This window comes from Solanum dulcamara, chromosome 8, assembly GCF_947179165.1.
Source record: "Solanum dulcamara chromosome 8, daSolDulc1.2, whole genome shotgun sequence".
Lineage (NCBI taxonomy): Eukaryota > Viridiplantae > Streptophyta > Magnoliopsida > Solanales > Solanaceae > Solanum > Solanum dulcamara.
Genome location: NC_077244.1, coordinates 68296345 through 68368433, shown reverse-complemented (window position 1 = coordinate 68368433; position 72089 = coordinate 68296345). Strand labels below are relative to the sequence as shown.

The following is a 72089-nucleotide window of genomic DNA, read 5'->3' as shown; positions in this document are numbered from 1 at the left end:
CCGAATAGTATATATTGGTAATTATCCCAACTATAAATCCCTTTTTAAGAAAAAATATATCAACTGAAGGACATTGCAATTGCTGCATTTAGGTCCATATGTATACCTTTGGGTTTTCTTATTAATTCTCAACCCTTAGCATCATGCTATACATTGAAATGTAGCTATACATTAAAATGTAGCTCTGGAGCAAAAATGTTTGTGTGTGATTGTGATTAAAGTTATGTCTGCATGCTTTTGTATATGTGTTGAAACAGAGTCATTTAAGGCTGTCTTTATTATGTGATTTTCTTCACTTGTTCAATTTTGCTTTCTCCTCTTTTAGATTGCGTATAAAAGTGGTTGAATTTAATGTCTTAGCGGTAGTCCATGTCGTGTTCTCTATTCTGTTTCGGTAATTTGGTCTTTTCTGCTCACTTTAGTGTTGTAACTTACTATGGAAGGACATCATGTGTGAAACCTAGGTTAGCTTTTGAGCCAGACTGGGAAATAAATTAAGATTCAGAATACTTCGTCACAACCTAAGTAGTTGAAGCAAATGTCTACCATTTCTTCTCCGAATCCCCCTCTTACCGTCTTCAACAGCAGAGGCAGCATCAAATGCTTATGCAGAAATAATTAGCTTCACTTCAACACTTGCGTCAAAAATCAATGCTTTTGAACCCAGAAGAGTTATCGCAAACTGCACAGCCACCACAACAGCAACAGCAACAGCAACTGGAGCATCCCCAGATGTATCCGCATCAGCAGCTCCAACAACAACCTCAGCAGGTTTTGCACCAGCAGCATTCTTCTCCAGCAATGGCTGTCTCTGGTGGCCTCAATTCTCTGAGTTTGACTGGATCAGAACCAAATGCCACTGGATCTGGAACAACGACTCCTGGGAGTAGTTCAAGCCAGGGGACTGAAGCAAGCAATCAATTTCTTGGGAAGAGAAAGATTCAGGATTTAGTTTTACAGGTTATCCCTTCACCTTGTTTATCTCCAAAACTTTATGTTTTCCTTGGTGGTTACTCAAGCCAATCGTTGGAATCAATTTTAGTTTTTTTATTTTCACAATCAATTAAAAAAAATTGGTGCACAAAGTATGCAAAAAGTGATCTTTCCCTCAGTTTCCTTTTTCATTATCCCCAAACTCCAATAGAAGCTTCCAATTTACTTCAAATCATGGTAGACAGTTGTCTTAAGTATTTTGCTGAGGAAGTTGAATTTGACTAACTGTACTGCAAACAACAACATACCCAGTGTAATCCCACAAGTGGGCACTGGGGAGGGTAGAGTGTAAGCAGACCTTATCCTACCTTGTAAGGTAGAGAGGCGGTTTCTGATGGACCCTCGGCTCAAGGATTTTTTTTTAGCATACTTGTAAAAACAGTTAAGTTCTATAAATAGGTTTTGTGGTTATTAATACTGCAGCTTTTTAACAGCTTTCCACATACTATGATAATGTTGCAGGTGGATCCACAGGGGAAAGTTGATCCTGAAGTTGAAAAGCTCCTTTTAGAGATCGCTGATGACTTTATTGATTCGGTGAGCATAAAATGATTTGTTCCTTGTTATCGTTATCTTTTTGTGAGGATTGGACCTGGAGGTTGGGGGACTGCGGGTATCATGTTTTGCATGCCGTCTTTCTCATTTTTTACAGTTCAAGTTCTAAGAATGTTAGCTTTAACTAAGGTTGAATACATTGACATAGCCAGTTAAAGAGGATTTTTTTCTTTAAGGGTCATTGTCCGCTGATTCTGGACTCTTCCTCCCACACTTACCCCTCACTCAAATTTAAACTAACAATTTAAAAAATAATAATAATAGACCCCTCTTTTGCCATTTTTGAGTTGTGATGCCAAAAAAGAAGTTAAAAGGCATGACAAGGAGCCTTTTCTAAGAAGAGTTTCCTTTCGAAATACTTTCTGGAGAAACACTGATTGTTTGTCGTTTTCTTTGCTAAGTTTCTTGTTCCATTCCTCTTTGTAGGTTACTACATTTGCTTGCAATTTGGCAAAGCATCGGAAATCTACGACTCTGGAGTCCAAAGATATATTGTTACATTTAGGTTTGTGCCAGCAACTGCAAAAGAGGCAGACTAGTTTACTTTGTTTTGTTTTTTAAGAAAAAACAAGCTATTTATCACTTTTTTAGAATGTAAGTCATTTCATACTTTATCAAAGATGATAGAATTATTGAAATTAATGGTCCTAGTTGTTGCGTATATTTTCATAATAAGATCGTTTTAATTGCTTTCTGTTTAAGTGTTTTTTTTACATAATTATGTGGTGAGATCCTCTGCATTTAGCCTGTACACAGGTTTTCTATCTGGAATGTAATTAGAGTCACAAAATTTGACCCCATACTCCTATTGACACAAACTGGGACCAAACCTTGTTTTCATGTCTGTACAGTGTACCATCAATCTCCAAAGTTTAATGTCTTTAGCTCATTAAGCTTTTAAGCTACTTGTGCGCACAGCCAACTTGTAGGATTTGTATTCCACCACCTTATTATATGTATGCATCAAGAGTTGTTGGCGAATATATGATGAAAACAGTTTGAATAGCTCACCTTTTTCTTTAGTCGTCCGGAGTGGCTCCGAGTTAGGTGTGACCTGAGTCCTGGCTTAGTTAAAAAGTTATCTGAATTGTCCTATTTGCATCTGAGAGAGTGAAACTGTCATTGTATACAGTACATATAATGGTTAGCCTTTTGTGAATAGATTTTGACTTCCTCAGTTGTTTAGAAAATGTACAACGCAACTCTATCTTGTTCCAGCACATTAACTCCTGGTAAAAAAATTCTAGGCAACAACTTTCTGCTTCGGCTAATGCAGTTGAGTTACTACTTTTGACGGAAAAGCTGCTTCATGATTTCATCAATGCAGTAGTTCCTGAGAATGTTTATATTCGGTGTATTATTGCTTAAGATGTTTTATTAAATAATTTGATTTAGAAAAAATAAAAATTGTGGTATTGGTCTCTAAGTTAACTATGATGTTTTTACAGAGAAAAATTGGAATTTGACTGTTCCAGGTTTTTCAAGTGAGGATAAGAAAAACCATCCTGAACATGTAAGTTCTTCCTCTCTTAACTTTCGTGGGTGGCAAACTGGTATATCATTATATCTGCAAATAATTGAGGGGTTCTTTGAGTTATGATGCATAGCTAATTATGATCCATGGCCTATGCATACTGAAAGTAAATAACCTATTTCTTGAAAAAGGGAAAAGAAAGGCTCAATAACTCAACTTTTTGCCCATTCGTTTATTGTAAAAGAAAGGTTCAATATGTCTTTTTTATTGTAAATTTTAGTTGTTGATGTCACTGTTCTTCATTGTAGACTTTCCATTGTTTTTCTTATTAACTGCAATGCTTTCTTCGTTGTTTTCTTCGTTTTCTTGTACTTGGATTTGATGCACTTGAGTTGAGGGTCTTTCGAAAACAGTCTCTCTACCGCCACGAGGTAGTGATAAGGTCTGCGTACGCTCTACTTTCCCCAGACCCACTTAGTGGGATTTCACTGGGTATGTTGTTGTTGTTGATTACAGTCCACTCGTCGCATTATAAGTGCTTCTTGATCTCTTTCTGGTCAATGGTTGTAGTAACTTTAATCTGAGTGGAAATTCAGGCTGTTTTTGTAACAATATGTTTGTAACTTTGTGCAGTCATCAAGTGATCTCTGCAAAGAGCGTTTGGAAATGGTGAGTTAAGAGTTCTTTTGTGATATTACAACCTGCATTTATTTTAGGTGTATAATCCATAGTCTTGGTGCTTGACTCAGATACCTGCCATGATGGAGGCTTCATCAATAGCTGAAACAAGTACAAGCAGCAGCACGAAGGAGACCGTCAGTCCGGGCCTGGGTGATCACATTGGTTCGAGTGACATAGTTGGACCACCAAGTTCAGAGGAATTGGCTTCACCATCTAATGGTGAAATATAATTAAACTGTAACAAGTTTTGATGTCCCTGGAGATTGGTATGCTCCTTGCTTCACTGTAATAAAAACTTGTTCAACTTTAGTTTGCTTGTCTACTGAAGAACATAAACATAAGTCTGTTTTGAATTTTCATGCCCGTTTGTTGGTTATGGTTGTTGCCCCTCTTTGTATGTTATGTTTTCCTTATTATTTTCAGTTAATAGTTAAAAGCCCTTTTAAATTTGACATACTTTATTAAATGCACATCTAAACTATGAGAAGTCTTAATTATCCCCTCAAACATGAATTTTTGAAACTATTTACTTCCTAAATTATGATAAGTCTTAATTACCCCCTTAAACATAAATTTTTGGAATTATTTGCTCCCCTAATATGTGACATGATTAAAAAAAATTACTATGTTTCAATACATATGACTAAAATTTAACCTGTTATCATTTCATGGCTTTACTTTCTTTGGTTATAGACTATATAATAATACTAGTAAATGATTTTTGTTCCAAGTCTGAGAATGATAGCCTGCCAGTAAGATGGTGGGGGCTTTCTTGTAAAGACAAATTTTCTTCTTATAATATAATCCCGGAAAAAGAAAATCAGTGAGAAAAATACATTGTCTTCTTCTTTCAACAGACAAACTAAATTCTATAAGAAGAAAATTTGTCTTCTTCTTTCAACCTATAAGAAGAGAATTTAACCTGTTATCATTCACAATGAACTTTCCAAGCTTTGAGTTACTCTTAAAAGAACACATTAGACTTAAAAATTAAAATATCGTTAAAAATTGTGATGAAATAAATATAATCTCTTTGCTTTTAATTAATTTCGAGTTCTGCTTATCAAAAAACAAACATAAAAATAAAATAAGGCTTGAATCTCATAGATGTGACTTTTAACCTAATGCATAAGACAACAATTCAAATAGATTATACCCCCTTATTTGGTAAAGTTATCTCTAATTAATATATCATTTACATTGTTGATTAGTAAAATTTAGGTGCGTATCAAAAATGAGTCTTAGAGCCCGTTCGGATTGGCTTTAAGTTGGTCAAAACCAACTTAAAACCCCTTTTCAGCTTTTGGACGTGTTTGCCTAATGCTAACTTTAAGCCAGAAAGTTCTTAAAGTCAGTCAAAAATGAAAAGTTAGGATTCCTAACTTTTTTTTTCCTAAGTGCTTAATGTCATTTTCTTTGACCATGTAAATTACTTTTATATCCCTTATATTTTAACTAAATTCCCAAACTACCCTTTTTATTCTTTTAACCCTAAAATTCACATAATTTTCCTCATTTAATCACTTTTATCCAAACACTCAACTGCTTATTTATAAAAATAACTTTCAGCACTTTAAAGTTCTAAAAACACTTCATACATAAAAGTTACTTTTTTTAAGCTCATCCAAACGGGCTCTTACTTTCTTTTTTTAATGGGAAGGGGTATTTTTCATTCGATATTTGCTATTTGTATTAGAATATAACATAATCTATATATCGATATAAAAGAGAATCTTGAGCCCGCCTACGTGGCGTCCTCACAATTAAGTAAATTTATTTTTTTTAACCTTTTTAAATATTTTTTTGCAATTTTCTCTGTTTCCCAGCAGAAAAAAATAAAAAACCTAAACCAGAAAAAACACGTTTCTAACACCAAACATCACTTCTCTTTATGTATTCTTCACTTGGCCTTTGTTTTCTTCCCTTGCTCCTCTGTTTCTTTCAATTTTTCCATCGCTTCCTCTGTTTGCAGCGCTATTTTGCCCTTTGCTTCCTCTGTTTACTACGCGTTTTTGTTAGCGGGACAAAATTGCACCATCTGTGATGATATTGATGTTAGTAACTTCTTTTTCTATTTTTTAATCAAAAATTCTTACTCCAAATCTTATATTCTCACTTTGTGTTCACTCTCTTTGTATAGAAAAAATGAATCTGTGAATTGGTAAGTTTTTGGGGATAACTGCAGCCTGCAGGTATTATCAACATCTTTTGAATTTCTTATATAATATGCAAGGTTCTGCAAATAATCTTCTGTTTTTTAGATAGTTTAAAATAATTTCTGAATTACCTCTTCACTTATGTATACAAATATTATTTTTTTAAAAAAAAACTTATCTATACAAGGTTCTACAGTGATTCTTCTTCTTTTTCGAAACTAAGGCTTCCTCCTTGATTATTGAAAAAAATTCCTTGAAAGTTTTCTTTCCAACAATAGTGTTTAAATACGATTCCCAATATTTTGAGTTTTACTTTTTCCCTTGTACAATTCTTTACACATTCCAACTTAAGTTTGAATGTCAAAAATTAATTTATTAAGATATCTTATAATTTTGGGTTTCCGTTCCAAGAGTGAAGAAAACTGAATTGTTTCGTCAATTAGTGTGAGAATAATTTTATTTACTTTTGAGGTCTTAAATACCAAAATGCAACGATTTCATAGGAATGGTTGAAATCTATTTTCCGGCCAATGTAAATAGAATGCCACGATGTATGATTTTCTACCTCACTGAACAATGTATGATTTGAGAACATGGAAAGTTAACTTTTGTTATAGATTTTTTGAATTCAGAAGAAAACACAAATGAGGAGACGTAAATCAATTGGACTGGCCGATAGTTTTGAGGTGAATCATGAAAGGGACAAATGAGGTGATGCAAATCAAATGTCGGTTTCTGCCAATATTTTTTGTTTTGATAAGAAGTCAATACAATAGGGGCCAAATATCTCATGAAATCTCTCGACCTATGATCTTTACTACATGTGAGGTGCTATTTTCTTTCACAAAGCTTTGTTATCTTTAGTCTATGGACTTCTATTACCGTTTACTAAATCTTTGTCATAATTTAATGTAATATAGAAGGAATAGTGATTTTTGTATCCCATAGTTCTAATTTAAGAAATAGCAAAAAATTATTGTGCTTTACATAGTTTTTTCGATATGATCACTTGCAGATGATATTGATTAGACTAGCTATGAAAAACGAGGATCACCTTCCCTTAAACATGTGTAGAGTAGGTTAGTTTTAGTTGGTTTCCAAGTGTTTAGAGGATAGAATACACTGTATAGTCTTTCCATTGTTGCACCAATTGATAATGATCAAAGAAATAGCCAAAAAATATTGAACACATTAAAATCCATTGAGACCTTAAAATTATTAACATTCATAAAGAAAGCTTGCAACTGTCTTATATACATATGATTTTGTTGCCAGTTGTGATCTTCATTGGAGAAGAAAAAAAGGGTGAACGGTAAACTGAACAGTCTCTATGGATGTTCTTTGCCACCTCTGCTAAGTCAAAGTAAAAATAGAAATTCATTTTTTTAAAAAAAATATCCATTGTGTTGTGAGTTTCATGTTTACTAGCAGATAGTTGAATTTTTTTTCTTGTATTTGTATGTTTGTTACTTGCAGAGATTTTTGAAAATAAATTATGAAGTGAAGAATATAAAAAGGCAAGAGGGAAGGACTCGTACTTTTCGAGTGCTTGAGAATTCATTGAAAGATTTGTACTTCTTGAATTAATAGTTAACTATGAAGTACCATTCTTTTGAATGTTTAGCTTCGTCTTTTTTTCAATATAATTAAATCAAAGAAATTTCTTTAATGTTTCTTTGACGGCAAAGGTAGAATAGGAGAATAATGTTATTGGTGATGATTAACACAAATAATGATATTTATTGCGGAGACTATCTTACTGTTGGAAAAGCTTATTGATGATTTGCGGGATCTGGCAAGGGTCATGCAAAGGTATTCTCTTTGATTTAAACGTGCTAAAGTATATACTGCCTGATCAATTTGATTTTACAATGATAAATTAAATCAGTTTGTTGTGGAGATGTTTTTCACTCTTCTCTTCAAAGTTACAATGGAAGCTCTTTTTAACCGTTAGCGTAGTAATGCACGTGTCAAGATAATATTTGACATTTTTATTTCGTTGTATTTATTGTGTATAGTGTAGAAAGAAATATATTGAATTTGCTCTACTTTGCCTTATGATGAATTTGAAAGAATAACTTAAATTTTTTTGATCAATATATATTTGTAACTTCTTGCTAGCTTTCTTCTTTTTTCTATTCTTTAATAGTTCAATGTTGTTTATTTTTTAGTACTCAAGAAAATACTTAGAAATGATATTTATCTTTCTCCTCCTTTTTTTCCTTTGATGGAATCACCCTCCAACCCCCTTTGCTAGGCATCATGGTCTTACTTTAGAAAAAGACCTAGACTACTTCATAGGTTTATTAACCACAAAACATACATATAATGTTACTTGGGACTTGAAAAGAACACATGAAACTAATTTGTGATATTGATAAAGATGAATTTTTGGGCGAGTTTGTAGCCATTTTAGTCCATCTAAGAAAGATGACAATTAAAAAGTACTTGAACTAGGCGTTTGAAGTTTTCGATAAAAATCAAAATAGTATATAAAAGTTGAGGAGTTAAAGAAGGCCTTAGATGATGAGCTTCAAGCTTACAATTAATAAGTAATTGATACTATTATACAAGATGTGAAGACTGACGAGGTAAATATACTTTTGTTCTTAAATTTTGTGTTTTATGACGTGCTTTCTTGATTTTTTACTGTGGATTGAAAAACAAGAAAATGTTTGGTCATGCAATATGTTTTATGTGCTGACATTTCATATTCTTGCAGGGTGTGTACAGATAAATTACTACAAATTCTTTGACATTTTCATGGGAAAAAATGAATGGGCGAGGAAGAAGTAAAAAGAAGAAAAATAAAAGAAATTATAATTTTGCCTAAAAGATAAGTTGGAGTGTTGGACTACAATTTAAAATATAATATATTTGGACTTGAGAATTAATATCTTTTTAATTATTACAAAAAAAATAATAAAAAATTCGGCGGACAGATTTACTTGTTCATTTATAAAAAGCAACGCTTCCAATTAAATTATTTCATTTTCAGTAGCTCGAATTCAAAATGGGTATGTTGCATTTTTTATTTTATTTTTTTGGTTTCTTACGTGTTCCATTTCTCTCTCTAACACGCTCTTCTCTCTCCTACCTCCTTCGTCCCCCATTTCTATTCTCCATTACTCAGAAACAGGGGTCAAGGTTAACCCGATTTTAAAATTTCATATCCGACCCGTTTCCCTGCAAAATCACCCGGACTTCCAATACATGATGCCCTAGCTCTTGGTGGGCATCATCATCTGCAACAGTTCCTCTTTTTTTTTCTTTAATATCTTGAAAAAATCAACATTTGGGGATTGTACCAGTTGGTCCCAATTTAGTTGATTCCTCAAGAATTAGAGAAAATTGGTGGGTGCCTACTCATTGCAAATTTATGAACCCTAGCTTGTTATGCTCAATTTTTAAATTTGGTGAAGATTTTGTTTAATTGGAGAAAGACCCAGATGCCAGGAGGCTTTGGAGATTTGGATGAAAGGGGTTCAAATGAAGCCAAATGGGTGTTGAAGAGTTCATATAATTGACACCAATTAGCTTTGAATTGAAGTTTAGTGATCGATTTGCCCATGTATGGATCCGTCATTGTTGATCTTATCTTTAGGTTTCTGCTTTTGCTTCCTTGCTCTAGCCGTGCAATCTCAGCAAAATGTGAGTCCGGGATCACAATCAGTTCCTCCGCCGTCTAAGCAATCTCCACCGCCTCCACCATCACCACGGCCTCCTCTGCCATCCCAGCAAAGACACCATCCTCCACCACCACCAAAATCTGTGCATTCTGCTCCGAAAACGACGACCACGGAGAGTAAACATTCTAACCATGATAAAAACCACCATAAATCTCACGATAAATCTCCTCCACCAGCAAAGAAAAAGAAGCCAAATTTGGGGAAGAAACTGGGGTTAATGTTTGTGGGTGTTGCTGCGATCTTGCAGGTGTGTGTGGTGGCGTTCTTGCTAATAAAGAGAAGACAATTGTTAAAGGCTGATAGTAGATTTTGAAGAAACATTTGAATATGGATGTATATCAGCTCCCATTTGTTTTAGTAAATCTCTTTTGATGGAATAGCAGTTAGTCTAATTAATTCAGATTTTTAAGAGAGCGCTTGGCAATGAGCACGGCATCGATGATTTAGAAGGATTAAAGATTCAGCTGAAATGTTGATTTCTGCATTTGCATTGGTGGCTACTGTAAATTTGGTAATTCTTGATCATATTTTCTTCAGCATTTGCTGTTACTATTAAGTTTTTTTCCTTAATGAATGAGTATCAATGTATCATGTATGACTTGTATGAATGATTTAGAACTTATTGTGATTTTGATGTGTTCCATTATTTGGAAATTTATTTTCTTTGTAATTGTGCTGCTGCTTTTGGTGAGTATGTTCACCGGGAGGGTCGGATCATTGAACATTCATCCAAATCTGAAGCTGCAAACAGCTTTTGTCAAAAATCATGTATGATGAGTCCCTTTTTACTGGAATATTCAGCTTATGTTTGTTATCATATGAGGGTCGGTCTGCTCTTTAGCTGAAATATACTGTATTTTTGGAAAGCTTTATCCTTTATCCATGATTGTGAATTATAAAGAATGTACTTTTGCAGTGCACGTTGAGAAATACAGATGAACGTGCAGACTAAAAGTGCTTTGATTCTAGTTGCTTGTATGTGTAAGAATCAGTTTGAAGTTCTCGATTTAGGATCTTCTGTAGGTTACTTTGTATCTTTGAACCATGACTTCAAGTATCCTGTTTCAACCATAATAATAATTCAATTAAGACAGAGAAAAGGATTAGAGGTGAAAATTCCAGGTGTAACGTGGCTTTTAACTCTCTTTTGCATTTAAATGATCTTACAACCTTTACTAGTTTAGAAGAAACTAACTAATTCAAGTAACGGTTAATGTACATTAGGGGGACCTTTTTCCTTAAATTATTTAATATGATGTTGTGTCAACCTGGTTGCACGTACCTTGACTAATCCACCAGACAACCTGTGCCATTCCGAAGAATGGGGACTTAATAGATACTTCCTGAACTTCAATTGAATGTAAAACTAATTCTTGACCGTGGGAGTTGCTTGGTTTTGTTGTAGAACTAATTTGCAATTTGTTCACTGCTGCTAAAATGTGATTGAAGTTCTGTCTAACAGCGAAAATACCTTAGTTTCTGCTTGTGCTTCCTCCTTGTGTTTCTCTAGGAATGCCAACTCATTATGACTCCTGTTTGTTTGTTTTTGGTATTGCAGGTCTCAAAGTTGTTGGATGATATCTTGCTTCCTTTGTCAATTTTAAGGAACTGTCTTGGATTTGTTACGTCTTCTCTGTCCGGTAAGTAAAGACTGTTGTAGGGAAACAAGCATACTGTTGATGAAGGCATGACCTGTCATCATCGAAACTGAAATATGATTTCTAATGTAGAGGTTAAACACTATAAAACTCTTTTAATTGTTGGTATAGTCTAACTGTTGTATCTGATATGAAAACTTACTAATACACTGCCAAAATAATATCTACCTTGATTCTTGAATAATGTTGCTTTATTGGGTTATAACATCTACTCCAAAAAACATATCTCTTAAGTTGAATGTTCAAAAACATGAAATGCGATGCTTGGACCACTGAAAAGATGTTATCTTTAGTCTGAAATGTGTTCCTCTTTGGTGTGGGCATGTTTCTTTTTGACATGATAATATGAAGAATTGTCATTTTCCCTCTTTCTTTGAGTTGAGGGTCTATCAAAAACAGCCTCTCTACCTACAAAGGTAATGCTAATTATTGTAGGAATGACTTTAACCCTGACAAATTGAGTCCAAGCTTGAATGCCCGTTCAATTTCTGATGGATTCCCAACCAGCTTTGCGAATAAATGACTCACTTCGATTCTTTTTCCATATCTTTGTCCTCCTGATGAGATGTGAATATACCACTATTCTTGATATCATAAACCACTCTGTGATGCAAAAATGCTTCAATATCATTGAAAAAGTAGTTTCCATGTGCGTCAAACACGTATGGTTTGCGTACATCTTACCCTCCTCGGACTCTATTTGTGAGATTTCTCTAGGTAGGTTGTTATTTGTTGTTGGTGTTGTCATTTTCCCTCTTTCCTTTTATGCACATAGGTTCATGGGTGCATCTCATTATTCATTCTGGAAATGTAAATGAGTTTTATGGACGATATACACGTTATTGTATACAACAACTATGTCAACCCGTTATATGACTTCATTTCTCCATTTTAGCTCAATTCATGTCACTATCGTACCAAACAAAAATACACGTTATTGTATACTTGAGGTAAAAATTATGTAACCATTTCATCACATATATTTTTTAGATGTTGAAACCCCAGCTCCTTTTTTTAAAACTTAAATCACTCTAGTGACAACCCTAGCCTTCTTAATATATCAAAGGTTCTTTATAAAATGTTGATACTATCAATTAGGGTTTTACAGTAATACAACTACTAATTAAATTCCGGAGAATATGCCAATTAACATGAACATTACAGAATTTTAATAAGGATAATTACAGTCTATTCTCTTTAGGTGATCTTGTTTACAAAGTACTAGTCCGTAAGATTAACTGTTTTGTATATACAAGTATAGTATATAATATACATAAACAGTTAATAGATTTTGAATATTTTGACCATATTGATAAATAAGTTTGACCTAATTGTACATGCTCATAAGTTTTTCATTTTAATACTAAGACGTATTTTTATTTACCAAAATATTAATAAAACATGTGCAATTAATGTAAATCTTAGGGTTAAGCTGTAATGAGCACATTGAACTAGCTATAGCTATATGGTTAAAATAAAAGTTGTTCTGTACGCCTGATGTCCTAACAAAGAAAAATAACAATGCCTATCGAGTCATGATTTTCATTAAGGGGTTAAAAATTTGAAGAAGTCAATACACAAAGGTTCAATATTTATTATATATACTATATAAAAAAATAATTTTAATTATGTGTAAATTGTGTAATTTTATATTAGAGGGGTTCATCGATCCTACCTAGCTTCGCCCCTGTTTTTAAAATAAAACAGTCTAGACTGTCTAGACTCAAAATAAAACTAAAAATAGGGTGTGTTTGGTGGGGAGGAAAATTCTAGTTTTTCCATATCTACTAAAAGCATAGGCGGCTCAACATATTCGAACTTCGGAGGCCTAAAATAAAATTTTAATTAAAGGCTTAAATTCTAAATAAACTTCATATGTATTTATTTAAAATTTATTTTTCTTACTTAGATGCAAATTATTACTTAATATTTTTTTATAATTGATTTCTTTGAATACCTTTTTTTTCAATTATTAATTTTAGGTAAGATTTTATTAATTTATAGTTGAATTTTTTTCACCGAAGCAATCATTATATGAATTGTTAATATAAAGAAAAGAGTTAGAACTATAATATCTAATTCAAAAAGTTAATAACTTGATATACCTCACTTAAAATGTTTGTTGTAATGCTTAAAATTTTTAAATATATAATAAAGAATTTGCAACACTTTGCAACTCATCAAAAATTTGATGAAGAGTACAAAAGGAGTTAAAAAATAAAATAATATGAATGTTAACGGACCGAAGGTAAGAATGCAAAACAACATTTTCTTGATTTCATCTATTTGAATGGTGTTGAAAATAATAAAATAATATAATCTTTTTTAAAAAAATAATTTTTTATCATAAATAATTACGTTTTCTAAAAAAAAAATTAACACATAATTTATTATTGATAAAAATTTGAGCCCCCCTAAAATTGAGGGTCTAAGGCATATGCCTTATTTTTTAAAGGCTAGAGCCGCCTTAACTAAAAGTTTCTTAAAAATAAGAAAAATAATTTATTTATTTTTTAAAAAAAAAAGTTTCATAATTGGCATGATATACTACATTGTTTCCTCCCTACCCTTCCATAGAATACACCCACACTCACACTCACACCCTCACCCTCACTTGGGCCTTGCACTACCCCCTAACTCCAACACCGTCCCTCCGTAGTGTTTGTTAATATTATATATAAATATTTTTGAGATAATATTATCTGCTAATATAAAAAAAAATCACTTATTTTATACCATAAATATTTTCATTAAAAGAATTTTTTGCAAGTTAATGTTATAACTTGAGTACATGGTATGCAAATCTTCATCATGTAGCAATTTTGCCATTTCTAGAACCTGAAAGACTTTAGTGTCTCCTTTATTTATTTTTTACTAATCTTGTTAGGAATTTAGTAGATTGAAAACGAATAATTATTAGATTATTTAAAAATCAACTCATACGTCAATTCATGACGATTCCAAATTAGACTTTTTTTGTTTTTTTGGGAAAAATTACCAAATTACACACTTTATATTTCTATATTTTCAATTATTTTCTACCATTTATAAAATTTTCAAAAATTCATCTTCTGATACATAGAAATGATGTTGATACATCGCGATTTGATACATAAGTCATTTTCATGATACATCGCTAGTTGATACAAACCAAATACAAAATGTGTCAGTAAAACATAAGTTTTACTGCTATTTTTATTGTGTTCATGATATATTAGATGTTATGAGCTGATTCATAAGTTTTATTGATATTACAATGTTTGGTTTGTATCAACTAGCGATATATTATGAAAATGACTTATGTATCAAATCGTGATGTAGGAGCGTCATTCGTATGTATCAGAAATCTGAAAAAAAAAAGAAAATTCAGATAATTACCAAAAAATATCAAAAAAAATTATAATTAAATTTTTTCAGTATGAGATTTAAATAAAATACCCTTTTTATTTTTACCTCAGCAGAACAACGGGCCTTTGTATTCTTTCTGCTTTTTTTCTTGTTTCTTACATTTCTTTTTTGGAGTGATTGTCGATGATTTTGCATTTTGACGAGGAAAATTAAACACGCTCCGTCAAGTTGTGGTGCATGTATCATTTATACTCAGTAAATTATGACGATACGTCAACAATAACGGATTTAGAATTTTAAAATCAATGTCAAATTCTGGCCAATGAAGTCAAGATTTAAACAGTCATAAAGTATTATTTCATTCATAGGACTACAATCATCTATCCTCTAATTAATTTTGTGTCTTCATGGCCTGGGCTATCGGACGAAGCTAAAGTACTTTTCTTAAGAAATTTATTGAATATGTATAAATTTTAAATTTTAATTTCGTAGTCATAGTCTGGCTTCTTGTCAAGACTCGACGATAATCTAAAAAATTTAGCCAACTCCATTTTTTTTTCATCCGTCGCAAGTTCTATTATTCTGTGATAGTCCCCACGTTTTTTTTTAAAAAAAATAATAATTTTGTTATATATATAAATATAGAAGCCTCCCTACAAATGACTTAATTATTACAGTTACATAATGTTTCTATGTCTAATTTTTCTACATGGAGACAAATTATCTTATTAATATACACGTTTGTCCTACAGCATATTATGTTACGTTGAAAAAAAGTGCACCAAAGGACAATTATGGATAGGAGAAGTGTTTGTTTTTTTAAAAAATATTTGTCAAAGCATGTTAGCATTGTGTTCCCTTGAAGGAATTACAGCTTAAAAATTTTCTATTATAAATACTATGGTATTTGCCTTTTTCTTAGAAGAAATCAATTAATAATAGACTATAAAAGACTCTTGAACGAATGTTTGGTGTAATAATTAAGCAGCTAAGGATTTTAGACGCAAACTCACAAATTCCATAAAATTACACCATTTAGGTCGAAATTTAAACCTAACTTCCTCTCTACCTACCAAATTAATCAGAAGTTAAACAACCTACCCCCTTCAATATCTTTGATGGAAAAGTGTGCATGTGCAAGAGTGGGATTTCTCATTTAGTGTCCGATAGCAACTTTTAAACTTGATTAATTTGGCTTCTCATCGAAAAATGAACACTTTAGGGTTGTTTGGTTGCGGGTGGTTAGACTACTACTAGAAATTAAAAAAAAATCTATCTTGAATTAGTGAAAAAATTGTGCTATAGAACAAAATTTTCCATCGAACCAACTCATTGAGAATATCAATAGGGTGGGAAACAGTTCTACATAGAAATAGTGAGAAATTTTCTAATTTTTTCGTATGAAAATATTATTATTTTTTCTTTTCTCACTAATTTAATTTAAATGTACGTGAAAATAGCCATCGAACATTTTTCAGTGAAAAAATAATTAGTTTCTATTTGTGGAAAGAACAAAACTATTAATAGATTGTATACCACGTTTGATAGCATTTTTAGTTGCTATGCATAAAATTCAGCATATCAAATATGATGTTTGATTACTATCTTACAATCTTGCATAATTAATAATTATATTAGTTATAAAAATATCGACCTATTATATATTTATATATAATTTTATTGTCAAAATTTGAATTTGAGATCTCTAGACGTGATCTAATAGTAATAGAGGGAAGAAAACATAATAGAAGAGAGAAAACGTGTTGACGCCGACAGGCTCCACGTCATGGCCACTCTTACCTTCTACACCATAGTAATATATTTCAAATCAATATTAATACTGTTTTTATCTTCAAATATTTCATTAATTTTAATTTTGATTCTTGTGATATATAATTAAACGATATTTACTTATAATTAGGTTAAATGTATGGTTTAATTTGTCCCTAGCTTTATATATGAAAATTTTGTATTTGGAGTATTTTTAAATTAATTATCTTAAAAAATGTAGTAACAACGCAAATTCTAGGTAGAACATATTAAAATTTAATAATTCATTGAATTTGTGAAGATTTACAAATAATAGGATCAATAATGCACGTTTTTATTAAGTAAGGTTATTAGATATGTTGAAAAAAATAATAGTATCTCAAATGGTTGATTTTCCTTTTACACCAGATGGTTCATTTTGCTTTTATTTTCTTCTCTTTTTTGAAGATTGCCTTTTTTAAAAATTGTTTGTAGTTATTTTTTTACCCATCGTTTCTCGCTCAGGTCATCTGAATTCGATATTTTTTATGTGAATTATAAATTTATAGATAAAACTTATTAAAGTTGTAAAAATAGGAGATATGTAAATATAAGGAGGTGTGGCTATGAAGGATTACACATATATTATGGATTAGCTATAATAACAATAATATATTTAGTATAATTTCAAAAAGGATAGTGTATATCTGTTTTATCATTACCTTGAAAAGTAGAGGAGTCAATTACTCAAATAGTCATCCAACTTGTAGAAACATCTCACCAAATTGACATTTGAATCTTCTTGGAAAACATAATCAGCAAACTATGTCCATATTTCCAACAAAATATAAACTAACGACAAAGTGAATTTTTCAATGAAAAATTACATGTTAAATTTATATAAATATCATATTGTTAAAAACTAATTAAATTATTTTTCTATTCTTTTTTAAATTATAAAAATTCCTTAAAATTTATGAATTTTGTATACATCACTGTACATCCGAATACATCAGCAGATATCCGGATACATAGGAGAGGAATGTATTCGAGAGGGGATAGAGATGTATCAGAGAGGGGCTATGGTATCCAGATACATAGGGGAGGGATGTATTCGAGAGGGGGATAGGGATATATCAGCGAGTGGGAGTGATGTATCTGCGAGGTAATTTTTAAATTTTTAATGATAAAAAATTTTAAAAATTATGATAAAATAAGATGTGTATTTAGGTAATTTTTCCTTATATTTTTAGAATTCATTTTAGACACGATACTCCTTAATCCCATTGTATGAAACTCATTTAATTAAGCTCATTCTTAATCTTTGAGCGGATGAATTAAAAATTCTATCCAATCTGTTGGAAGCTACTCTCTGAAATTGATTTTCATATATAGGCACTACTAATTATAGCTCCTACTTTGTAATTAAGGTATTATAATATCTAATAAAAAGTTTAAAGTGTTACCAAATATTCATAAGATTTGGTTATTTATACATAATTATCTACTAAATATTTAACCATATAACTCACGTATCAACGTAATTTGAATTGATATATAAATTTAGTAAGTTTATAGTTTGTTTAAACTTCTTACCTTAGCAATTAAGAAATACTCACATTGATGAATTTAATTTCATGCAAACTAGTTAGAGTGTACGTATTGGAAAATCATTACAATACTTTTTAAAGTATGATGTATAGGATCCACACTTACTATTTGGGTTCACCTATGATCAAGGAAACAAAAAGGAAAAAAATAATGAAAGCATAATGAGTTGAGAATGGTTGTTCAACTTTTTCTTTAATAATATTAATTATATTGTAATTCAAAAATATTATGATTAGGATATCTATATGAATCGTTTTTATCAACTTCGATTCCATTTGAGCTCGTTTCATTTTCCTGCATAATAATTTATCTTATAGATGTAATGGGTCAAGAGGTATTGACGTATTGTGTCTAAAAATAGATCCTAAAAAATGACATGTAAACTTCCATTAAAATTTTTACTTTATTGGAAGTATGAACATAATTTGATGACCATATAATTCAGAAAAAAATTTAAAGTTATTTTAGTTAGGTTTTCGATAAACTCTATTACTGTTTCATAGCATAGAACTTATGGAGAGTGAGTGGAAATTTGTAAATATCTTAACTATGAAATTAATTACTAGTTCATTATTTCGTGCATACATTTATTGCTTATTTAAAAATAAATTCAAAAAGTCCTCTCCTATAATAATTGCACAGCAAAGGTCAGTCAACAATTCTCATAACAATTATAGAACCATTTCGTTTCTACTATACATAATGATAAAATCATTGACTGTATAATAATTATTTGACCAATTGAAATCATCATTATATCCTGAGAAATAAGTAAACATAACCAAATTAGTTACTAGTAAATTTTAGTTTTATTAGAAAAATATTTTTTTTAATTTAAAGTTAAAACAAAATTTTAGTTTTAACTAAGAATAGTTTAGAGCTTTTATACGATTATATGTGTAAATTAAAAGATTTCAACAAGTAAACCATCTTCTTTTCTATCTTTACATAGCCAAACAAATATTGTCTTCTCATTTGAGAGCTAATTAAAAACTAAGTTATTCTATTAAATTTAATATCAATCATAATTGATAACATTCTTTTACTATGTATTAAATTCATATGTTCAGAAATATTTCTTTACATTATCAAATTACCCAAAAAAATATATTTATAGATAATTCTTTATAAAAGAATATAATTTGTAGGGTCCGTAAGTTGTAATATTAAAAATAAGACGGGTTATATACCTACTACAACTGATAAATGTGATATGATAGTGTAATTGGTTTTTTTTTTATAATATCAGTGTGTAGAAGTTAAAACTCAATTTTAACTGTTATTTTGTGTAAATAAAGTTTTAAAATTTTATAAAGCTTGAATTAAAAGTAATAAAATTAGTCAATAAAAATATGACCGCTTAACTTGCCCAAGTTTAGGAGGGTTGATCACCCTTTTCTTTTATTAACAATCTAATTTGATCCTTTCAGAATTGAACATATCTAAAAAGTTGGAATGATTTGGGCAAAATGTGTAGTCCAAATTAATATATGAAAAACTGTGTTAAATATTTCAAAAGCACCTTTTCTTTGGTTTGATATATTATAGCTACGCTAGTCCTAATAAGAGAGAGAGAAAAACAGTTTGAGTAATATATTTTATTTGGTATTAAACAAATTAAGAAATTAAAATTTAGTAATTAAGCACCCAGCCATAAAATTATTGACTTTTTTCTAGAATAGTTTTTTATTTTATTTAGAAAATATTGTTTGATCATGAAAATTCACCTATCACTTTTGAAGCTGTATTTAACTACATTTAAGTATGAACATTATTTCTAAAGAAAATTGCAAAAAAAGTATAACGAAACACAATTTTATCTTCAACTTCAACACCAAAAATTCAAATAAAAATATACTTAAGATCTATGGTCAAACGCCTACTAAGAATTGAATGAATTGAATTATGATCCATCATTTGGCTCATCTTTGTACGGTCCTTCTCAACTCAAGTAATCTAAGCGAATAATTGATCAGCTCATTTATTAAATCAATTCATTGTAATCTATAAAATTCAGTCCACTCCATCCATCTGACACCACTGATTTAAGCTGCCTACGGAGTGCTTATGAATAATGAGAACTAGTTTTTACTTTAAGGGCTCGTTTGGTTGAGGAATTAGTTATTCTGAAATTAATTATTTTAGAATTGTTGTTTCACCCTAATGTGGAATAAAAATAAAATAACAATCTCAGGAAAACTAATCATGAGATAAGTTATCGTGTGATTTTATCCCAATCAGACATGAAATAAACTCATTTTAAAATTAATCCAAAAATTAGTTATCCCTTATTACAAAGGAGTCTTGTGTATTCTAGAATGATTGATGCATTGAAAATTTTCAACCAATGATGCATTGTCCTTTCTATCCTTTCTTGTGTACCCTTCCCCATTCATGTTAGAAGTTTCCATGCATCCAGTGTTTCTGTCCCATAATCCAAAATAATGAAATAACATAGAAGTTTGCTCAAAGAAAATGTGACCAATTTTCACATAATATAATAATATGCTACCATACACGCTCTATATCAAGTCAAACAAAAGACGACGACTTATTCCTCCCACTTGTCTTCTCAAATTTACATGTATATATAAGCTCATATTATGCATTGAAAAACTATAAAACATATTAAACCGTCACTTTAGACTTATTACAAACTCTTTTCCCTGTTTGGCTTCACTTACACATTTTGTCAAACACCTAAAAATTGGCACCAAACTCATCAAATTTCATCAAATTTAGTAAAACAGATATGGTTACTTGCAAAATTGACTGGAAATCTGTTCTGCCTAATTGCTTTAAGGCCAATATTGATATTCCTTCAGAAGCAAAGGTGATGGAGATCAGTAAACAGATTAATTCTGATCGTCATAGGTTAGCTTTTTCCGATATAAGTACTGATTCCAGATCAGTATTTCTATCGTTGGATGATCTATCATCGAACGCGATTATAGGTTCAAATCTTCATGTATTCACACATGAGGAGCTTAAACTCATCACGAGTGACTTTTCGCCTGCTAATTTTCTTGGTAAAGGTGGATTTGGACCCGTTCACAAGGGGTTCATTGATGACAAGATTAAGCCTGGTTTAGATGCTCAACCTGTTGCAGTTAAATTGCTTGATTTGGATGGTAATCAGGGCCACCAAGAATGGCTGGTGAGCAATTTTTTTTACCTAAAAATTGCTACAACAGCAGCTTTTAATTAGTTGTAATAGTTTTGTAATTGTTGAAATTTCAGACTGAAGTGGTCTTTTTGGGACAATTGAGGCATCCCCATTTGGTGAAGTTGATTGGATATTGTTGGGAGGACGAGCAGAGACTTCTTGTTTACGAGTATATGGCAAGGGGTAACCTAGAGGATCAATTATTCTCGAGTAAGCATTGATATTCTTATGTGTGAATAATCCCCATGAGTAATATGTTTTTCACTCGAAATGTTTAGTTTATTGATATTTCTTCATATGATCACTTTTGTCAACTGTAAAACGAACGAAACTTTTCTGATTTTTCATGTGATGTATCAAAACAGGATATTCGAGTTGTTTGCCATGGTCGACCAGAATAAAAATTATGGTTGGTGCTGCAAAGGGACTAGCTTTTCTTCACGGGGAAGAAAAACCAGTAATCTACCGTGATTTCAAGGCTTCCAACATCCTCTTAGACTCAGTAAGTTATCGTATGAAGTATTGTTTTGACAATGAAAAGTTCTACTCTTTTTTCATGACAAAGTAAAAGCTAGAAACTTATAATATGAATTATCAGGATTACAGAGCCAAACTATCTGATTTTGGGCTTGCAAAGGATGGACCAGAAGGTGATGATACACATGTCTCGACTCGTGTCATGGGCACTCATGGCTACGCTGCTCCAGAGTACATCATGACTGGTAATTTTTTACATTATGAGTGTATTTTAACCTGTTGTAACATGTCATACGTCTCATTTTCCATGTTAGTTCTTACTAGTCCCACTTATTACGAATACTAAAACTTTCATTTTCTTTAAACAGGTCATTTGACAAGCAAGAGCGATGTTTACAGCTTCGGAGTAGTTCTGTTAGAACTAATAACAGGAAGACCAGCCATGGACAAGAAACGCCCCGTCAAGGAGCGAAACCTGGTGGATTGGGCAAGACCGATGCTAAGGGATCCACACAAGCTTGACAGAATAATGGACCCAAGACTTGAAGGTCAGTACTCGACACAAGGAGCCAAGAGGGTAGCTGCATTGGCTTATCAATGCTTAAGCCACCATCCTAGGTCTAGGCCTACTATGAGCAACATAGTGAAGACCTTGGAGCCTGTCTTGGACTTGAAAGATATACCAATTGGCCCATTTGTTTATGTTGTTCCGTCCTCAAAATGTGACAAGGAAATGGAAATTGGTGAATTGAAGACTAAAGTGGACGACGAAAACAAGGCAAACGTAAGGGAAAAAGAAGTAGTAGGAAATGCAGGGGAAAACAGAGAGGAGGGTAATGCTAAGCAACGCAGAGTCGGACACAGGCATAAACACAGGCTAAGGACTGATGCTTCTGTTTACTCAGATACTCATTTGTATCATAAAACTGTAAGGCACGAAAGAACTAACAAATTAAACTCCTGTTAATTAATCGCAACGATGAGAAGAAAGGAAAGAGATATTAAAAGTGTAAAAGATATGTGAATAGATTGTATAATGAAGTATTTGTTTACATTTTAATCTCAGTTTAGGAGAAGATCCTTTTCATGTTTGCGTTTTGGTTGGTGAAAGCAATGTACATAGAAGATTCTTATGACTTTTAGAAGTGATAAAAAGTTGTTTGAACAAGAATATGTTACTAATGAAAAATCATTCTTCTCTTTGTTTCACTGTTCCTAATAGTCAAAGTCAAGACCCTAAAGGCCAGAAATAGTTGGACACGAGGGTTGGTGAGATGTTCAATAACACTAGCGGTTCAATAAAATGTTAAACCAGATGAAAATAAAAAATAGTGTCTGAATTTACATAATTCACTTTTTTTTTATTTTGATTTTATTGTTTCTGATTTGCTTAACTTTGATACAAGAATAACAAGCTTAAGAAATTTAATTTTCTCACTGTATTTGAGGTTATGAATTCTTTCTTTCCAAGATAAAATGGATAAACAATTAAAAAAGTAGCGGTACTCCAAACTTCTATAATTTCAGTAAATTCAAAAGCCAACAACAAATCACACAAAGACTCTACTTTGTTTGTAAGAAAATATATGCAGAAGAGAGAGAGAAATTCAATGTTCAAAAATGAGAGAAAAATTCTCTATTTATAGACAACAAAGAGTAATGTGAACATATGCTTATTGTGGCTTATCGGAAAAGTCACAACCTTTCAGAAAAGTCGCGACTCTTCAAAAAAGTCACAACTTTTTAGAAAAATCACAATCTTTTGGAAAAGTCACGACCTTTCATCAAGGTCACAATCTTTTATTTCTCATTCACATTTTTAAAACTCAATATAAAATTGATGACTTAAAGTCAAATTTTAATAAGAGATCTTATACAAGTTTTACGGACAGAGATAGCAAAATATAGTTATGGTCCGTATCGAAGTTACTTTAGCCTTATAAAGACAAATTAATTAATTAATCACAAAACGCACTGGCTAAGGTAGTATTTATTAAGTCTGACCCTTCCAATTGTTTTCTTTTAAAATACAAGTGCCTCTTATGTCAGTCTGTTATAACTTGCGTTTTAGAATGAAAGAGCTTATTCAACGAATTTTGATGTTTATCTTATCAATAATTATATATATAATATTGTCTGATTAGCCTGTTTTGTCTGTGACTAGGTCTGTTCTCATGATCTTCACAAGGACAGAACCAGATACACATTGACATGGCTTTTTATATTATATTATGTGGTCCTGGTTTATGATTCCTTCTTTTGTCATAGTAAAATCAGTAGTGACAATTAACATGTTCTACAATGTCTGAAATATTTTTAGAGTCTGTTTAAATTGATTTATTTTAAATATTTTTAAGTTAAAATAATTTTTATGTAATTTGTGTAAAGTTATAAGCTCATTCAAACAGAGCTTTTACACATTAGAGCTTACTTGTCGTGAGCAAACTAAAAAATATAAATACTATTATCTAAATAGATACTTATAGTTTAAATCACCGTATTTTTAATTTTCAATCTAAACCTTGGTTGAAAGAATCAAAATCAATGAAGAAAAAAATGATAGGTCAGTTTTAGATGATAAAAAATCTCTTTAAAATTTGTTTTCTAATTTGTATTCACCGGTTATTAGATCCACAAATCTCACCTTATTTTCAAATCTGATAGTTCAGTTGATTGGTATTCCTTTAGGCTTTCTAAGGACCTAAATTGATTGATTTGAGAACTTCTTATGCGGCAAATGGATCAAGAAGAATAACATAAACAAATGGAACATCTTTGAGACGATTAGCTGACTTTTGTATCTTTTAACCTTACTAATTACTCTCTTCGTTCAATTTTATTGGTACGTTTTGAATTTTAAATACTTTTTAAAAAAATAATAATTAATATGAATATTTTATCATAAAATAAGTAATTAATATTTTTTTCCTCTTTTAGATCGAGATGAGTTGAAGAGAAAATTATTACTTAATTAATTTGTTCATTTCAAAAACGACCTTTTTCATTTATTTGATTTTCTTCAAAACCTAAAAAAGGAAGGGAGAAGGCCATGTGATCTCTCCGTCTCCGAGCTCTAAGCTGTACTTGCTTGAAAAACAAGTTACAGTTGAATTTTAACTTTCTCATCACGTATATGTGTCCATTGCAAGTTTAAATCTCATGGCACTTTTTTTGTCAGTTTATGTTATTGGCTAAATATAATATAGTGGCCATTATATTATTGTCGCTATAATTGTCACTAAATTCTTTATTTATTATAGTGTCAGTGAGGTGTGAGAAGTTAGCTGTAGATGGGTATAAGAAGAGGTAAAGATAGACCGAATAAAATTTGGGCAAAGGTGATTAGAAAAAATATGACACACCTATAGCTTACCGAGGATCACGTGACCCTAGATGGGAACAAATGAAAGTCAAGGACGATTATGAAAAAATGTGAGTAGATAGTCGAGCATGCATTGTCTGGTTCCCTTATCTGTATTGTTATTGTTACTCTTCTACTATCTTATTCTTCGATTTTAGTAGTACTTATTTTTTTTTGCTTCAATTATCATATTATTTGTTATTGTTAATTACTTGTTCTCTTCTTAATTATTTTAGAATGACTTCTTTACTATATTACATTCTTAATTTTTATATATTTTACTTGAGACGAATATCTATTAGAAATAGTCTCTCTACTTTCATAATATATGAATAAGGTTATGCACTTACGACACTCCCAGATTTCATGACTCTTGGGATTAGATACGTTGTTATTAGACTAATGTTTGTAAAATATTCAGTAAGTAGGTACTTTATATACTTTTGATGCATATAATTATCTATTATTCTTATTATAAAAATATGTAATAGAAATTATATATGCAAAAGTAAACAACATATATTAGTAAATTAATACATAGGGATAAATTATGTTATTCTGCGTAGATAAGCATGGAAAAATCCATATATTATACTCCCTCCCTTTCTCCGATAATAGTTGTCCACCATTGATTTGACATAGAAATTAAGAAACTCTAAATAATATGAGTAATTTATCAAATCACTCTTATTAAATACAAATCATCTAAACATTGAAAAATGATAGTACCCTATACTAAATATAGATGTCCAACAATACTTGTCCAATTTATGAAATCAAGAGATAATTTTAACTTAGTTCTTAATTTACCTTTATCATTAGCAGTAGTCATTTTCCTATTATATTTTTCAAGACATTGTATTTATTATAATATTTAAAAGGTGATATAATAAAATTATCCTTCTATTTTTAATTTCTTAAGAATTGTGCAAAATCAATAGTGGACAAGTATTGTTAGAAGAAGAAGTATTTAATAGAAATGGTAAAATAGACATATTATGATAAATTATTTATTAATTTTATAAATTAAATAAGTATTGATAGACATCCCAAAATAATATAATGGATAAATAAAAATAAATGGAGTAAAATATGGAAACTGAACTTCATTGCATAATAAGATCTTGGGTACCACAATTTCTCTATGTTCACCTCCCTGTGCATTGTGCACCTTAATTGCGTATTTATATTTTCAATACTCAATTACTCATTATGATTATATAATACTTTCTCGTAACTTTTTAATCCATCAATATGGATTGTAGTGAAATATTAAAAAAAAAAAAATTATTCGTAATTAAAAGTTTTGAATTTAAGTTTATGGAAAAATGAAAAAAAATATGTTAAAAACAATATTTCTATAACTAGACATAGACATGAACCCTACCATGCGCAGGGCAGTTCAATGCATACAAAAATAAGGCATATGCCTTAGCCCCAATTTTAAGGGGCCTCAAATTTTTACTAAAAACAAATTATGTGTATATTTTTATAGATAAAAATTAATTATTTATGATAAAAATATATATTATTTTATTTTCATTAACTCCATTCAAATAGAAGAAATCAAGAAAATATTGTTTTGCCTTCTTATATTTTTTTTAACTCATTTTGTATTCTCTTTCTTCGAATCTTTGATAAGTTAGAGTAATATTCTGTCAAAAATATGAATCAATAGTCAAAAAGTGTTGAACAAAGTGAATTGTAATTAATTATCTATTTTATTTCTTGGTAAATTTTCAAGCACTACAACAAATACATTAAAGTGGGGTATACCAAATTATCAACTTCTTGAATTATATTTTATGGTTCTAACACTTATCGTTATTTTAAATTTGTCAACTTATTACTTATAGAATTATATTAAGAATTCATATAATAATTGTCTCAGTAAAAAAATATTTTCCATCGTTAAATTGATAAAATTAAAAAATAATTTTAAATAAATAAATATGAGTTTGATTTATTTAAATTTTTAACCTCTAATTAAAATTTTGCTTTAAATCTCACGTTACGTTCAGCCCCAATCTATAGCTTTTTTCTCACTTGTAATGGAATACATCTGACCATGCGCGAACTGGTGTAACACCGAGTTGGAAAAGAAAAAAAAAACTTGTTACCCTAATTTTGACCAAACATAAAGCATCAAACTGCACAAACATACATGCAAATTGCAAGGTATGAACATGCATTGCAATAATTGAGTGTCATGTTGTTGACTGCAGTTGTAGCAAATAAATAAAATATTTAATTGATAATAATTGCTTTATATATACTTCCTTCTTTCATTTTTATTTGTACATATTTAATTTAACATATTTTTTCAAAAATAATAATTAATGTGAATATTTTATTACAATATTAATATTACTTGATGTATAAACTTATGTCTTCGTAATTAATATTAAAAATAAAAAAAGAAAATTTATTTTTTTCTTGATATATTAAAAAAGTAAAAAAATAAATTGAAATAACAAATAAAAGTGACGAAGGAAGGATGTAATGAAATTATTCAACATTTTAAAAAATGATGCATTATTGAAGATTTTATTTTCAAATTAATTCTAAAAAATAGTGCAACGATTTTAACTCATAAATTCTTCAACTTTTATCCAATTTCATCTTCAATTTTTGTTTTCCCAACTTTAATACTTGAAATGGCTAGATGATATAAATCCTATTTACCAAAAAGATTTTAAGTGCCATAATGATTGGGAAAAGTATTGAAGGAAAGTCCCATCACCGGAACGGCGAAAGAAGTCTCCAATAGCAGACGTTGTTGGAAGGAGTCAAGTGCTCCGCCATTTTCCATTAAATCTTTCACCGCAGACTGATAATATTCTCTCAGCTTTTTCATCAAACATGTGTACTGCAACTTCAGCCACCGCAATCTGACTCGCCGGAAAAGCTTCGCGACGGAGAATCCCCGGCGATTGTTGTTGTTATTCTTCCCGCCACCTAGCCGCACCGTCGGCAACCTCTTCTTCCTGAATGAAAATTTCCGGCGAGCTAGTGGTCCCCACCGGAATACGGTGGTTGGATGCGCTTGGCTGATTGTACTCATTTTTCTGACGCTAATAGTAGGATTTGAAGCCATGATTTTTGGAAAATGGAGAACGAATCGGAGATATTGATATAAAGAGTTAGAGAGAAGATAATTAGTTTGACGATCGATGAGCTGCACATAATGGGCATGTGCTTTCTACTTAAATTAAGGTTCACATCTCCTGCATTTTTATTACATTTCTTCTTGGGAAAAGGTACAAGTATTTAAAAGTCAGTGCCACACTTGAATTATTATGTAAATCTATTACGTATCTAAATTATTATATAAGCATAGTGGTGCATTATAATTGCTGTCACGTCAGCATCATGTAAAAAATTATAATATTTTTATATCTAATTTTTTCTCTATTAATTAATTTTTTTTATTATCTATATTTTATACTAATTAGCTCCTAATTGATTTTTAAGATTTTCATAACACCATCCATCCGACCTCCCCCCGAAACTTCAATCGTCTTCTTTATCAAAATCAAATTCACCCTCCTTCGTCCTCTTATCCATACTCAAGCACTCTCTATTTTTTCTAGTCAAACTATATTAAATGTTCTTATTTATATATTTAATTTGCTTGAATCTGAACAATTTAAGTGAAAGATAATTTCTATTCTATATCTAAAGTGGAATAAAAAAGAAGTTTGACTCATAGGTTTTTAGCTAGAATTCTTCTTCTTCTTAATTGGTGTTGAAAGAAACAAAAATCAAGATTTAAAATGGGGAGTGAATGGAGAAAAGCAAAAGTGGGCAGGTAGGTTCCAAAGACACTTGAAGAATCACTGGCGACGACAGTGGTGGCCGGAGGGAGATTTTTCAATGTTATTTGATGGTCTCACATTTTGAGGTTGTAATGAAAAATAAAGAATTGCGTTGAAAAATAAAGAATTGTATTGAAAAATAAATAATGAAGAACAGCAGGATAATGGGTGGGGTGTGAAGAAGAAGAGAGTGAGTAGGTGTGAAGATGAAAAGACGTGGTGGGTAGGGTTATTTTGTTTTTTAATTTTTTTACTTTAATTTTAGTCTGACGCGCTATATTTTATTTTATTTTTTATTTTTTATTTTTTTGCCACGTCAGTTTTAGGAGGGTAATAAATTCACTTTTAAGTAGTTTAGGTGTGTAATAGATCGCTATGATGATTTAAGTGTATAACTGACTTTTCGATACGACTTCAGAGAATAATTTATGTCTTTTCCCTTTCTTCTATTGTACCTAATAAATTAAATAAGGATTTTAATTAGTATATATATTCATCTTCTAACCGATTGTAAGGATAAATTAGTACCTCATATTAAATGAATCGTTGAAAAGAAAATTATTATTCAAAATAAGTGAATTATTTAAAGTTCAAGATGTTTATTGAGACTTTTTTTCGTATTTATTCTCTATTTAATGAGATTTTTAACTAATTAATATATTTCTATGAAACTGATTTTAAAATAACCAAAAGAATAATAGTGAAAATATTTTTTATTTATATCCTTCCATATTTTCTTAAAAAGTATATCATACCTTAATAATTTACTTTAATATGGATCAGAGAGACTGAGAGTATCAGTTCTACCTCAAAAGTTTGTGTATAAGTTATAACTATTTAATAAGTGATATGATTGTTTAAATTAGAGTTAATCGTTCGATTTTTCAGTTTGATTTTGCTAAAGTTTGATATGATTTTTTGGTATTCGATTTTGAAAAAGTGTGTACTGTATTTCAAATCAAACTAAATTGGTTCGATTCAATTTATTCTGATATTTTTAAAATAATTTTTTGATGCAAATAGAAAATAAAATTAGAGGAAAAAAAAATTATTCGATGTTAGATAAAGAGGGGATATGACAAAGAATAAAGAAGACATATGATAAAGACTAAAGAGGGCATAGAAATAACAAATTAGTGTATCAATTATCAAACTTTGAACAGCAAGCCAATAAATTACAAATAGCCTACGTACAATAGTTATACTATAACTAATGTCTAAGATTGAAGACTGATGATGAAGAGGGGCTTTGAACTCAACTGTGTGAAGAAGACAAAAAACTTCGACTCACGAGTTTTGTTTAATTTAGGGCTTTAAAATTTGGGCCAAAATTTAAAATAGGTTGGGTCATAATTAATGTACTTTGCACCAAAATATATAAGTAATATAATTTAAAATATTATTATAAATTTATTTAATAAAATTTTGGTTCTTCGATACACCGTGAAATTGTGAGCTTTGGATTATACACCGAATTAAAGAATCGAAATTTTCAAAAAAGAGAATCGACATCGAATCAAACTATCAAAGAATCGAACTAATTCAGGTTTTTGGTGTTGATGTCTATTTTAAATTTTTCAAGACATAAAATTATATATACATCAATTAATATGAATATTGTAATAAATATTTCTAATTAATCATTAATTGGAGGCGTAAAATTTAAAATAGAAAATAAAAATGAATCAACATAATAACTAATTAATCCGATTGAGTGAAAGGCTAATTTATTTTTTCTAGGGTATTGTCCTTAGTCTTACTTTTTTATTTTGTCCGAATGCTTGGAATTTACTGCTTTATTCAATAGCAATTAGGGGTGGACGTTCGATTTTTTGATTCAATTTTGTTAAAATTTGATTTGATTTTTTATTATTTGGTTTTAAAAAAGTGTGCACCATATTTCAAATCAAACTAGATCGGTTCAATTCGGTTATTAAAATTTCGATTCGATTTATTTCGATGTTTAAAAATAATTTTTCGATATAATTAACTATGATTATTCTATATGTGGCTTACTCATTAGTCAAAAGAAGAGATCTATTGAGTTCAGGTTTGACATCTATATTTCTTAGGTAAAGTTTATCGGGTACTTGATAGAAGTACAATATTGGTAAACTATTTTGATTATGTCTTGGTTTCAAATTAGTTATATAGGTAATCTATATCTTTTTCACTCTATTCAGGTAATTTCAATATTTCATAAAGTAATTTGAAATATACAAAGACTAGAAATATAAGTACTAAAACTCAAAAATTAAAAAAAATTAGCCTTTTGTAATGGAAGCAAGAAACTTCATTGGGTGAAGAGAGCAATGGAGAGTGAAGAGTGACGAGGGATTGTAGCCTGAAGCCAGAAGGACTACGGGGTGAGCAGTGGATTGGATAAAAACTAAAATGTTTTTGATCAAAATATATAAGTAACATAATTTAAAATATTATTTTAAATTTATTTAATAAAACTTCGATTCTTTGATGCATCGTGGTTTCGTGCCCCTCACACCGTACATCGAACCAAAGAATCGAAGTTTTCAAAAAATGAACTGACATCAAATCGGAAAACCGAACAACCGACATCGAAAAATCGCATTAATTCGATTCGATCGATTTTTTTATTTTTGAATATTTATGCCCATCCCTAATAAGCAAATAGTACAAAATAATTACGTAACACTAATTAGTAGCAAGCTTCTTTTGGCCCGTTTGGCCATTCAAATTGAACTTTAAAATTTGAAGTTTTGATTTAAAATTTGTGACAAAATTTTAATTTTAAATCCCTTATTCATCTATGCTTTCTTTGCTTTAATTGTGCAGTAAAACATAAAGAAAAGATTGTTTAGCTAATTGTACAATGGTTTGAGCATGTACAATTTGAAAGTGAAAATAAGCGTCAAATGATTTAAATTGTCACTGCATCACTTTGGCCTACAAAGATGGTTAGGTCAATGGGGGAGATGGACAAGTATATGTACACCTCTGTCCCATTTAATATAATATATTGCTTAAACCAACTGAATATCTATTTGAAATAACATGATTTGGGTCGGATACAAAGATTAATAACTCAGGAATTAGTAATTTATAAATTATTAATGCAGAAATTAGTAATACATAAATTATTTTTTATCAAGTATTTGGTTAATTGTTTCCCACCTAATTTCGTGTTTGGTTTAAAACTCTACAAAAAGTTTCTTTACAATTATAACCCTGAATTATTAAAATTTTCTATTTCATGTAATTGGGTCAAGATAAATAATTGCCGTACAATATTATTTTTTTGTAGCCTCCTAACTAGCTAGGAGAAAAATAATTATGTCGCAATGTTTGTTACTTTCTCACTTGAATTATTTGAGGCTAAAGAATTGTCATCTTAATAAATTGATCACTTCAATTTTCAATTTAATAAAGATAGACCATTTATTTTTAAAACCGAAAAGAGGGTAAACAGTAGTAAAATCGAATAAACCATCTATGTTTACACATAAAAATTACAAGTTATAGTTTTAGTATGGAGTTAATATTTTAAAATGACACTCAACTTTGAGAATTTCTCTAGCAAAAGTCATTGAACTTTGTTTTGTATCAAAAAAATCACTCAATTAGGCCTCTGTATCAACAAATTACTCAACTAAATTAATTATATAAAAAAATTGACACGGCAAAATACTTTTATTTATCTTATGTAAACATGAACCCACAAATAAATAAAAATTTTAAGCTAATTTATTTAAATAAATTTACTAATACAAAACTACAAATATAAAACATAAAATCAAGAAAATTAAAAAAAATGATTAAAAGTATTGGATGAGTATTTTTGTCTTTACACATTTAATCTCATAGTATTAAATCCTAAAGGTATAAGTAATACACCATATAATATCATGTAGGGTGTATATAACTAATACATGGATTCAAAATTCCTACCAAACATAATACTATACGTAATACATGAATAACCAATATACGATGCCTTAGATGAAAGTGATACTTCTTGATCATGAAATCAACAAGGATGTGAACTATGAAGCATCGAAGGAGGAGAGAGCAGAGAATAAAAGGAGCATTTTCCTATCCATAACTAATTACTTATAAAAAGATTTACATATAACGAGAATTAACCAAATCTTATTCACCAGGAAGAATATTATGATATTGTTGTCCTCAACTTCAGGGCAATTTTAAAGTTAAAAAACAAATCTGAATTTATTTCAATTATTGAAAATTTTGGTCACATAAAGCCCACCTATTTCATATTAGAACTTCAATACTAAAAAAGATAACTACAAAATGGTTTATTAAAAGTAAGGGTATGAATGAGTAATTGAAGAGAAAATTCAACAATTTGGAACAACCACCAAACGGATGTGATTTAGTGAATAGAATCGTTCTTCTCTTAATCAGAAATATTGAGTTCGAGCTTTGAATATGAAAAAATCTTTAATAGATAGCGTTATATTTGAATAAGGCCTTATTCAATGCAAATTTGAATTAGTCGGACTTCAAATTCCAAACACCACCAGATAAAAAAAAACAATTCTGAAACAAATTTGGACAATTTCCTTAATTAAAAAAAATAGAAGTGGGAAGAATTAAAATTATCAGAAAATATTAAAATGTGGCGTAATTTCCCAAAGTAGCAGTTTACCCTTTTGGTTATAGTGTTGACACTATAACTCCATCCACCGACTTTGATTTCTCTTATTATATAAGTTCGATCGATAACCCTAGAATTTTGGATTTACCTTCTTTTGATTGATTTCTCAGCGATGTCTGCAGAAGTCGAGATGGCTCCCGCCGATGAAGGATCAACCGTTGCCGTGCCTTCATGCTGTTCTTCTACGAAGAAACCCAAGCGTTTTGAGATCAAAAAGTGGAACGCTGTCTCTTTATGGGCTTGGGGTAAACTAATATTTTGTAGTTTATTATCGATCAACGGTAAGAAATTAGTGTTTAGCTAACGTGATTTGTGAAATTGTTGATCCAGATATTGTTGTAGACAACTGTGCTATTTGCAGGAACCATATCATGGACCTCTGTGAGTTTTTCGAAAATTTTGGTTTAGCTAAATTCCACACTTAATACTGTGTTTATTCGTCCATATTGTGAAATTATCTCTCAGGCATCGAATGTCAAGCTAATCAAGCTAGTGCCACTAGCGAGGAGTGCACTGTTGCCTGGGGTACGCAATTTTCAAAAGTTTTTATATATCTCTGATTAATTGGAAACTTGATACTTGGTGATAACGAGCTGAAATCATCTCAGTTAGAAGCTGCTATGTTGTTTCCACTTTGAGTTTTTGCAAATTTCCTGGTATCATTGAATTGATTATTTGTGAGTTTATATATGCTGAGTTTTGATGTTCTGATTCCATACCAGTACGGTTTTTTGTATACATCACCTTGTGCCTTGTAAACAATCTATTTTTATTCCATATTGGTAATCATTGGCAAGCATGAACAATGTCATGGTAAAAGATGTTTGTAGTATTTTATGAATTTCTGTCCTGATGTTTGTTTTGTGCTTGTGCCAATCCACATGAGTGGATGAGTATATTGTATGGCGTGTAATGAATTTTTCTGGTCATCTCATTAAGATATTGTTTCAATCATAACTTTTATTGTAATAGAGTAATGTATCCATAGTCCTCGCAGCCTTTGGTTGTCTTCCAATCAGTGATCAAAGTCATTTAGTGCAAATTTTTGTCCTATAGTATGACATATTTGTTTGATGAAAGAAGCGAGACTAAGATGGTTCGGGTATGTGAAGAGGAGGTGTGAGGGATGCTCCAATTAGAAGGTGCGAGGTTGGCTATAACAGGAGTTAGGAGAGGTAGTGGTAGGTCGAAGAAGAACTGGGATGAGGTGATTTGATAGGACATGACACAGTTCAGCTGATTGAGGACATGACCTTAAATAAGAAGGTATTTATGGAGGTTGAGGATTAGGGTAGAAAGTTATAGCCTGTTTGGATAGATTTATTTTAAGCAGCTTATAAGTTGAAAATTGCTTATAAGTTAAAAAAAAAAGTTGATGATTTAAGCAGCTTATACGTTTAAAAAAAATAAGTTGGTGCAGTCCAACTTATTTTTTTTGGACTTATAAGCTGTTTTCAACTTATAAGCTGCTTAAAATAAGTCCATCCAAACAAGTCCCATTATTTATTGGGGTTTATTTTAAGCACAAAATGACTTTAAGTTGGTCATTCAAACACTTATAAAAAGTTAAAAACAACTTATAAGTAGCTTATAAGTCAATCCAAACGGGCTCTTAGTAGGTAGCTGAGAGTTGTTGCATTTGTGTGGGAGAGGGAGTGGGCTAGCCTCCTCCTCCCCTCTTATCCTTTTAGTAGTAGTATTTAGTTATTGCGTAGTTTCTTATTCTTCGATGTGTATTGCTATTTTGTTGTTGCATTTGTGTTGTATCTTTCTACTTTGTTGTATCTTTTCTTACAATCCTGTCAGGTGCTTCTTTTTTTAGCCGAGAGTGTTTTGGAAACCACCTCTCTACCTTACAAAGGGTAGGGGTAAGGTCTGCGCTCATCCAAACCTTCTTAGATTCCACTTGTGGGATTACACTGAGTATGTTATTGTTGTAGTATGACATATTTGTTTAATGGTGTACATTTACACTGGGAACAATTCCATATGTCATACAAGTGAGATCCTTGTAAGAGTTTTAAAAAGCCAAGGAGGAAAGGTCCGTGCATTCCCCTGTATATTCCTTATCTTGATACATTTTCCTTCTCCCCTTTCCACCGAAGGACTGCATCTCTTCCATCCCTCGTTGCTTTCATTCCATGAAAATTTTGCGCCAAAAATTTACACCTCACACCTACTTTTGCTGCTGGACACCAGACACAATTTTCTTCCTCATCTCTGTTCCTTCTTTTTTCTTTTTACAGCTTGAATAGAAGCACCAATGTACTAAATGAAACCTCTAAACCCAAATCATGCTAAAACAATTAATAAAGTTATCCAGAAAAGTGGAACTGCATGGATCATAAAACAGAACGGATGAAAGTAGTATTGGATGTACTCTTAGGATGAAATGAGTACGCAGTTGGGTTATTTTGCATATTTGCAGCATGCATTCATAATTTGCTTTTTTCCTAGACTTACATTGTCTATTCCATATGCATGTAAAAATATAAAGAAGAACAAGTAATTAATTCTGGATAGTTTGCTTACCAGCAGTGGAACATCATGACTACCTTATGTGCCAGGGTAAATATGGGGGGATCCTGTTCAGCTTTATATGTACCTGCAATATCTATAACATGTTCTCACAAATTGCTTCATTACTTCGAATGGGCTGTAACTGTAGTAGGATTATTGATATTCTTTTTTTTTATTTGAGAATGGTAAGGACAGACCATCCAATATTCCTATCAATTAGTAGTCATTTAAAACTAATTGTATATAAGAAGCTTTAGACATTGAAAGTATCACTCCTTATGTTGGATACGCCAAACAGCTTGAGACACATTAAGAACTATGAAGTGTTGTAGGTCTAAGTGGATCTCTGACGTAAAAATGTTAATGGCTGCAGCCTATTTCATGTCAGGCCCTGCAAAACATTACACACATACAAAGAGAGAGAGAGAGAGAGAGAGAGAGAGAGAGGAGAGATGGAGAGAGAGAGAGAGGTGGGATGGGTATAAAGAGTTTTAGCAAATATGTAGAGGATTTTTTTGTACGAAAATATTTTAAATTGTACTAGAGATGACTACTACTGTGACTGTTCCCTGCAAGGACAGTGAGGTAGGGGGAGCTGATGGGTTCATTCTGAGGGAAAGAAAGGTTAGGGAGCTGTCAGGTTGATGGTGATGGATGCAACAAATTGTTGTTGTTGAGTCGGTTCGAAACTGAAGGATCTCCTGGTTCTATTTCTTCTTAAAACTGCTTCGTCTTTTTTATCATCTTGGTTTCAGTAGTGCAATGCATGTATAAAATAGAGCGTATTTCAAGAAAAAACAGTAACATGAAAACCATTTGGATCTTCTTTTGTTAAATAGAAAAATCTGTGGTGCTATATATTTGTCCTTTTACTTTTTAAAATATAAGGACATGGTAGAACATTTCTAAAGCAAAATCACAATATATTGGAATCTTGTGAATCTTCTTTGTGAAATATAACAGTGTGATATAGGTAAGTGAAATATGCTCCCTTGGTTCCTTTGGATCTAGTATGTGAAGTTCATCTTGGCTTAACTTTCATATTAATTATTACACGTGCCTCCTAAAAACATGTTGTTGGTTTTACAAGCTCTTTTGGTTTCACTTGCGTGCTTATTATTACCTGTGATCCTCAAACTATGTTTATTGATTTGATAAACTTTGTCCTGGATGGCTTGGTATGTGTCCTCTTGTGCAGTAATTCTAGCTTGTCAATCTCTTATGTTATCTGTTTAAGTAAGATGTAAATCTAGTTTTGCTGCTCTTGTTCATCTGCCTCTCTCTCTTTTATGTACCCTTGTTAGCTCTGTATGCATTTTTGGTGTTTGTTTTTCCTTTTACCTTCCTGATATGTTAATGAGGGGAGAAAGGTGGTCTTTTTTTTTTTTTAATTAACTACTTGCTGTTCTTTTTACTGGTAAGTATTTTTTTTTCCTTAATTATGTTGCTATGCTTCAGAAGTATATTGATTGAGATTTCCTCAGGTGTATGTAATCATGCCTTCCACTTTCACTGCATTAGTCGATGGCTCAAAACCCGTCAAGTGTGCCCATTAGGTACTTATCACTTATCAACTGTTTTTTTGTTTTGTAGTGGGGTTGTGAGTTTTTTGGAATTTTGTAATTATTTTCATTGCTCTGCAGATAACAGTGAGTGGGAGTTTCAGAAGTATGGTCACTAGAGGATTCAATACATTGCAACAGAGAAAGATCATTCTATGGCACTTATATTACATGACTCAGAGAGTAGTGAAACTCTCTATTTTCAGTGCTTTTTTGTGTGTGGCACTACAAATCTGATACTTCTTTTTATTGGGATGATATTTATTAGAAAGCTGGTATTCAAATTGCACATATGATGTGATTTTGAACTTCTGTTATTGTTTTACTGTGAATGTAAAACCTGTCTTGCTGTTGATTATGTTGTTTGGAAACCCTACCATTGGTGATAAATACCAATGGGCAAATTCTAGATACTAGTGCTAAGTTATATCCTCATTTGGAGTTCTATATATAAATAAATATAAAAGTTATGATGAGTACCAAAAACTTCCCGAGGTTGAACAGCTATTGATCCTGGCCGGGTGAGATAAGGTTGAAGTCATGTCGTGTTTGTGTTGGATTCCATTCGATTATATAATTCAATCCTTTCATGTAAAGAAAGGGTTAATAGAAGACATCCATGTCAATCAGAACCATTGGCATGCTCTTTTCAGCCATGTTCATTTTACTTTGACTAGATAATAACATGTTTCTTGCTTTGTCCCGTCTCCCTCATTCTTTATAGTGCTAAGTTATTTATAGAAACTGTTGTCCCGTCTCCATGATTGTGTTTTAGGAGGGTCTGGTATTCTCGTTCTTTCCTCCTCTTTAACTTAGGTACTCCTTGCTCTTTAATTGTATGTTGCTCAGCTCTGTTCATTTAGCTGTGTTGGATGTTAAGACTACAGCATTAGTAATTTTGTTAAAGATAGAGTCACGTATAGCTGATCTACTTATTTGCACTTTATGAAGTCCAGTACCAGGCTTGGCAATTACTCTGGAACAATTTGACATGCTTCATTAATATGTACATCAATCTGAAAAACATGCGAAACAAGAAAAAAAAAAGGAAAGAAAGTGAAACCAAATGAAACTTCAATGGTATTTCCTCGCGTCCAGTATGCCATGATTCCAATTTATTCGTCTTCAATAAAGCATAGTTCTTCAGCTACATTGTCATGATGATCCAACAACAGCCATTACTCACATGGACGCAGCAGATTGGTATCGCCAACGCACTGCGATTGGACTTCTCACACTGTGAATCCCATCACTCCACTCAATCGACCCAAATGCAGATTGAATCCCCTTCGACATCTCCACTCCTCCACTTCTTCTACTCGTAAAGCTAATCTCATACGACAAACTATACTTTTCCTCGCTGAAAACAAGCTTCGACGGTGACACTATCACCTCCACAGATGGAGGCGCATTCACCTTCACCTCATACACGGCATCTGTATTTTTCCCTACATTCTTCACCACTCGCTTATATTTCACCACTCTCTTACTATCACTAGTAAAAACAACGGAGAACGACGGGTAATTCAGGTCTCCCGGAGTAGCCAAACTCCGTTCACTGCAATTCACCCGAGTAGAATCTCTTACGAACCGGGCAATGTCGTTGCCATCATAGCCAATGGTGCATAGGAAGTTCACGTAATCGCTGGTTTCAATATCGTAGACCAAACCTGGATCCAATGCTCGGTTCGGGTCTACATGCCCCAATCCATGAACGAAAGGGGTTGATTCTTCCCCAGTGGCAAGATCAGTAAATATCTTACCTGAATTGTCCAAATTATAAGCTGTTGTCATAAGAGCCGACTTGATGGCTGCTGGGGTCCACTTAAGGTGGGCCCCTTTAAGTAAGGCAGCTAATCCACTAACGTGAGGGCACGACATGGAAGTCCCAGAAACAATATTAAATTCTACTCTTCTCGGGTCAATTTCCAAATCGGTTGGCCCATTAGCTCCGGTCCAACCGGCTAAAATGTTGACGCCGGGTGCAATAACATCCGGTTTAAGAATCTCCGGCGTTAAATGATTCGGTCCTCGGCTTGAGAACGCCGCTACACGTGGCGCCGCTGGTAATTTCCCGATGACGGTTCCTCTGAATACGATCGTAGCTGTTGGTGATGGATCAGACTTGACGTATTTTCTTATTTTGTCTCCTGCTTTTTGACCGACCATTGTCGCCGGAATAAGATGTGAATCTGCAACGAGTTCTTCACCGGAGTCAGCTAAATTAGCGAGTATCATCCCAACCCCACCAGCTAGCTTCACCGCACTCCCTTTCTCGACTCTAGCGTTGCCTCCCCTGTCGCACAGAACAATTTTACCGGCGACTTTCTTAGGGTCTAGCTCTCCTGGATAACAGTATTTGCTACCACAGTCGCCGGAATAAACCACTGGCAATTTGGAATCAGTCAAGGGATCGCCGAAGTACAAGGAAACGCCACCAAATACTCTATTGTCTCCTAGAATAACATCTGCTGGGAACTCTCGATCTATGGTTGAAGCACCAACGGTGAGAATCCACGGGGCAATGTTCACTGCCGTGTAAGCGCCGGGACCAGAATTTCCAGCTGAGCATGAGACGAGGACGCCATGTTCGGAGGCACCAAAAGCTCCAATTGCAATGGAGTCATGGAGGTAATGTGGAGCATACCCATTAGCACCGACGGAAAGTGAAATCACATGTACACCATCATCAACAGCTTGATCCATTGCAGCCAGAATATCGGAATCAAAACAACCATTTTTCCAACAAATCTTGTAAGCAGCTATTCTTGCTTTTATAGCCATTCCTCTAGCTTCACCTTTAGCATATTGGTAAAAACTAGCATTTGCCACCAAAGAACCAGCTGCAGTTGATGCTGTATGTGTTCCATGACCTTCAGTATCTCTCGGCGATTTCGATTCTTTTGATTCGTCCATTGGGCCTTGTGAAGCTTCATACCCTTTGTAAAACATTCGAGCACCAATGATTTTCCGATTACATGAACTTTCGGGAAAACCCGGTCCAGTCATGCATTTCCCTTTCCAACCTGAAGGAACCGGAGAGAGACCCTCGTCGGAAAAACTCGGTCTCTCCGGCCAGATACCCGTATCCAGAACCCCAACAATAACTTCATCGGCATAGTCGGAGTTGGGCCAGAGGCCGAAGGAGTCAGCAAGTCCCAAGAAGGTAGGAGTATGGGTGGTGTGGAGATAACGCACTTGGTCAGGAAGGACAGAGATTACCCCAGGAACACGGCGGAGCTGATCAGCCTGATCGGCGGTAAGGCGGGCGGAGAAACCCACGGCGGCGCGTTCATAGGTATAGAGGATTTTAGAAGGGTTTTGAGAGAGCGGAGAAATAGATCGGACGATGGAGGCATACCAATGGTAGTGGGTGGAAAAAACATGGGGCTTGTCGGATTTGGCAACGTGAATGATGAAGGTTTCATGACCATGGAATTGGACGGAAATGGTCACCGGAGCAAGGCAGAAAGAGATAATGAAAAAGATAGAAAGAACGAAGATTTTCGCCATTGTAAACCGTCTAACGGAGGAAAAGTTTATCGGCAAAGGGTCGCCGGGATGAGATATATTAGGAAAGTGGAAGTAGCCAATTGGATGGGCCTTAATGGGCCACGTTGAAGATATTGATTGATTTACTCTCCATTAATTTGGCATATTTTTATAATGTATAAATAAATAAGTCGTTAAACTCTTAAAATTGTCTATAACTCTTATTTGTTTCTTGCAAGAAGCTTCTCTAATTTCCAATAATACACGCAACCCATGACTTTGTCCATGCCCATGCAAGTGTTGAGTGTGATATGATTGTGATAAGCAGAAATCATAAATTTATAAATTTTAAATTGGAACTTCACCCCTACATATGATTGTGGCAAGTCCTACTAGCCAGTAGTTTTTATTTATTTTTTAAAAATTATCCCCATGTTAACTCTTGGGGAAACTTGAATTCATTTTATTGATTTTTGTCTTCGATAAAGTAATCTTCTCTGTAGTTTCCCAATTTTATCATTTTTTGGATGTCTTCGAAGGGACACTTTAAATAGTACGTAGTATACTATCTCTATACATAAAAGAGTTAAAACTCACTTTATAAGACAAAAAATAGTAACTTTCCGATGAACATATCTATATTTGTCATTTTTCAATGAATATATTCCTAATTTCATCCACATACATAGTTGCATATTTTTCATGTTCTTTTCACCAACCCTTTGCTTTACTTTCACAAGATGAATATCCTCCATATTTTAAACTTGGATGTCAAAAAGTTACGGTTATTAAAACTTTACCCCGACCATTTTGTACATGCTTCTCTTTTGCAACAATTGAAGGAAGTGCTGATAAGTAGGAGTATAGTTAAAACGTTATTTTTACTATATACTATAAATCAATAATCTTACCTCTAGGATGACAAATGATGCAGGATGGGGCGGTTGCAGGGGCAAACTTGCATAAACCAGCGAAGATTTTGACAAAAAGTATTCAAAAGCAATGGTGTTTTCCCAATTGTGTATGTATGTATGTATGTTCTATTTAATTAGGTAAGAACGGAATATTTGTTAGGCTTAGTAATGTGTGAATTGGGAAGGGGAACCAAATGAAGTAAAAAATGAAAAGTCATTTCTTTTTTTTAGTACAACGCTTTGTAAATCCATTAGAATCAACCAAAAGGATATTCGTTTGTTAATCGAAAAATTGATTCAACTATAAGTATCCACTAAAATATGTTTCTATATTGAATAGAATTTTCAACCGGACATACAATTTGAATAGAAAACGATAAATTCATCGTGATATATATTTGCATATACTATATTTGCTATATATCTCTTGTAAAAAGTCATAATTAAGTTTAAACTGAACCGCATTAGTTTTAAAAAAATTTACTGCAACCCATCCCACACAGCCTTAAAACCTGCCCTGGTTGTCATCTGTACTTTACATCAGTCATAAGTTATAATAACTCCGTCTCATATTAGATGGATATCTTATTAAAAATGTTTATCCCATATTATTTCATCACTTACTAAATCAAGATAGAATTAATTAAATTTTTTCTATTTTACCCTTACAATTAATATGATTTTTTAAATGTAAACAATTTTCAATACTAGTTATTTTTATACTTTTATGTATTAATGATTTTTTTTGGAAGTGTCCATCTATTGTGAGACGGAGGTAGTATCTTTACGCTAACTAATTAATATTGAGTTATTCAAGGAATTCTTGTTGGCGTAATTGTTCTTATTACAGACTGCTTCGCAAATCAAGCTAATGCCAACTTCTCATCGGCCCAATTTTGGCAAGTGAAATTAGTTGAGTCTATCGACCTCTCGTCTGCTGAAGTATCTACAGACCAAACCTTGGTTACTCTACTTCATCAAAAGCGTTTGTTACTATTCTTAGTAATTAAATAGGAAAAGCTCTGCCTTACTGCTGGCTTCGTCAAGCTAAGCTAACTTAAATATACTAATCTTGTGTCAATCAACCAACATCGAAAAGCAAGTCGTAGTATCAAGGCTGTATGAGTACTATTTCATAGCTCCAAACAGGATATACTTCATTACCACGCGTACTTTTCTCTTTTCTAGATAAGTATACTATATTTGAATGAAATAGATGCAAATGAAGCAAAACGGAAGTGGGATTTTTTTTTCTTCTTTTACGGATAAGTATAGCTGATCTTAACGAATTTGTGATCGAGTCGTAGTGATTGTTATAAGTAAATACTATAATTGTTTCGGTTTCATGGAGCTTAAGTAAAGAAACCAGGACCAGAACAGAGATCATCTGTGACATAATGGTGACAAAAAGTAGAAGAAAATTACTATTAAAGTTTGGTGACCATCAGGACCGAAAAAAAAAGGATGGGCCAAAAACCAGTTTTAGGTGATGTGTAGGTTATCAAGATGTCCTATATTCTCATTGACCTATGCTTGTTTCGAATTAATATTGGAAGTAGCAGGAAAATGATTCTCTTTGGTCCCAGAGAATTTAGGCATGACAACCAGCGTCCTAGGTACTCCAGTACTTCACTAATTTACCATATGAAGACAACCAATGTCCCAACTCCCAATATATGCAGATCAACAAAGGAAGCTGGCCCAAGCTGAGAACCAAACTGGTAGGAAGTTGGAAACAGCAAAGGTGTTTTAGTAGGACAAAGAATACAATAATATACCCAGTTTAGTCTGACAAATGAGGTTAGGAGAGAGTAGAATATATATGCAGATCTAGACCCTGGCTACAGGGTAGAGTGGTTGTTTTCAGTAGACTTTTAGCACGACGACGCTAGCAAAATAAGCTAGAAAAAAGAGAGGAGCAAAGTAGAAAGATAAACACTGTCAATGAATCAATAGGTAACAGTAGAAAACGAACTAAAAGATACTAGGCAAGTACTAAATAGTAATAATGAGAAAAAGAGAAGAGAACACTAGCTCCCTGTCTCTCCCACAAAAAAGAGCTACAACATGCTGCTCCCTACAAAACTTCTACCATAAGCATCAACCTCAAATCATATCCTCGAAAGTGTGCCATGTCCATCTCTCACACCTCCTCATTGGTGCATCGGCACAACTCCTTTATACATTAGAACCAAGATTCATAGTGAGATACACAAATTTCAAGAGAGGCAAGATTATAACTTGTAAGCTAAAAGACGGCTTCGCATAAATAAATATTTACAAGATACATAAGGAAAGCTAATCAAAACTGCAAAATCTGTTGGACAAGTAGTAAATATTACAATTGAAAACCGTGACCAGCAGTTAACTTAGAGCAAGTACTATTCCATTCCATAAAACAAACTGCCATTTGCTCTGTTTTGTTTCATTCACAACCTCCATCCAATCCCATGGCATGAAACGAACTCGAATCCACCAAAGAAAGTGCAGGGATACAACTTTCCGATCTAACAATCACTGCATGCTTCATCTCTCCGCTAATCTCCGCCGGGTTACTAGACATCGACCTAAGCAATTTCGGAGATTCCAAACTCCGCCTCACAATCTGCCTCATTGCAGCAATTAAGTGAACAGTCGGATTCAATGGCGGGCTAGACGAACTGAAACTCTTACAGAAATTGAGGTGACGATTCAATGCCTCTTCCGCAGTAATCAACATCTCACATCGAATGATCTCGTCCTTGATTGCCTCCGCACACAATCCACAAATCCACTTCCCTTGGTACCTCTGCCGGATTGTTTCTATATACGACAGAGTACATTCCTCCGTCAATCCACAGCAGTCGCATTTGGCGAAATCAACATCAATCGGCGCTGTAAGTTTTGCTTTAACTGTTTGTGCCTCAGCCGCATTCATCACAATTGCATCGCTGATTATCGACATCCCTAATCTTCAATCTGGAAACAAAATTTTCAATAAATTTTACATTTATCTATAAAATCCTACATCTAATCTATATGCAAAAATCAATACACTTACCAGTATAACCAATAAATTTATGCAGAGAAGTTTTGGAAATTATAATTATTCCTTTTTCTTTTGCTTATAAGGAATCCTTTTCTATCTTTCTTTCTCCCACTCGCCTTCCTCTTTGCTTTTTACCTCATGAACACAATACGTATCCATAAAGAGAGAAAATAAAAAACACAGAAAACTTCAAAAAATTCTCTTCAATTCTTTTCTATGTCTCAAATCTCAATCAGTTTATGGACTCAAAAAACAGAGAGAAAATCAAAGTGAAGAAAAAGAGACAAAAGTGATATTATTTTTTGTGCTCCACAAAAAAAAATATTTTTGAGGTTTTTTTGGAGAGATTTTGAAGCATATATGGAAGTAGTGAGGAGGCGGAGGAGAGTGGGGTGGGGTTTTAGCCAAAAAGAGAAGGCTCAATGATTGATTGGCGGTTTGGGGAATCCACGTCACCTATTGCTGTCAAATTATATATTGCCGGCTGTAATATAGTACATTGCCAGCTGTTCTTTTTTATATTTTTTCATTTATTAGAGAGAGAAAAAAAAAAAGAGTTGAGATTCTAGTACCGTATTGTAGTTAAAAGAATCTAATGTTACCTAATAATTATACATTTTTGTATTCAATTATTGCATATTGATTCCTCCACTAACAATAATTTTTTTTTTTGTAAATTTACTACTACCTTCAAAATTTGTCTGTCAACCAAGACAAATGATGATAAAATCGGATTCAAAAGAACAACAAAATGGGAACTAAACAAAATATTGGATTGGATAAAAGTTGAGCCCATTGATTTAACAGTGTTTTTTAAGAAATTATTCCCTCACTGTATTCGAAATAATGAAATATTTTTTCAGAATAATACAATTTACTCACTAGTGACACATTATCACAAACTCTGACCAATAGCAAATTTAGCCGACAACAGTAAATTACACGATTTTTTTTTTTAAAAGTGCAAGAAGACGAAGAGTGAAAGATCAAAAAATTCGCAAGGAATATTTGAGAATTCATATAGTATATATAGCCATTGAAGTACTATTTCAAAAGAGCCGCACTAGTTCAGAAAGGTTGCACTATTTTAGCAAGGTGCATCTAAAAACAGAAATAATTAAATTTTGTTCAAAAAAATTAGTCTCTCAATCATATGCGGTCTCTAATTATTTTTAAAAGATATTTTTTATAAAGTCATTATATAAGAAACAATGTTTTAGTAATTACTAAAACACATTATAAAAAAAAATAAAAAATCTTGAACTCAAAATTAATAAGAATTGAACAAGTTGAATTATGACTCGTGTTTTAGCTCATTTCAGCTCAACTCGCTTCAGCCCACATAATATTTAAGTGGTGATTAATAATCCGTCCATTTATCATATCAACTCATTTTGATAATCTAAGATAGGACTGTCAAATGGGTGGGTTGGATTAGAATTGAGAATATTAAAATGGGTTAAAATGAAAATCGGGTTGGGTCAATGACCCGCCCAAATTTACTTTGGGCTCAAATGGGTTGGGCTAAAATTCGGGCTGGGTCATGACCCGCCCAATTTGATCCGCTTAATCTCAATAATTTTAACATATTATTATTTACCTTTTCTAACCACAATTTGAATTTAAACTCAAGAAAATAAAAAAAATAATTACAAATGAATAGATTAATCCTAAAAGATATAAAATAGATAGTAATTCATACCTTTATTATGAGAACATACATTATACCAATGCAAATAAAGAGCCTTAAAACGGGTTGAAATTGAAGATTAAGTTGGCTCAATTGAAAGAAAAAAAATGAGTTAAGACTTGAATGTGTTGAAATTGAACTCAATACAAATAATAATGAGCCAAACTCATAAAAGTTTAGGCGAGTTACCTATATTTGAGCTCATTTTGACACCCCTAATCTAAGGAATAGTTTGGTTTGGATACAAATTATGCTGCGATAAGTTATGTTGTAATAAGTTATGCTGAGAGTAATTTTTATTGCTTGTTTGGTTGATCATATTCAAAATTATATTCATTGCATAATTTCTAAGAATAAGTTGTTTGTTTACAAAAATATCCACTTTATTTTATTATTTTTTTATATTTTCTTTGCAAGCTTTTAGTTATTCATTCCTAAATATAAAATTCTCATCTTATTTAACTTAAATATTTTTATTTATGCATTTTCAGGATTGTGCCACGTGTTTTTAAAATAAAACTTTCATCTTATTTAACTTAAAACTAAAACTTTCATCTTATATAGCTTTAAATTACTTTTTCATCTTATTTAACTTAAAAATAAAATTTTCTTCTTATTTAGCTTAAAAATAAAACTTCCATCTTATTTAGCTTTAAAATAAAACTTTCATTTTAAGTTTATTAAAGTAAAAGAAATTTTATTATTAAAATTATCTACATTTTAATTGATATATAAAATATAATTTTTAAGTTAGTAATAAACTATTTAATTAAAAATATGTAATTTAGTAGTGGAGTGAACATTTTAAGAGAAATCAAAATATAAATAAATATAAGAATTAGAAAAATAAATTCAACTTCTAATATATTCATAAATAGAAATTGCATTTATAAATTATAATTTTTTAATAGAAAAATATATTATCATAAACAACAATTAATTAAAGTTATGAATGTTATTATAAATGTATTTATAATTATGTTAATATACATGAATGTAAAAATAGGAGAGTTTAGGAGGTTATTTTTGTTACTTTACATCTTTATCGCATGATAAGTTATCCTGAGATTATTATTCCATCCAGGGGGATAACTTATCCCAGTACTAATTGTTAATCCTGGGATAAGTTATTCCAGCTTTTATAACCAAACAAGGAATTGAAGGTCACTCAAAAATTATTCCGTTATTAACTACTCTTATCCATCACACCAAACGATACCTAAAAGTTCAACCCAACCCACCCATTTGACATTCATAGACATGTAAACATGGAAATCAAGACTAGTAAAGGAACCAAAAGCGCATTTACAAATTATAATTATTTTCTCTCTTTAATTAGGAAATTTTCTACCCCTTTTTATATTTAAATAAATAGAAAAGGGTCAAATATACCAATGTACTGTTGGAAAGGGTCAAATTGTCATTTCTAAGAAAAAAACCTCAAATTAGTAATTGAAAATTTTATTTATTCCTAAAAAGATTAGATATTTAAAATTGGGAATAAATTATTTAATTTTGAGCTTTTCAAGTGTTATTCCGTTAGAATTAAGGGCGAATTTGTACCAAAGTATAATGAAAGAGGTGTATTTGAACCGAAAGTATAACAGAAGAGGTATATTTAGACTGAAAGTATAACGATGGGTATATTTAAACTATTTTCAATAGTATAGGAGTATATTTGATAGCTAATGACAAATAAGCATGTGTAGATGATGGATCACCGACATGCATTTCCAGTATATATTACTCCTCGTTACACAAGGAAAAAAATATTAGTAATAATGGAACACCACATGTAAAAATTAGGTCCTAATTTGTAGTTAACGATTTAGCTACATCTAATTAGGGTGTTCATTTACACGATCACAATCCACCCACATTTTTTTATTTGTACATAAGCATTGCTTTCTTTTCTACATAAATGAAAATTTCCATAGTTAACTTGAAATCAAGTTTTATGCAAATCTAGGACTCTAACCTTAATTGCAAAGCAAATGCTTCAATGTCAAGTTGGAGAATATAAAAGAAATGGACTCTATTATCACTTACCGTTTAAACAGCAGAATATAGTCTATTTTTTCAAATCTCGTGTATAAAAATAAAAAGCCATAGAAATATATAAAAATAAAAAATAAATTTCTAAAGAATTTTAAATCAATTTACTTATTTCTTATTCAATATTTACTCTAAATTAATGTTGAATTATCAATGATTGCACTATTACTTTAAGTAGTGGAGCCACCTTATAGTTAGAGATTCATCCGAATCCTCTTTGACAGAAAATTATACTATATTTATATATGATTAAAATAATTATTTATATATATATATAAAAAATATCGAATCCTCTTCAACTAGTTCATACTACTATTTTTTCAAATTTTGAATCTCCTTAATTAAAATTCTAATTCCGTCATTGATTACTTCAAGTATTTGGTGCTTTCTAGAAAAACCATATAACATCAATAAAATGGAAAGCTGTTCTGCTAAAATAAAGTCGCTTTGTAAAGGCAGCCGCCAATTTTTCTGCCAATTGATCACCGGAAATGAACCTTTGCGGCTAACTTTATAGGAAAGTAAAAGAAATGACATTTCCAATTGTCCATCATGAGAAATATTGCCTGCCCGTCATTTTTCAACTTGTCTTTAAAAAATATACTTCCTCCGTCAAATAAATTTATTTTTAATTGTAAATTTTTCATATATTTATTAAATATTTTTGAATTGTCATTATCGTAAATTATAATACTTTTTATATAGTTTATAAAAATATAAATTTTATTTTAAATAATTTAAAGATTAGATGCACAAATTCTCAATTAAAATTAAATTATTTAATTTTCAAAAAATGAAAAAAAATGCTACATAAATTGGGACAGAGAGAGTACTAGTTTATTATCTTAAAATTTTAAATCTATAAATAGAACTTCAAGTTATCACCCTATAGTTACTTTTTTGTCGTAAATTTTAAAACATGGGGATAGTAATTATTATTTAAATAATATGACTGTGTTGAAGAGTCCAATATCGAATGAAAACGAAATGTGTGATTTTTTTTATATAGATTTAAATAATGCTTCTTGTGTGAATAAATTTTTTGAGTTGAATTACGCTCAAATTTCATTTCTTTTTTAACAGAGTGAAATAGTTATTTATATATTTTTTCCTGTACAATATTGTGGTAGCCACTTAATTATTGGATTCAAAGAGTGAAGTCTACGCTAACCAAAGTTGGCCACTTTTCCATTATATTATTATTATTATTATTTGTTGTTAGGTTTTTAGCTTTAAAGAAACAATGGGTAGAGGTCACCTTCATATCTTGATTCTTTCCTTTAATTTGATCGTACCAATATTTTATCGACTAAGTGAAGGAAGAACTGATTCCTTTTTTCTTTTTTCTTTTTTCATAGAATTATGTTAGAGGTATTATTAGCATGATGGTGAAAACGACACCCACTTAATAATAATACGAAAACTGTAAGAGATCGACAATAAATCTTCTCATGATCTTTCATGCAATATATTTATGAGTATCTTAGGGTGAAGACCCTTCACCCTTATATGACGATTGCAATACCATTATTTGTTAAAATTGACAAGATTATAGTTGAATTAATGTGAAGATTTGGTAAGAAGATAATTCTTTTTTGGTATAAAAAGTCAAGGTAAAAAATGTGTAGTTGAAATATTGGTAAACCATTAAATGTTTCACAAGATAAACCTTGACATTTTAATCCATAGTGATGTCATGGATGATATCAAGAGAAAGATTTTATTCCTATATATAGGTAGTACTTGGTTTATTTGTAAAACATCTCTCACTTGCCTTCTCATCTTCTAAGACATTTGATCTTTTTTTTCTCTTGTAGTATTTCACTTGTATTCTTTTAGAGTGAAATAAATATTGGTTGGTTGTGTCCAATTATTAAGTAAAAGAAAATAAACGTTTGCCGACCTCGTAAATTTCTGGTGTTCTTTTTTATTGTTGTCTCATTTACTATTTATTAGTTGTCTTTAGATATAATAGTTATAATTTTATCATTCTCTATATATCCGACTTTCGCAATATTATTAAGCAATGAAAATGAAGAACCTTCAATTCACTGGGGTATATAACACCTTATGAATGGGTTTTGTTTTAGCGAATTTGAATTAGTTGGATTTACGCGTAAAATATCAACCATGAAAAAAAAGGAAATTTGAAGTAATTGTTATGGGAAGCATCAAGGATCATAGCTCACATGGAGCTGAGTGATAAATATCCATAGATTAATAGCACGTTATTCTCATGATCTATATATATATATATATGCTTGTTTTGTCAATTCTACAGTTGTCAAAATGGGCAACCCAATTCTAAAGGACCACCGAGTTAAATGAATTAGGATGGGTTGACCCTTTTAATTAAAGAGTCTATAAAATAGCAGTCCAATTCAGCTATAAGCGGACAATAGGGTGGACGGTTGACCCTTCAATCAAAAGATAGACAACATTGGCCTTTTAGAAAGACTATCGAACATTGATCAATACAACACTAATACGTCAAAAATTCACATGTCCATGAGTTGCACATACTTTAGTGGAATACTTACAAAACAACAGAATAAGCAAGATACAATAATCAACTTTCATAGGATTCATCAGAACAACATACATTACATGATTTTTTTTTCATAAACTAGGAAAGAAAGGAGAAATGAAAAATTGGGCATAAACACAAAAGTAAAAGAGGTCAAAGATTCATAGTTACAATAACTTCAATTGCCTAGTTGCTGAAGATTTGACAAGATAAATCACTACTTAAAATATATATATATATATATATATATATATATATATATATATATATAATATATTTAAAATTCACAACCCATAGGTTGGCCTGTGAGGCTCGCGAGTTAAGCCTATGAGGCTGGGCTAAAAACTCCGTTCCTAAATGGGATGAAAAAATGTAGTCCAACCCATTTAATTTAATGATCGAATTGGATCGACCTCACGGGCCAAATCCATTTTGACAGCTCTAGTCAATTCTATAGATAACTCTTGCGAAAGATGAAGGGGAGCCTTGGAGTAACTGGTAAAGTTGCTGTCATGTGACCAGGAGGTCACAGATTCAAGCCTTGGAAACAGCCTCTGGCAGAAATTCTGCGTACAATAGGCCCTTGTGGTCAGACCCTTTCCCAAACCCCGCGCATAGCGAAAGCTTTAATGCACCGGACTACCCTTTTTAACTCTTGTGAAAGATACGTATTTGTCATGAGCCTTATGATACATAATTAAGTAACATCATGTAGAGGAACTTTTGGAACATTGACAATAAGGACTTGTCACTTAAAAAATCTCATTTTATCCAATAGTTTCCATTAACTAATTAATCAGTGCCCAACATGTTCCATCAAATTTCCAGGTCAATGTTCTTGCGTTTAAAGAGTACCTATCCTCCAATAAATAAAGAAAAATAAAGAGGTAGTTAGGTTACCTAAATCAAGCTTCTTGTTACTTGGCTTTGTTAATCAATATATATATATATATATATATATATATATATATATATATATATATATATATACCGTCAAGCTAAAGAATTCTCTACACCATCGAGTCATTAAAGAATATTAAAAGATCATATAAAGTTTGCTGATTTCTAATTTTAAAATAATAAGATAACTATAATAGATAAAAATAAATTATATTGACGGTATTAAAATTTCTTACACTTATAATGTATTTAACTTAGACTCATCATTTTTTTCATGTAACTTCCGGTCCTTTTGATCATGATACCTTAAACCATCAATGAATATATGTCAAAAACGTGTGATGGGATGGTTCAAATTTCTTAATTCCTCCATTATTAAAAGTTTCAAAGTTTGACTTTTGAAAAATAAAAATTTTGTTAGTAAAAAATATTGTTACACCCTTAATGAATTCAGCACGAATTTATTGGGTCAGTAAATTTCGAATATCAGATAATTAAAAAGAGCATCGATCACTGAATCTAGATCAGTGAGTAGGGGCTGTACCTCTCCTTCAACTAGTCTATCGAGCTAATTAAAAGATTAGACATTTGTGGCTAATGCATGGTATGCTTATTTAATTTTAAGTTGATAGTATACGCGTGGCTAAAATGACAAAGACTGGGTGTATTCAGCACGAATGAAAATGTTTTTTTAGAAAATAACTTAATTTCTTACAAATTTTATACAACAACAACAACGATCCAGTGAAATCCCACAACGTGGGGTCTGAGGAGGGTAAAGTGTACGTAGACCTGACTCCTACCAAGGTAGGACGACTGTTTCCGAAAGACACTCGGCTCAGTAAAATAAAAAAAGAAGTCAGATAAGAATAAGAAGTTCAAAGCGAAATGAAAAAGCAAGTAACGAAATCAACCCAAATAAGATAGAGCAATCAAAGTAGAGAAAGTAATGAAAGTAATGAAAGTAATAGATAATAGATAATAACAGACGTCAAACCACAGGGAATTATAGCACGCTAATACGCCTACTAATAAGGAAGAATGACAAGACTATGAACTAGCCTTCTATCCTAATGTGAGTCCTCCACACCCTCCTACCTAAGGTCATGTCCTGTCTAATCACTTCTCCCTAATATTTCTTCGACCTACCCCTACCTCTTCTGAAATCATCCATGGCCAACCTCTCACATCTCCGTTCTTACAAATTTTATAGTAAGTGATAAATAAGTTAATAAAATATTATTTTTAAAATATTTATATGTGATCTAGAAAAATACTGTAATATAGGATAGAAATGAGGGAGTGGGTTTGGAGGATGGTCAAGAAGTGAAGGATGGGGCCATCGGATTAGTAAGGAGGAGACAGTTATCTTTTTAACAAAATAAAAATTCCAAAATATTTTAACTAAATAAATATGAGAAAATTGAACCTTATCAATTACCAAAGACACCCAAAGTCATCGGCGTTTTGTTAAATTAGTCTTTCATCGTTCTAATTTGCAATTGACCGGCATTAATTATCAAAGAGTATTACTCCCTCCATTTTTAAATTATGTATCGTGATATTTAAAAATAATGATCTCAAATTATGCTACTTTTTGATTTTTTTTCTCTTCATTAAGATTTTTATTTTATTTGAATTAATTTTTTTATGAGGTTGTATAGGTACTTTGTGAATTTTAATAATGAAAATATTTCTATTTACTTGTATTGTCGATAGGAGGATAAATATCCCATATACAAGTTGTTTTGTCTTTTTTTTATTATAGAGATCATCAACAATTGTGTATTACTTACAAAATAAAAATCATGTAAATTAAAATGAATTAACCCAAAATAGATTGAACTAATTGAAAGTCCGTTCTAGTTCGATGTCCATCACTAATGATAAGTTTGTATTAAAGATACTGACACCCGGAACCTTCAAATCCTAGATAGTAATTAACTATGCAAGTGTATTTCCATTTCTTGGCGATAACATTATTGACATATTAAGCATTTAACCATAATTTTTTTTAAAAACGTGACCTAACTTAAGTACAAGGTAATACGTTATCACATTATCATATCTGCAGTATTGCATCTAGGATATTCTATTATGAAGATACTTAACATCCAAAATTATGAAATAAAATATAGACGATTTAAAGAATGGAGATAAAAGATACGAATTATATACCTTTCAAGCAAGTTGCATTTAATAATTTAGTCATTTCTAATTGAACAATATTCATTGAAGATTCATATAAACTATCATATACAAAAATATTTGTGATATGGTACTATAAGCTTATTAATTAAAAAATTTAGGTCCACGTATAAAAAAATAAAAATTAAAACACTTGAGCCTCTCCTTATTGGAGTTATTACTCATAGTAGTTGTAGTAATACAATTTTGACCAAATCAAATAAGCATTATACCAGTCTCCAAGAACAAGGAAATTAAAACATATGCGTAAAGAGATTGAAATGTAAATTAATAGTATAATTTATGAACTAGTGGACAACATGTTATAGTTATAAAGACATATTTTTGGTAACTTTATTAAATGTATAATTCTTAGCAATAATTGATTTAGAGCCCATTTGGATTGACTGAAAAAAAAATAGTTTTTAAGTCAAAAAATCAAAAATCAAACTTAAATGACTTTTATAAGTTCAAAAATAAAAAGTAAGGAGAGTCCTATTTTTAATTTTTAACTTATTTTAAGTCAATTTTAATTTATTTTAAGTCATTTTAAAATTTATCAAACACTCTCACAAGCTAAGAGTGACTTAAAAGTTGCTCTTGTATATTCCATAACAATAATTGCCAAGGATGAGTGTGTGTTACCCATAAGTCATAATCACATGAATGAGTTGTAGCGGCATTATTGAAATTCCTTCATCCTTAATCAGATATATTAGGTTCAAATATTAGGAAATAGAAAAAACCTAATTGGGGGTACTGCCCCAAAAATTGAATCTCACAATGAATTGATCCAAATTAGGGTGGCATATCGATAGTTTGGTTGAATTTTGAAGTTTATCAGTTATCGATTTATATACATGTCAAACCATTATAGAACCATTAAGATATTGTCTTATCGGTTATTGATCATTATCGGTTAGGTTATCTGTTTAATCATTAAGATTTGACACAAAAAAAATCCATTGAAAATCACTGAGAAATAAGGTGACAAACCAAATGAACCATTCACACGGATTGATAAATTGTGTCTTCCTCAAAAGCAAATGTAAAACATTATAGAATAATCAAAAATTGAAACAACAAAAAATAAAAATATGAAAACCAAACCCTAAGTGAAGTAGTTTATATACAAAATGGTAATAAATAGGAGTAAAAATTATTAAGTTACTATCGGGTTATCCGTTAGTCCGTTCAGAAAAAACATTTAAACCGTTAAGAATTGATAAACTGATACTAAAAAAAATTAAAATCATTGTCGAACCCGCTAAATAACCCTTTATCGATAAATCAATAAAAAAATTTCCGATTCGATTTTAAATAGTCCTAATCCAATGTAGATATATGAAGACATAAAATAAATAAATTTAAAAAAAGGTCATAATCAGGTGGATCACTCTTCGATAAATATTATATTTCTATAATTAAAGTAGGTGAGTTGCTTAGAAATGATTGGACTCCTGATAATCTCTTTTCCAATTTGCTAAGGAGTACAATTAATTAATAGGAAATAAATGAAATATATATCTTTAGAATGGGAACTAATTAAGTGACTTACACTAATCACCCTTATAATCTACAATTTCTTTCAACAAAGCCCTAATGACAGGCTTTAAGTCAAACAATATACAAACTTAGCTTGTCTAATTAGCAAACGCAAAAGATCCCAAGAGAATTTCGATTTCCTAACTGAAGTTTTATTCATCGTTTATGTAAATAATTTTTATATTATCAAGTCTCCTTCTACCTACCGGATGACTTGTCTTATTTTCAAAATTAAATAAATACATACATTATGTATGTTCCTAAGAGAAAAAGAAAAAAACAGCATCTGGTTTTGTGTGGGTTTGGGCTTTGAAGAGTTGCTAAATTTGGGCTGTGACACATGGGCTGCGATTACTTGTGTCAAAACTGTAGTGGGCTGAGATCTGCTTCTTAGGCCTAAACAAGAATTGAGTAGCTTGTCAAGTCAAAATGTCTGTTGAGATAATTATGGGCCTGAACCATTCGGCCACCGAGTTTACATTACAAATAGGTACAACAACAACAACAACCCAGTGAAATCCCACAATGTGGGTTTGGAAAGGATAAAGTGTACGCAGACCTGACTCCTACCAAATTAGGACGGTTGTTTTCGAAAGACCCCCGGCTCAGTAAAATCATAAAAAGAATTCAGATAAGGATAAGAAGTTCAAAGCGACATGACAAAGAAAATAACGAAAGCAACCCAGATAAAATAGAGTAATCAAAGTACAGAAGTAATAGATAATAACATAAATCAGGCCAGAAGGAATTATAGTGCGCTAATACGCCTACTAAAAAGGAAGAATAACGAGACTATGAACTAGCCTTCTACCCTAATGTGGGTCCTCCACACCCTCCTTCTAAGGTCATGTCCTCGGTAAGTTGTAACTGCGCCATGTCCTGTCTAATCACCTCTCCCCAATATTTTTTCGGCCTACCCCTACCTCTTCTGAAACCATCCATGGCCAATCTCTCACACCTACGCACTGGGGCATCTGTGTCTCTCCTCTTCACGTGCCCAAATAAATAGTGTATATTAAATATACATACCTATATGCAATATATACATATATACTTTAATTATGCTGGTAAACTAGTTACACAAAAGTTATATATATCTTGTTCAGTAGTGAATTGTTTATTCATTATTATTAATTCCTCCGTCTGCCCAAATTTATATGAAGATGTTTTATTGGCCGCAAAATTCAAGAATTAAATAAAAACTTGTATTTCAAAATAAGCTATAGATATTTGAAAGTTTAATGCTAAATTATTGTTAGTACTAAATATAAAAAATATTTTCTTTATATTAGATTGACCAATGAAATTCGAGCTAGCTAGTAAAAGCACTTTTATGGATTAGAGAGGTCCACATGATGGTAGTGATTTGTTTAATGTAAGCTAGGTGAAAAAACTTTCCATATTTGGAAAGTCACATATACACATAGCAAGAAATAAGGTTAGATTTGCAAATCACTATAAATCTAGAAATTCACCCACATGGACTTTATATGCTTTTTAACCTTATTGGTTCATGTGAAGATAATTTCTCTATAGTCTTCTTTTCTTCAATTTGTTCATCTCAAGGTTTATAGGGATCTTAAATTAACAAATCTTCTAAGCAAGTTCATGACGGGATCAGTGACGATTAATCTTCATTTTCCCTTATTTGTCTATTCCATAAGTTTCTGTAATTAGTTAACTATTTTGAGGTTTATTAATTAAATCTTTGGTAATTGAGTTGATGATGCTAAAGTGATCTTCTACTACTTTAATTCCTACTTCCAACAGATTGAATTTAAGAGCATTATGTAAATTTTATCTTGAACATAATAATCTTACGAAAAAAATGTTACAGAGAACATGTCTAAAGTGGAACCGTTAGTATGTGGTAATTATAATGGATGGAGAGAGGAACAATTAATAAATACTATAATTTAATCACTTAACGTCCATCAAGTAATCAATCCAAAAGACGAGATTTGTTCTTTATTAAATATTGGTGAGTTATGAACTTTATATTATTAGTTGGACTACACTTAAAAAGTCTAACACATTGTTGAGTACCTTTATCATGCCAAAGCTAATTAAGAGAGGTAGAGTGATGGTGTAGGCTCATTACTTTTATAATCTTAGAAGTTAATTTGGAGATACACGAGCACCAAAAGAAGTTGTTATTAGGCTTTATTGGCCACAAATATTCGATCATATGGATGACACGCAATAAATCTCAAAAATTAACTTATGAATCGTGTTAAATATCGCATGAAAATTAGATCATTCTGAATTTTTTTCTTTATGTTCTAGCTCGTTTATGGGGGATATGGGGTATATGATCACATCACATGCTTATATTTGTCTATAAGCAATTCCTCATATAAAGTTAAAAGCTGTATTAATCACTCCTCCTTAATATGACACGTACACTGCTATACTTTTAAATGACAAAACCAACTGTTTATATATTAATATAAAAAAGAGTTTAACAGTAAAATCCAATCATTCATTCTTATTATAGCGCTAATTAAGCCTCGCAGCGTGGAAAGAGGAAAGATCATGGAAGAATTAAGTATTAATTAGTATTGGTCTTAATCATATCTCAAATTAATTAATCACACTCTTAAAAGATATTTATGTATTAATTGTGGTGATATTGACTTCCAAGTCAACCCGACCTCTTTGGTGCACGTGTTGCTCCAAAATCATTTGATGGCCTTTTGATGTCCCGACACCTGGTGTTCTTTTTTATTTTTTATTTACTTTTTACCTTTTTTTGTTTGTAAATTTACGTCTTCCTGTTATTTTTAAAAAACAAGAAAAAAGGACGACGCAATTTCTTTTGCCTATACTTTTTAAAATATATTTTCGTCTAGTTATTTATTCCATCGTAGACATATTTGGAATAAAGGAGTCATTTTGATAGAATATATAAAAATAATGCTAAATAAAATGTATTAGTAATGCTTATATTAGTTATGCTTGTATTAATTATAGATAGAATATTTCTTATGCATTGTTTGGTTTAATATATTAAAAATAACATGTATTGCTTAAAAATATTTATTTTCAACAATATCCTCAATAACTATGGTGGAAAAGATGTAAAAAAGATTTTGAGGAATAATTGAGTCTTTAATCATATTAATGCATGCATTAAATCCCTTGCATTACTAATACCTAAAAATTCATGGTATTAATAATACACACCTTAATGTACAATAGAGTGTACAACTAATTTAGGCATTATTTATACATAGCATGAAAAAGCGTATTAAAGAAAGTACTATTAATACACCAAATTAATACATGCATTAATTTTGCTAATTCTGCCGAACGACCCCTGAAATAGTTAATTTTGAATAACTTAAAGTAACTTTTATATATGTAAAATTTACTTCAAAAAACCTTAGCAATTAATAACTGTCTACTTGTCTCTGCGAGCTACATGTATACTCTCTCCGTCCATCTTTATTTGTTCCCTATATTATTTTTGAATGTACAATAATATTTATTTAATTTATAAAATTAATAAATAATTTATCATGATATGTATCTATTTTATACTTGCTATTAAATACTATTCATTTTTAATATTTAAATGACTTGTATTTTATAAGAGTGATTTAGTAAAATTACTCCTATCATTTACTACTTCTTAATCCTTATATCAAGTAAATAGCCGGTAATTATTGTTGGATAGAGGGCATATTGCTTACAATGAATTAATTAATACTTCATGCAACTACGTTAATAATGCTCCAAATATTTCAACCTTCCATTACCTCGACATATTAACAGTTTAGATTAGCTAGATAAGATCTTGTCTAAAGTTTGACCCGACCCTCTCAGTACAATCAGGAAACGAAAATTCTAGACGTATGTACTGGAATTTGACCTAATTTATGTGATTTAATTAACTGCTCATAACCTTTGGATATAGCCAATGGTTTATTTAAGATTGATAATTTGATATATAGTTAAAAAAAATTAAAAAATTACTTGTAATGCATGCCTAAAAGGATGCCTCAAGATTAGGATTCATGTTGAATATAATATATCTTATAGATTGAAGCACTTCCAGACTTTTTTTTTTTTTTTTCTTTTCAACATTTTGGTTACACACTCTCCCATGTGTCTATCTTTGTACTAAAATGCGTTGTTCCATTTTTGTCCATAGAAATTACAAAGTAGCCCAGTTGGTACTGCCTTTAAATTGATGAACACAGACGTCTTTCTACTATCAACTTGGGTGGTGCCAATTTTAGGAATTCCACAATTTATATTTTTCCACCAACAATTTACAGGTGATCAACAAAGAGGTTTCTTCAAATATGAAGGTCGGTATTATAAGCATATATACATACATATTCTTTATGTTTTGGAGGTTTTTGTTTATAATTTGGTTGTTTAATTTTGGCTTTTTTATGCAGTTGTTTAGCTGGATGCAAAATAAGTTCAATGGTGGTGGGCAATTAGGGAAAAAAGTTCAAACCAAAAGTAAGCCCTTAGCTTCTTTACACTATTCTTTAATTAGTAAATACGACTATTGTATATACTTTGCATGCAATCTTAGCTTATTGTGTTATACTTTCCATAAATCACATACGTTGGAAATAACTTTAGGAGTTTTTGGAGTTATGATCACATATATATTCATGCTCTAAATAAAAAGAATTGTGAGTTCAATTGAATTCATTCCGATAATTATATATATATGTGCCGCTTATAAAATGCAAGTGTGATCGATCTATGATTTGAAATAAAAATGCATACTTAAATCAAACTAGCTATGACCCGATCAACAATAGTATTTTTTCTTATTCAATCTACTCCCTTAGAAAAAAAATAGTAAATGTTTTTTCATAAGTTATAATTTGTAAGTTAATTCTGCATGCGACAAATGCTACAACAAAAGTTTAGGGATTCCAAATGAATCCAAAGTCCTAAAATGCATGTTGTAAGCTTGGTTATACAATGGCATACATGAAGGAGGTTTGTTCATTTATCTTCCCATGCATCCACAAGACAATAAACTTCGAAATAGGAGAACATGCTGGAGTGTCTCCACAGCACATTAGAAGGTTACTTCAGACGTCGTACATAACCGGTTCAACTGAATTAATATTTTTAACACGTACTATAAACACACACACATATATATATATATATATATATATATAATTTTTTAAAAATATATTATATTTGGACCCATGTTTCAACAAATATAAAGGATTCAGTAATGAGAACGTCAAAGTTAAATCCATCAAATTTAAATCTTGAATCAACTTCTATCTTCAACCATGCATATATTACTTTATAAATTGAAATCTTGGTCTAGCTAGTAGCTAGGTACTATTTTAGGTCTCGATTAAACTTCACTATTGTTCCTAAATTACCTTTAACTATAAATTAAAGGGGAAATTACACAAACTGAATCCATTAGGCAAAATATTTTTAAATTAGATCCAATCCAAACTATTTACCTGGATTGGACTCACGATTCAAATTATTTATCCGTCTGCCTCCTTGTTCTATTCATTGGACCACTGTCTTTTCATCCTTGATACCATCGGAGTATATATATATACACTCTTATGGTATCTATATATATACTTTGATAGGCTCTCATCTAATATTGTATTTTTACAGATCAGGCAAATCAAGAACGTCCTCGAAACGAAGAATTCAACGGTTGGCCTGATTCATTACTAGCCATTGGAACTTTTGGTGCCAGCAGCAGTTCTCTAAATGCAAAATCAGAGACCACCGAAAACATACAAAATCAAAATGATAATGAAATCTTAGAGGACACAAATTATTACAATGAGCAAAGTTCCTCTCTGGATTTAACAGAATTCACACCTGAAGAAGTTGGCAAATTACAAAAAGAACTAACAAAACTACTATCAAAAAAACCGGCGGCTGCGGCTAAATTAGCAGCAGCCGAAGGTAGACAAGATGGTAATCTCCCATTGGACAGATTCCTGAATTGCCCGTCAAGTTTGGAAGTCGATCGAAGGACTTCCAGCAGATTTAGCAGTACCAATTCGGAGATTTATGAAAATCTTGATGAGCAAGAAATTGATAGGACTATTAGAGCAATTATTGGGAGATGCAAGGACCATGTTTGCAAGACCAATAATAAAAAGACAGTAAATGGGATGAAATCAGTTTCCTTTCTTCTCAAAAAAATGTTCGTTTGCTCAAGTGGTTTTACACCTACTCCTAATTTGTATGACGCATTTCCGGAATCGAGAATGGAGAAGGTAAATAAATTTAATGTTATGTATAATTTCTTTTTTAGGCCATATGGAAAATTTCATATGTTTAACGTATATTTTGTTTGATCAAACTTTTAAAATTCGTTGAACGATAATTTGTGTTGCAGCTTTTAAGGACAATACTTTCAAAGAAAATAATCCCTCAAAGTAGCTCTAGAATATCAACAAAGAGATATTTAGAGGAGCGATGTGCACCAAAGGAAGAAACAGAAGAGAAAAAACGAGAGAAAACTTGTGATGGATCTAAATGGGTCAAAACCGATTCGGATTGTGAGTCTTATTTAGTTTATATTTTATACTGATTATTTTATTAGCTTAATTAATCACTATTTGACAATTTTATTTATTTTTATTCTTGCAGTTATTGTTCTGGAAATTTGATAGGCCTCTCCTCTTGGGTAAATAAATGGGATGTTCAAACAATACTCTTTTTATTTTTTTTTGGCAGGATACTTCTTCTTTTTTCCCCCTATTTTTCCATGGTTGTATTAATCCACACAATTGATGCAACACATGTGTAATACTGAAGAATCTTGCGTTTTGTAATAATTTTTTTTCCGAGATGTCTAGTTAAAAAGAATAATATTTTTCTAGTCTTATATTTTTGGTTTTCAATTGCTTAGTGGTACTTCATAATAATTATACAATTACGATTAAATTGTGCCTCTCAATTACTTTTGCATTTGAGAAAAATCCTTTCCTCTTTCAGATTAATCGCCCTTTGCTCGAATGAAAGAGGAATGATACTAATCTATATATCTATATTTAAGTTTTATAGTATAATAGATATAGCTCTATATATCTATATTTAAGCTTTATATTATAAATAGATATAAGTATTTTGGGATATTGATTTCACAATCTTCAATATGCAAACAGTTAGTAATCATAAAAAAGTTTATGTAACGATCTGAATTTGCACCGTAGCCGAGACACAGTACTTAGAACCACGAGTGGTCCCAAGCTAACCCTGACATAACACATAAAATCATATTATAAGAAAATTAAGCAGAAGCTGGAACATATGCATAAAAAGGTCTTATTCAAAAGATAACATATCCATGAAAATTGAAAGTTAATGTCTGAATCAAGTCTCTACCATCTAAATCAAAAGAAATAAGTTTGTTGGGACATGGCCCTTGACTAGGGGTGTGCAAAAATCAAATCGACCGATAAATCAAAATGAAAAAAGTGTTATTGATTTATTACTATTGGGTTAACGATTATTTAATGATTTTATAAAAAAAATTATTGGGGTATCATTTCGGTATTGGTTTTTAATATTGGTTATTGGGTAAACCGATAACCCATTAATACTATAATAATTTACTATTTTAATATTTACTCATACACAAATATCAAATAAAAAATATTAATATAAATATATAATCACTATATCATACTATCAGTGCCCTGCACAATTCATATTTCACACTATTTCACAGTTCACACTATATTTATTCTTTAGGCTTTCCCGCTTTAGGTTCACAAAATCAAAACTCAAAATATAAAGAACTAAGAACGGTGGCGGTTACGATTTGCAAGTTACAACGATGACAACAGGGGTTAGGTGACGGCTAGGATTGTGAATTGTGAGTTTGATTTCTCTTTTTTTTTTTACTTATCTTCTTCTCCCTTTTCTGATTTCTGCTCTTCTCCATACTTATTTTGTCAAAAAAAATCAGCTTCGCTGGTAAACAATTAGGAGATCATTTCATCCTAATTGAGGCTAAATCTGATGAGCATTTGAATATTTTTCTTGAAACTCTTTTTTTTCCAGTAATGTTCAAGATTTTCGAAAATTGTTGGAGAAGTCGTATATTTGTTTTGAAAGGATTTTCTTATTGGTTAAATTGAAAATCGAACTGTTAAAGACCAAAAACCGACATACCAAAAACAAATAATAAATATCTTATTAGTTTGGTTATTAGTTTAGCATATTTAAAAATCAAAAATTAATAAACTGAACCGGTAATACTTAAAACCAAAACGAACCAACCGATACAAAACCCTACCCTTGGCTACCTTCAAAGTCTAAAGACAACATAAAGAAAGTCTAACATCTAAATCTATAAAGTTCCTAAATGAGGAGGACTCACCAACTGCTGACTGGAGAATGTTGCACTTTACTAGCCACGAGTTTAAGAACGGGTACTGAAATCTACATCATGAAAAAATGCAGCGCAGAAAAAAGTATGTGTCAGTACATGAAATGTACTGAATATGCAAGGGACACCAACATACTCATATGAATAACATATGGAGGAATTGTGAAAATAAAATTTCTAAAATCATAATCTTAATCAAATAAAGGAACTGTGTATGCTTTTGAAAGACTATATGGTGATTCTAAATTAGTAGTCTTGCATAATCATATACATAAAGTAGCATACTTAAAATGAATCATATAAAGTTAAGAGCATATCATAAAAATGCATAATTAGGGAGTTTCTAATAACCGACATACACCTTGTGAGCTCTTGATGTCCAACAGCTAACCAGTTGGGAGGGTTGTCCTATACTTTGTCGGAGTATAGAACCATATCATATCTATGTGGATCCACTGGTTTGTGCCTCTCAGGTCCATTTGGAATTGTCCGACAAAGCGACATACTCAAGTCCTATGATGGCATGTTGTTATAGGGTTTAGGAATTGCTACTAAAGGTCAACGAACGCTTATTGAAACCTTTATTTCTAAAGTCTACTCGGTGCTAAATTGTCCTCCCAAAATAACATTAATACATATTAATGCTCATAAGTATAAAAATTATCTACATATCTGAATCATATGTGAGACTAAGCTCAAAAGTCATATCTTAAATAATAAGTGAGACTAACCTCAAAAATCATAAAATATTGTGGGACAGTGTTCAAATATCTCTTTCATAAACACATCTTTACTTCTATACATACAACAACCTAGTGAAATCCCACAACGTAGGGTCTGATGAGGATAAAGTGTACGCAGACCTTACTCCTACCAAGGTAGGACGGCTGTTTCCGAGAGACCCTTGGCTCAATAGAAGCATAAAAAGAGGTCAGATGACGCTAAAAAGTTCAAAGCGATATGGGAAAGCAAATAACGAAAGTGATACAGATAAAATAGAGTAATCAAAGTACATAAAGTAATAGATAATAATAGAAATCAGAGCACAAGAAATTATAGTGCGCTAATGCGCCTACTAATACGGAAGAATAACGACACTATATACTAGCCTTCTACCCTAATATGGATCCTCCACACCCTCCTATCTAAGGTCATGTCCTCGGTAAGCTGTAACCGCGCCATGTCATGTCTAATCACCTCTCCCCAATATTTCTTCGGCCTACTCCTACCTCTTCTGAAACCATCCATGGCCAACTTCTCACACCTCCGTACTAGGGCATCTGTGTCTCTCCTCTTCAAATACCCAAACCATTTCAGTCGCATTTCCCGTATCTTGTCCTCCACCGAGGCCACTCCTATCTTGTCCCGAATAGCCTCATTTCTAATCCTATCGCTCCTGGTATGCCCACACATCCATCTCAACTAGGGCTGTTCAAAACCGTCTGCTACCGATAACCCAACCGCAAAATTGGCTTATTGGCTTATTGGTATTGAGTTATCGGATTAACGGATGGAGAATGGATTTAAATTTTATAATTAACGGCTTATCGGTGTGGGGGACGGATTACTCAATTTTGTTAATGGATAAACCGTTCATCCGTTAAGAATTTATTATATTTTATCCCTAAACATATAAAATATGTACAATATTGATAATTTTTATTTGTAAACCTAAAATAAAATAAGGGTCAAACCCATTTAATTAAACAGGCCTAACCAATTTAATTAAATAGGCATGCCAATAATTCATTTAAACTTAAACTGTAGAAGCCCTACTTACTAGTTACTAGTTACTACTTCAACTCTTCTACAAACTTCTTGTGCCTACTTTAGGTTTAGGAACTTCCGCCTAAACTTCTTCCGCCTTAATCTGCCTCAGAAATTCTAGTAGCATCCCAGAGTTGATTCTACATGCATGTCTGAAGTTGATTTTTGATGACCATATGCAGATACTTTGAAGGTAGATGCTGCTTGTGGACTGTTGTTTTCTTATTATTGTTTCCTTAAGAAATATTTTTGTTAATGAGCAAATTTGATGAAGTGGGTACTAGTAGCTTTACTCTTTTTTTGGGGTGAAATAATGTTTTCTGGACCTGATCTCTTGCATTGTTCTATATTTGGGTTGTTTGACCTTTGATTTGGCAGCATCTAGTAGTCATAAAAATAAAGTCTTGAAATGGGTTGGTGAATAGAAATTAGTTTGCGGTTGTTTCCGACGGTTTGGGGGTGGGGGTATTGTGTGGAAGGAAGGTGAAATTACTTTGCTGATTCACTTTGCATATGTTATAATGCTGTGATTTTAGTTTTTTTTTTGGGTATAATTTTTTCTCTGTTTATCTTAAGGTTTGTTGAGCAAATTGGCATATATGTATTTTAGAGGGATGATTCTTTTTGGATAAATTTTTTAGATGGATGATTACTGTTATAAGAATATATGCTTTTGAGCTCAAATTTAATGTGTTCATCACTTCAGCTAGTGAAAATAAGAAGGGAACTTTAGTTGAGTGTGCTCAGCAGGTAAGTCTATTAAGGTCACCACCGATACACCGCCCGATAACCGCCCGATAAGTGCTAATCCGATACCAATCCAACCGATATCTTATAGGTTGGCTAGCAGATTAGTACTTTTAAAAGCCGATAACCGTTAAGTCAAACCGTTAAGCATAATAATCTGTCCAATCCGCCCGATAAGCATCCCTAATCTCAACATTCTCATCTCGACAATTTTTATCTTTTGAACATGAGGGACCTTAACTGGACAACACTCCGCCTCATATAACATAGCCGGTTTAACCACCACTTTGTAAAACTTGCCTTTAAGTTGTGGTGGTACCTTTTTGTCACATAGCACACAGGAAGCGAGCCTTCACTTCTATGCATATGACTTTAAAAATGAGACAACTTACTTAAAATCATGCATAACCTGTAAATACTAAAAAATATCTTTCATAACTTCGTAAATAATTCTTTACATATGCTTGAAGAATCATAATCATATAATAAAACATATAGTTCATAGAAATTCAGTGAGATGCATGAGCAATCTTTCATAAAAACTCTAACTTTGCATAAAAATTATAGCTCGAAGAAAATTGTGTAAAACCTTAGATTTAAACATAATTCATCATATAATTAAAATATTTTAGGCATAAGAGCGGAAGGAATACTCTTATTGAAGTCTTACGTACCTAAGAGAATGAAACTTGAAAGAAGAACTTCCTTGGAAATCTTGAAACCCTATTTTTTCTTTTCTTGCGGTAGTTTCTGAATTGAGAGAGTAGAAATTTAAGAGTGAATGAGAGGTTTTAATAATGAAATTAAAACTTGTTATATCCGGATTTTTGCTTCTTGGACTATTCGTGAGCTAAAGGATATAAATTCAAGAACTTTTAATTTTGAATTTTAAAATGACATGATTTGTTGTAAATGACTAGTTATATGGATAATTTATGTGAAGTAAAAGATATCTCAAGAAGTACCCTTGAGCCAAATCAAAATAGAAGCCATCAAATATTTTTTTTTCTTAAAGTCACGTTTTGGGTAAACTGACTTCGGGAGGCCATAACCCTTTTATAATTTGGTAATTTGGGAAAACCCTTAAAATGAAAGTTGTAGAAAATTGAAATATCTTTCCAACCATAGGTTGTGAGTCTGGAGGTGACATCGAAATAAGGAGATATGTATATTTTAAGACAGAGGGGTCAAGCTGGATAGTAGATTCGGCCCAACCCGATTCTAACTCGGGTCAGGTCCAATAACCACATCCTTAAGGGATTTGTTTAAGCTTCTATCTTCATCCTTAAATAAGAAAACATCCAGAAATTTCCAGAGAGAGAGAGAGGAAGTTCTTGAGAGAAAATACCAAATCCAAACAAAATTCGAGTTCCGAAATCTGAAGCTCATGAAGAGAAAATTGTTGTACGTCGCTTTGGCTTCAATTTGAGCTAGATATCAGCTAATAAGGAGAAGATTTAATGTGTTTGCTACACACTTGAAGTAATATTAAAGTCCCTTTTTTATTGTTAACAAGTTTAGTTAGATTTTTAACTGATTAGAACAGAGAAAATAGCGTTATAAATTAGTTTGGTGATTTGTTGAGATTTATGGGTTAAAGGGTTGTTTTAGGTAGCTTAAATAGATGAAATTAGCTTAGTGATGATGTATAATAATGGTTGATATTGCTTTGATGTTGTTGATGAGTTGTTGTTCTTGAATTTGGAGGAAAAAGGTGTATGAAGATTGTGAGGGTTCAAATCCGTTTTTGAGATTGTGTAGCTGGTAGTAATTCTGGAATATCTCATTGTGTAGACCTTTGATTTTAGATATTAAACATGTTTTGGAAATTTAATACACTTACCTACAACTCTTATGTTTATGTTGTAGTCTATATCTACTGTTATTATGTCGAAAAAAGGGAATGAATCATGAGACAAATTCTGTCCAGATTCTGGATTGAAAAATTCCTCATGTATAGCTGTTAGTGTTTTGATGATATCTTTTTGTAAAAAATGAGTTTTGAATTTAGTTCTTTTGGGTTGAAAACTTAAGACATAGTTCTAAAAGTTTCATGAGGTCATTAAGTCCAGTTTTACCATTTTCAATTTCAAAATGTGGCCACAACTTGAGGTACTCGGTTTTTCCGAACTTACTGTTTTGGGTAACATAATTCGGGTGGCAACATTCTAGGCTTATTGTCAATAATAAATTTTATTTTATGTCAATAGTTTGAATTGTTGATATTACTTGATGATTATATGACTGATTTGAAAGTGGAAAAAGTGAGCGGTATAGGGGAGATGCTGTCTAATTTTCTTTAGAAATAACCTACTAACGGTAGAGGACATTTTATTCATGTCCATAGCTTAACCATAGTGCTTAAAGTTTTACTATAGGTTGAGAAAATATAGGGCAACATATTCGTATAAACGCTAAAGGTATGTAAAGCTAACCTTTCTTTCTTTTGGCATGATCTTATAAAATAAATGGACGACGAATGTATAGAATTCCAACGAAACTCTTATTCTTAGATATACTAGGATGGCAAATGTTCTCAATTTTCAGAATTTATATCGATATGTCTTGATTCATATGTATAATTCCACCCATCCAAGTTGGTATAAGTCGTATTAGTATAGATCATACTTTTGTATAATTCATATTTGGAATAATTTATAAGGTCAATCGAAGGTTACTTAAAATGAATATTGTCTTGATTTTCAAATGATAGTTCATTTGAATTATTCTATTGAGTCTCAAATGATGATTTAAATGCATATGATTACTCACTACTCTACTCGTGTATGCCTTAATGTATCTTTCACCGAGCCCCGGGTCGGGTATGTATTCGTGCACAGTTTTACTGCATTATTCACCGAGTCCCTCACTAGAGGGCCGGGTACGATATATATGATGATGATGATATGATATGATGACATGGTGATATGATGATGGTGCCGAGACTCATGATGGGCTGAATATGATATATATGTATATGACAGATTCACCGAGTCCATAATGGGCCGGATATGATATATGATATGATCATGCATGATTTTATTTCATAAGGCACAGGTACAGTGATTTCTTGATTATCGGTATTATACTTATCTCCTGATTGCCTATTTCAAATGTGAACTCCTTTATGGTATTTTATGCTTTATATACTCAGTACATATGTCGTACTGACCCCCTTTCTTCGGGGGGCTGCGTTTCATGCCGGTAGGTACAAATATTAATTTCGGGGATCCGCCAACTTAGAATTTTCACTTAGCTATTTTGGAAGTGCTTTATTATCCCGGAGCCTAGAATTTCGATATAGATATTTTGATGTTTATATTTATTTATTCATAGGTATGGCGGGGTCCTGTCCCGTCATATGTTAATGTTGATATTCTTAGAGGTCTGTAGACATATATATAGGTGGTATATAGATGTTATCCAGCTGTACTAGTATGATATATATTTTAGAACGTTTCTATTCATAGTGGCAGCCTAGTCGGCTTGCGTATATACATATATATTTTGGAATGTGATGTATAGTGAAAGCCTTGTCGGCTTACGTACCACCTTACCTTTGATGTTATAACTCCTTAAGAGACATGTCGAATAAATATATAAATATGGGACAGTTTTGATATGACATCCTGTTTCCTTAAGTCCCATATCATGTTTAGTTGTGAATTGGTTCTAGACAACAGATATGTGTACGGGTGTCCAGTTCGGGCACCAGTCATGGCCTACAGGGTTGGGTCGTGACAAAACTGATTTCATACACGTTTAGAGCCATTTAGATAACTTTCTAAAGGTTTTTAGGATAAAAATACCTTCAAAAAGATAAAAATCAATGAAATTCGACTGTTTGATGTCATTTGAGGGACAGACCGTCACTTACTCAGGCCGTAAAAAATGGCCCAAAAAGGGCATTTTGCCTAAGTGTGACAGCCAAACTTAATTTTAAAAACATGTATATAAATATATAAAATCTATATGTTGATTATATACCTTTATGAAAAGAAAAGAAAAACTTTATGAAACTATTTTGTAAATTAGATTACGATAATTATCTCATATTTCAAGGGGTCAATGCATCAAATCTTTTGGCTATTAAGAAAGGGATCAGCATCAGTGTGGCATGATAAATGGATAGGAATGGGGAACTTGTCCACCATTACAGGAGAATACTATGAATGGGAAAACAATTACAAAAGAGTTGATCAATTAGTAAAGAGGGAATAATGGGACATAAAAGTTTTGAATGATATACTGCCATATGAGCTAGTAGAGTATATCAGTCATAATATTCAACCTCCCGAACAAATAATTGAGTCAGATAAGCCATTATGGATGATGGACAATAAAGGAACCTTTTCTGTGAAATCAGCTTGGTAGTATATAAGGCATAAAGAAGGAGAAAACAAAATTTATAAGTGGATCTGGAGAAAAGGCATCCCTTTTAAAGTGGCATTCACAATATGAAGATTATGGAAATTTAAATTACCTGTAGATGACAATGAGAAGATGAGGACTGGAAGGTGTATCTAGGTGTTGGTGTTGTGAAAGACCTACAAATGAGACACTTGCTTATGTGTTCCTGGAATCTTTTTTAGCTAACAGGACTTGGTCCTATTTTTGTTCTTTTACAGGTTTTAACATTGAAGTACTGCACCTGAGGGAAAAGATAATGCTATAGTGGGAGAGAGATGTTAAAAAAGCAATAAGACCATACTATCGAGCTATCCCTAGCTTTATAATATGGGAACTTTAGAGAAAGAGGAATAGAATGAAGCATGAGGGAAAGAAGACATTAATTCAGAGAGTCATTCATAATATTACAAAGAACATTTTCATGATGCTACAAATGAGGAAGCCTACTAATAAATGTCCTAGTAATTGGCCAGATATGATTAAAGAATTGAAAGGTTACAGACCCAAGATGAAGGTAACAAGAGTATTGTGGGATTTTCCACCAGTAGGTTGCCTAAAATACAATACAGATGGGGCTTCGAGGGAAAATCCAGGTATAAGCTTCTATGCCTTTTATTTGAGGAATGAAAAAGGGATTTACCGTATTGTTACATCCCGTACTTTTGTACCTTGGAATGCTTCTTAAGCTTTTTAAGTTTCTGGGAAGGATCTTAAGTTTCTTAGAAGTCCTCATATGAGTCGGATAATCTATAACGCTATCAAATAATCCTAAGGAAAAGAGAAAGAGATACTCCATAAGAGAGAAGATTAGAAATAAGGTTATAAGGATTTGAAACGAGTTGGGGGGCCAAAATAACAAGTCGTGGGACTCGACTTACTTGCGTAAGCTACCAACTTGGATGTCTTACATACTTAATCTACTTGAGTACACGTCGAGCTTAGGTAGCAAGAAATATATAGGCTCTTGATGTGAGACGAGATTAAGAA

General features: G+C 31.7%; 7 protein-coding genes and 1 long non-coding RNA gene across 10 annotated transcripts in view; 5 read left to right on the top strand and 3 right to left on the bottom strand.

Moving 5' to 3' along the window:
• Nucleotides 1-4079, top strand: part of LOC129899100 (transcription initiation factor TFIID subunit 12b-like) — an 8452-nt gene extending 4373 nt beyond the window's left edge. The window contains exons 3-8 of one of the 3 annotated variants that reach the window (XM_055973909.1): nucleotides 470-960; nucleotides 1456-1530; nucleotides 1975-2053; nucleotides 2997-3061; nucleotides 3656-3691; nucleotides 3772-4079. In XM_055973909.1, coding sequence (XP_055829884.1) covers nucleotides 652-960; nucleotides 1456-1530; nucleotides 1975-2053; nucleotides 2997-3061; nucleotides 3656-3691; nucleotides 3772-3933 — 726 coding nt within the window. In that variant the 5' untranslated portion in view covers nucleotides 470-651 and the 3' untranslated portion in view covers nucleotides 3934-4079. Of the gene's footprint in view, nucleotides 1-422; nucleotides 961-1455; nucleotides 1531-1974; nucleotides 2054-2996; nucleotides 3062-3655; nucleotides 3692-3771 lie in introns of all 3 variants that reach the window. The other 2 variants (XM_055973908.1, XM_055973907.1) reach the window with 2 other exon arrangements.
• A 1512-nt stretch (nucleotides 4080-5591) lies between these two features.
• On the top strand, nucleotides 5592-11478 carry LOC129900471 (uncharacterized). Its single transcript, XR_008769625.1, has 5 exons — nucleotides 5592-5757; nucleotides 5844-5895; nucleotides 6477-6687; nucleotides 7336-10059; nucleotides 11107-11478. It is a non-coding gene; the product is annotated as an uncharacterized LOC129900471 (long non-coding RNA).
• Nucleotides 11479-20533: 9055 nt separating this feature from the next.
• On the top strand, nucleotides 20534-22728 carry LOC129901146 (serine/threonine-protein kinase RIPK-like). The gene is made up of 5 exons (XM_055976270.1): nucleotides 20534-21071; nucleotides 21155-21290; nucleotides 21446-21582; nucleotides 21679-21802; nucleotides 21926-22728. Exons 1-5 carry the CDS (start codon nucleotides 20667-20669, stop codon nucleotides 22522-22524), a joined length of 1401 nt encoding a protein of 466 aa, XP_055832245.1. The 5' UTR covers nucleotides 20534-20666; the 3' UTR covers nucleotides 22525-22728.
• A 4690-nt stretch (nucleotides 22729-27418) lies between these two features.
• Nucleotides 27419-28193, bottom strand: LOC129900540 (uncharacterized). Its single transcript, XM_055975534.1, has one exon. It carries the CDS (start codon nucleotides 28013-28015, stop codon nucleotides 27614-27616), a length of 402 nt encoding a protein of 133 aa, XP_055831509.1. The 5' UTR covers nucleotides 28016-28193; the 3' UTR covers nucleotides 27419-27613.
• A 5187-nt stretch (nucleotides 28194-33380) lies between these two features.
• LOC129899417 (uncharacterized) lies at nucleotides 33381-37827 on the top strand. Its single transcript, XM_055974379.1, has 5 exons — nucleotides 33381-33635; nucleotides 33721-33771; nucleotides 33856-33915; nucleotides 37395-37466; nucleotides 37554-37827. The coding sequence occupies exons 1-5, from the start codon at nucleotides 33503-33505 to the stop codon at nucleotides 37589-37591; spliced, it is 354 nt and encodes a 117-aa protein (XP_055830354.1). The 5' UTR covers nucleotides 33381-33502; the 3' UTR covers nucleotides 37592-37827.
• Nucleotides 37828-38443: 616 nt separating this feature from the next.
• On the bottom strand, nucleotides 38444-41146 carry LOC129899416 (subtilisin-like protease SBT1.4). The gene has a single exon (XM_055974378.1). It carries the CDS (start codon nucleotides 40983-40985, stop codon nucleotides 38655-38657), a length of 2331 nt encoding a protein of 776 aa, XP_055830353.1. The 5' UTR covers nucleotides 40986-41146; the 3' UTR covers nucleotides 38444-38654.
• A 2677-nt stretch (nucleotides 41147-43823) lies between these two features.
• Nucleotides 43824-45229, bottom strand: LOC129899337 (uncharacterized). The gene is made up of 2 exons (XM_055974275.1): nucleotides 44919-45229; nucleotides 43824-44836 (listed from the first exon to the last, which is right to left on the bottom strand). The coding sequence occupies exon 2, from the start codon at nucleotides 44820-44822 to the stop codon at nucleotides 44304-44306; it is 519 nt and encodes a 172-aa protein (XP_055830250.1). The 5' UTR covers nucleotides 44823-44836; nucleotides 44919-45229; the 3' UTR covers nucleotides 43824-44303.
• Nucleotides 45230-60042: 14813 nt separating this feature from the next.
• Nucleotides 60043-62653, top strand: LOC129900913 (protein NEGATIVE GRAVITROPIC RESPONSE OF ROOTS-like). The gene is made up of 5 exons (XM_055975997.1): nucleotides 60043-60126; nucleotides 60220-60286; nucleotides 61439-62055; nucleotides 62178-62340; nucleotides 62432-62653. Exons 1-5 carry the CDS (start codon nucleotides 60121-60123, stop codon nucleotides 62449-62451), a joined length of 873 nt encoding a protein of 290 aa, XP_055831972.1. The 5' UTR covers nucleotides 60043-60120; the 3' UTR covers nucleotides 62452-62653.
• The last annotated feature ends 9436 nt before the right edge of the window (nucleotides 62654-72089 follow it).

Coding starts and splice junctions, on each gene's coding strand:
- LOC129899416 (XM_055974378.1), bottom strand. CDS start 40,985: ATGGCGAAAATCTTCGTTCTTTCTATCTTTTTCATTATCTCTTTCTGC.
- LOC129899337 (XM_055974275.1), bottom strand. CDS start 44,822: ATGTCGATAATCAGCGATGCAATTGTGATGAATGCGGCTGAGGCACAA.
- LOC129899417 (XM_055974379.1), top strand. CDS start 33,503: ATGTCTGCAGAAGTCGAGATGGCTCCCGCCGATGAAGGATCAACCGTT. Junction 33,636..33,720: donor TGTCTCTTTATGGGCTTGGG/GTAAACTAATAT, acceptor TTGTTGATCCAG/ATATTGTTGTAGACAACTGT. Junction 33,772..33,855: donor GAACCATATCATGGACCTCT/GTGAGTTTTTCG, acceptor ATTATCTCTCAG/GCATCGAATGTCAAGCTAAT.
- LOC129900913 (XM_055975997.1), top strand. Junction 62,056..62,177: donor CGGAATCGAGAATGGAGAAG/GTAAATAAATTT, acceptor TTTGTGTTGCAG/CTTTTAAGGACAATACTTTC. Junction 62,341..62,431: donor GGTCAAAACCGATTCGGATT/GTGAGTCTTATT, acceptor TTATTCTTGCAG/TTATTGTTCTGGAAATTTGA.
- LOC129900540 (XM_055975534.1), bottom strand. CDS start 28,015: ATGGCTTCAAATCCTACTATTAGCGTCAGAAAAATGAGTACAATCAGC.
- LOC129901146 (XM_055976270.1), top strand. CDS start 20,667: ATGGTTACTTGCAAAATTGACTGGAAATCTGTTCTGCCTAATTGCTTT. Junction 21,583..21,678: donor CCAACATCCTCTTAGACTCA/GTAAGTTATCGT, acceptor ATGAATTATCAG/GATTACAGAGCCAAACTATC. Junction 21,803..21,925: donor TCCAGAGTACATCATGACTG/GTAATTTTTTAC, acceptor TTCTTTAAACAG/GTCATTTGACAAGCAAGAGC.